Raw genomic sequence first — 72,089 nt, 5'->3', positions numbered from 1 at the left:
TGCCAAATTTTTACAGAAACAGTGGCATGTGGTAGACAAATATGTTTGTGAAATGGTTCATAAAGTTTTTTCTATTGGTAATATTGAGCCTGCTCTCAACAAAACAGTTTTGGTTCTCATCCAGAAAATTGATGCTCCTAATACCTTCTCATACTTTCGCCCAATCAGCCTCTGTATAGTTATGTACAATCTCATTACCAAAATCATCACTCGCCGTATGAAACATATGATGCTCATTCTTATCAAACCGAATCAAACGAGCTTTATAGTTGGCCGCTCCATCTCTAATAATATAATTATCAACTAGGAGATCATTCATTCAATGCAGAATCTGAAGAGCAAGCAAGGTTGGATGGCAATTAAAATCAACCTTGAAAAAGCTTTCGATAGGCTCAGTTAGGATTTCATCCAAGAATCGCTTTCTGAAGTCATCTTCCCTTCCACTGTTATTAATACCATTATGTGCTGTATCACTTCGTCTACCATGCAGATACAGTGGAATAATGGTTACTCCTCTACCTTTAGACCTGAAAGGGGTGTCCGCCAAGGTGACCCTCTGTCACCATATTTTTTTGCCTTAGCAATGGAACGTCTCGGATGTAATATTCACCATTGTGTTGACTCCAAAACTTGGAAGGAATTCACCCTAGCTTGAAATGGCTTGGCGGTTTCCCACCTCTTCTCTGCAGACGACCTAATGTTATATGCCAAAGCGGATTTGCATCATGCACCTCTCACTGATGGAATTCTCACCCAATTCGAATATTGTTTTGGACATAGAGTTAATAAACGCAAGACTCAAAAAAATCTCTCTAAATACCAATGTTGAAATAAGGACTACTATCAGCTCTGCTTCCGGAGTCCACGAAGTTGATTCCATTGAAAAATATCTCGGTGTCTCAGTTTTCTCAGGGACAGCTCATTTAAGCAACTTCTCCATCGTCTTAGACAAAATCCATAGTAAACTCAATGGTTGGGCTACTCAAACTCTTTCCATGGCCGTCATCTATCACTTGCTAAATCCGTTCTTTCGGCAATCCCAGTTTATTTTATGCAAGTCATGAATTTTCCCAAGTGAATCCCAGTTTATTTTATTTTATTTGGGGATCCTCACCTTCAAATAACAAGCTATCCCTTGTTCGATGGAATATTGTTTGCCAACCTCTTTAGAGATAAGGACTTGGAATCATTCGGCCAAGTGAGCAAAATAAAGCTTTCTTAATGAAACTTGTATATGCTTTGCTTACCAAAAATGACGCTTATTGGGTTACCCTTCTCAAGCAAAAATATAAAATCCAAAAAGGCTTCTAGGACATCATTAAAAGACAACGATGCACTCACCTTTGGCGAGGGTGGCAAAAGTTTGGCCTGCCCTCAAATCTTGTCTTGCTTGAACAGTCGGGAATGATAACACCATCAACTTTTGGGATGATGTCTAGGTTCCACATTTAGGGCCCCTTAAAGACCATGCTTTAACTCGCAACCCTGTTGATATTGAGTTACATCCCTGCAACTTCCTCGACGTTAACGGATGATACCTATATAATCAATATCAAGCCCCTCGACCCTAATGATACCTTGGATCAGCCTGTTTGGCGTTGGAGTAGTGAGCATCATTTTGAAGTTAGATCAGCCTACTCCAAACTTCTTGAAAATGATTGGGACATTGTTGATAGCTTATGGAAACATATTTGGACCCTAAGACTCCTTCAATGTGTTGCTTATTAATTTGGCTTGCTTTTAAGGAAAAAGTAATGACAATCTACGAACGCAACAACGCATGCTTACAGACAACCCTTCCTGCCCGGCTTGTGGTGCTTACCCGGAAACGATCCTGCATGTGCTCAGAGACTGCTTGCACGCTTGTATGTTATGATATTGGTTTTCCCTCTTCACCTGGTGATTTCTACAGTTGCGACATTCACCACTGGTTGACTGCCAATCTTAACCTCGCTAATCCCTTGATATGTGGCGAGCCCTCCTGGTTAGCCTTATTCGCCTCCATTATCTGGCAATTATGGAAGCAGCAGAATGAATATGTCTTCAACGGTGTGCCACAATCTCCAAGTCTGACCCTTCATCGGAGCATTAGTTGAGCAAGGTATTACGATATTTTTGCTACAAATTTAACTCGAAGACAGAGGCCAAGTGTGGTGGATAAAATTTGAACCAAACCACCTGCTGATTGGTTTTGCTTGAATACTGATGGAGCCGTGTAGACAGCTATTGGAACATGTAGAGTATGAGGTGCTATCTGAAATTAAGATGGAGCCTGGGAAATTGGTTTTAGCAAAAATATTGGTACAAGCTCTGTCTTTCAAGCGGAGCTTTGGGTTATATACAAAGGTCTCTTACTTACTCGGAACGCTGGTTGCACTTGGCTTATCGTCCAATCTGATAGCTCCCGAGTAATGAATCTTGTGACTGAAGCAAACACCTCATGCAAATAACTCTCCCTCGTTCGTGCGATAGTAAATCTACGTAGCTCTGAATGGGAGGTGTCTTTTGAATGGATTCCAAGGTCTTGTAACAGGGTGGCTGATAGAATTTCAAATCTTGCCCCGATGGATCATTTCGAGCTGGTTCATTATGCTCTCCCCCCGATGAAAGTCGCAGACCTTCTTGCCCAAGATGCTACCATAGTGCCACCAGAGACTGGCACCCAGTTTTAGTTTTCCTATTCTAGTCCTTGTGAACTAGGCTTATTTCAATTCAAAAAAAAAAAAATTCAATACGTAAAGTTCAATGATAAAAAAAATATAATGAGTAAAATAAGAGAATAAATTTTAATTACAAAATTTATAATTTACTCTTTAATAAAATCATTTTAAAGTTTATTATGATACAATTGTAATATTTTTATAATTAAATATTTAATCATTTATATTATATTAAAATGAAATAATAAATTAACATATTAAAATGACTTGTAAGAAGCTTTCACCGCAAGTAGCATTTACCTTTTCTTATTTTCTTCCATACAATGAAAATAGCATATTGAGATAATGAAAAAAAGAAAGTCAAAATAACAAAATGAGAACAAGGAAAGAGACGTAAATGTTGAATTTAAATTTTAAATCTAATATAATTCAAATTTTAAATCTAATATAATTCAAATTTTAAAATAACAATCATGAAGTAATTAAATTAAATTTAAACATAATGAATAATAAAATAGATTTTTTTTAAAAAAGGATTGAATTCAAACAATTATATTTTTTTAAAGTATTGTTATTGATTAAGAAAAGTTTGAATAAATATTATCTTATAATCATCATATACTATTAAAATAAATAAATTTTAGATTTATTTTACTTTTATTAAAATTGGGGATTTTGAAAGAGCTGAAATCGAAATTTCAAACCAAATAAAACCAATTTATAAAATTAAGTACATGGTTTATTTATACAAATTTCAAATTTATTTTTATAAAATTTTCTCCAAAGCCTTACCGCCCAATTCTAGAAAATTTTGGCCTTTTTTTTCTCTATTACTTGGTCAGAAAACAGATTCTCCCAACCAATTTTATCATTCTAAGTCTGACCTTTCAACTAAAATCAGAAGCTTCTCTAAAAAATCTCTCGTATTAACGATGTTCAGAATTCCCGGATCTTAAGCAATCCAAAGATTAGATCCTTATAGTACCTGACATGTTCTTTTCCTCCCTTTGTTTCTATTTTCTTTTTTGTTTTCCATAAACATAAATCCCACTTATTTAGGTCAGATTTCAATCCTTTTTTATCCTAATGTTCATGAAAGATTCTTCAACTTCATCATGTGTATGGGGGTTATGTTTTTTTCTAATAGGTGAAAAGTCTATTTTCTGAATCCAAGTTTTCAAAGTTGAAATCGGAGTTCCAATGGACTCCTGAAACTGTTTTTTTTTTCCTTCATCTTGAAGAAGGAAAGAGATTGATGGTTTATATTGATGGGTACTCTATACAATTTTCTGATCAATACTCATTTTAATTTCAAGAATATGACTTGTTTTAACGTGCTTTTCTTTCGAAATTTGGTTCCTTTTGGTGGGTTTTTCTTGGTCTCCATCTCTGCCCTGTTTTTCTCTCTGTTTGAGTTCTTCAGCGAAGCTTTCTCATGGTAAATCGATTTTGAATTCACTTGTTTTCTTTAAATGGAAATTAATGTTTTTCGTTAAAATAATTGTTTCTATATTCTTCACGGTTTCAGGATTCAAAGTGATAAGATTTCCGAGCTCAAATATTCGATTCCAATTGAAACAGAGAATGTCACAGCAGAGAAAAATAAGCAAACTGAACTTGATGCTATTGAGTCAAAGGTTGAAGACAGTGAATTCATTGAAGAAAATGAATCCCCAAAGCTCATTTTCAAGTTTCAGTACCAAACCCAGACGTTTGAAGGATTCAGGAAGAAATTTGAAGAAAACGAGACTTGTAATGTCGGCCTAGACTCGTTTCCTTGTACAATTACGAACAAGTATGAGTTCAACTCAGAGAATGGGCTTTGTTGTATAATGGAGAAGCCTGAGGATTTGAGCTTCTGCGTGAAAGAATCATACGCTGATTCCAGCGATGGGTTATCGTCACAACAAAATTTGAAAGATTTATCAGATAATGAAGTTGATGAACCCCAAAACAGAAAACAAACTGTTTGCGAAAATGTTTCAGCGAAACCTGAGTTTCTTTCTGAGTAGGACTGCGCTGTTTCAGATACTAATACGGATTCCATTACTTCAAGCCCCGAAAAACCGAGTAGTTTTGAAGAAGATTTTGTGGTTGATTCTTCAAGGAACATTGAAGATCAAGATATAGAGGGAGAGCTAAGAAAATTAGAAGAGTTTGACGACCAGAATAAGGGTTCAAATGCTTTAGAAACTTCAGATTGTGAGGATTTGAATAGTTTAGAAACTTTATGGGAACATCAGGAGCTGATAGAACAGCTGAAAATGGAGCTGAAAAAGGTTAAAGCAACAGGCTTGCCAACAATCTTAGAGGAATCAGAATGTCCAAAGATAATGGATGATTTGAAGCCATGGAAGATTGATGAGAAGTTCCAATATGCAGATAGAATGACCGAGCTTCACAAATTCTACAAGAGTTACAGAGAAAGGATGAGGAAATTCGATATCTTGAATTACCAAAAGATGTACGCTATAGGTCAGTTTTATCTTTCCATTTCTTTTCTGTCATTACAAAATTTTGTGCTTAATTTGAAACCATCTCCCTGCTTATCTTTTCTTGTTAATTACGAGCAATTATTGTTCTTTGGATTATTCATGCATTCATATCTTTTTTGTATATCTCCTCGTATCATAATCAAGTGCTTAAGCTGTGTTAATTGTATAAAAATTTACATGTTAATATACTGATTTCTTAATAGTTCGTGTCTTATTTGTATTATATAATGTATCCCTTGTAATATTATATTATTATGTGCGATTGGTTTAATGCTTTACGTTCTAGTTCATATTGGCTTTTTGTTAGGAAATAAACCGAGTACGAGTAATTTTCCTATAATCAGATTAGTGAGAATGCGAAATAAAAGCGGAAAATAATACCCGAAATTGATAACGGAGTTCAGCCAATTGTGCTTACGTCTCCGGGCTGCTACAGATCTTTTACTAAGAGAAAATTTACAGGTGTTTACACAACACACTTGAGAGAGAACTAGAAGATTTTGGGATGATTTTGAAGCTAAATGAGCTAGGGTATCTATAGTTAAAACTTAGGGACTAATCTTTGTAAATACCCTAAAGTTCAATGATTCAATTTTGTAATTAACCCTATTACAAAATATTAAAAAAATAAGCAGCCCCCCACTTGATTTTGGAAGCAGTCGCCGGCTGCTTTTGGCCTTCTTTGACCAACAATCTCCCACTTGAAGATTGATTTCAATCTGTCTTCACACCTCGATCGATGCAGCAGCATTTCTAGTCTTGTTATTCTAGCATGCCAACTGAAGTTAAACACAACTTCAGTTTGTCCGTGGTCACCGTCTTTGTCAACATATCTGCCGGATTTTGAGCTACACTGATCTTTTCAAGTTTCAAAATCCCATCTTTCAGAAGAGACCGGATAAAATGATATCTCAATTGTATGTGTTTCGTCCTGGAATGAAAAGATGGATTCTTTGCTAGATGGATAGCACTTTGACTGTCGCAATACAAGACATTGTTTTTTTGTTTCTTGTCTAACTCTTCCAAGAAACTTTGGAGCCAAACCATCTCTTTGCTGGCTTTCGTAACAACGACATATTCTGCTTCAGTTGTGGAGAGAGCAACCATCTCCTAGAGTATAGACATACCCTGTAGTGCTTCTTCTGATGTCAACATTTCCAGTTAAGTCAGCATCTACATAGCATGTCAATATCGTATCTCCACCTTTGAAACAAAGTGCTTTGTTTGTGGTACCCCACAGATATCTGAGGATCCATTTGACTGCTTCCCAGTGTATCTTGCCCGGATTATTCATGTACCTGCTAACAGCTCCCATTGCATGAGCAATATCTGGTCTGGTACAAACCATGGCATACATCAGACTTCCAATTACTGAGGCATACGGCACCTTCACCATGTGTGCACGTTCTACCTCCGTCTTTGGTGATTGGTCTTTGGAGAGTCTGAAATGAACACCTAAAGGTGTACTTACTGGTTTAGCATCTTGCATGTTGAACCTGGAGAGTACTTTGTTGATGTACTCAGCCTGTGATAACATCAAAGTCCCGACTTTGTGTGTCTTTTGATCCTCATCTCAAGAATCTGCTTTACAGCGCCTAGATCCTTCATAGCAAACTGATTCGACAATTTTTGCTTCAAATTTATAATCTCTTGCATATCTGAGCCTACAACGAGCATGTCATCAACGTACAATAATAAAATAATGAAGTTGTTGTCGAGCCTCTTGATGTAGCAACAATGATCTGCTTGGCATCTGGTAAAACCACTGCTACTCATGAAACTATCAAACTTCTTGTACCACTGTCTAGGAGCTTGTTTTAAACCATACAAGCTCTTCTTCAACTTGCATACCAGGTTTTTCTTGTTTGCCTCTATGAAGCCTTCTGGTTGCCTCATATAGATTTCTTCATCCAAATCACCATAAAGGAAAGCTGTCTTTACATCTAACTGCTCAAGATGTAAATTCTCTACAGCTACAATTTTTAACACCAGTTTGATTGTAGACAGTTTTACGACTGGAGAGAAAATTTCATTGTAGTCAATACCTTCTTTTTGATGAAAACCTTTGACTACCAATCTTGCTTTGTAGCATTTGCTCACATCGTGCTCTTCTTTGATCTTGTAAATCCACTTGTTATGGAGCGCTCACTTGCCTGGTGGTAATTCAGCTACTTCCCACGTCTGATTTGACATAAGCGAGTCCATCTCATCTTTCATTGAAGACTCCCACTTGACTGAATCCTCCACCTGCATTGCTTCATCATAGCACTTTGGTTCACCATTGTCAGTCAGCAACAAGTAGTGCAAAGAAGGCGAATACCGTTGGGTTGGTTTAGGAATTCTGGAGGAGCGTCTCAGTTCTGGTGTGTCTGGTTCTTCCTCTTGAACTGCTTCAGGACTGATCTGAACATCATTTCCAGAAATCTCCTCGAACTCAGCAAATTCCTTTGTTTCAGCTTCGGTATTACTTGATTCTGCGGTTAACCTGTCTTTGTACATCACATTTTCATTGAAAATGACATCTTTGCTTCTGATGATCTTTCGATTTTCGTAGTCCTAAAACCGGTAACCGAACTCATCACCACCGTAACCAACAAAGACGCATTTGTTGGACTTGGGATCAAGTTTACTTCTTTCAGCAGAGTTTATGTGTACATAAGAAATACAACCAAACACTCTTAAGTGTGAAAGGTTTATTTCTTTCTTGCTCCAAGCTTCCTCTGGTATTCCGCCATCCAAAGGAACTGAGGGTTCACGGTTGATCAGGTAAGCTGCAGTGTTGATAGCTTCAGCCCATAGAAATTTAGGCAATCTGGCATGTATCCTCATGCTTCTGGCACGTTCATTCAGAGTTCTGTTCATGTGCTCTACTACGCCATTCTGCTGCGGTGTTATGGGAACTGTTGTCTCCATCTTGATCCCATTGTTTACGCAGAAATCTCTGAATCTACTGTCTCTATACTCTCTTCCATTGTCAGACCTCAACCGCTTGACTTTCAAACCAGTCTCATTTTCCACCATGGCCTTCCATTTTCTGAAGGTATCAAAGACTTCTGATTTCTTCTTCAGAAAATAAACTCACACCTTCCTTGTTGAATCATCGATGTAGGTGACATAATATAGTGAGCCTGCAAGAGATGGAACTGGGGATGGTCCCCATACATTAGTATGAACCAACTCTAACCTTTCTGCCTTGGGTGTCTTGCCAATCTTTGCAAAACTGACTTTCTTTTGTTTGCCAAAGATACAATCCTCGCATAGTCCGACATCTACATTCTTTAGATCCGGTAGCTTCCCTTTTGATAGAAGTATATTTATTCCTTTCTCGCTCATATGGCCAAGCCTTTAGTGCCATAGGTTTGATTTTCCATCAGCATCTGCTACTGCAATGATATTCTCTAAATTTGAGGTTACATAGAGAGTACCAGTCTTCTTACCACGAGCAATGACGAGTGCTCCTTTGGTAATCTTCCATTCACAGCCTGAAAAGGTTGTGCTATATCCTTCTCCATCAAGTTGTCCAACAGAGATCAAATTTCTTTTGAGGCCAGGAATATGTCTCACTCCTGTCAGCTTCCAGGTGGTCTGGTTTGGCAGCTTTAGTCGGATGTCTCCTTTTCCGACGATCTTTAATGTTTCATCATCAGCAAGATGAACCTTCCCAAAATAACCACTGACATAGTTCTCCATGATTTCTTGGCATGGGGTGGAGTGGAAAGATTCCCCTGAATCCAAGATCCATGATTCAATCGGACTGTTGACGCTTAGAATCATGGCATCACATGTCTCCTCTGTCACGTTAGTAGATTCCTGTGCACCAGTATTTTTCTTCGGTGCTCGGCAATCTCTTTTGAAGTGACCCTTCTTGCCGCAATTATAACAGGTAAAATCTTTATTTACTGTTCTTGATTTTCCCCGTCTGGATTTGGATCTGCCACAATTTGAATTTCTTTCTGAAGTTCTCCCTCTAGACTCCGTGTGCAAGGCTGAGGAGGTTGATGCTTCACCCGATTCTCTCCGTCGAATTTCTTCGCTCAGTACCAGATCCCGAACATCGTCGAATTTTAATTTACTGTTTCCCGACGAACTGCTAACTGTTGTAACAGTAGCATTCCAACTGTCTGGTAGAGATGATAAGAGAATTAAAGCTCGAACTTCATCATCAAATTCAATTTCCACTGAACTCAACTGGGTTGTGATTGTGTTGAGTTCATTTAGGTGTTGTGCCACCGATGCCCCTTCCGTCATCCGCAAATTGAATAATCGCCTCATCAAATGAACTTTGTTTGAGGCTGATGGCTTCTCATACATACTGGAGAGAGCCGCCATAAGACCCGCCGTGGTCTTTTCCTTCGCTATGTTGAAAGCAATATTGCGGGATAACGTCAGTCGGATAACTCCGAGGGCTTGTCTGTCGAGAAGAGCCCAGTCTTCATTCTTCATGCCCTCTGGTTGCTTTCCCGAAAGAGGTTGATATAGATTTTTCTGGTACAGAAAATCTTCAATCTGCATCTTCCAAAAGCCAAAGTCCGCACCATCAAACTTTTCAATTTTCACATTCCCTTCGTCTGCAGCCATCGCTCCCACTCGAATTTGGCTTCGTTTGGATCGTTTCTGACAATTTCTACGAACCGCCGTGTATTAGAACACCTCCGTCGACAAACTCGTATCGCCAACCGAATTTCACTATTCACGAAATTCATTATTCACGTGAATAGTAATGAATAGTAACCTCGCAGAAAATTGATAAAATTCACAACCAAAAGCTCTGATACCAGTTGTTAGGAAATAAACCGAGTACGAGTAATTTCCCTATAACCAGATTAGTGAGAATGCGAAATAAAAGCGGAAAAATAATACCCGAAATTGATAACGGAGTTCAGCCAATTGTGCTTACGTCTCCGGGCTGCTGCAGATCTTTTACTAAGAGAAAATTTACAGGTGTTTACACAACACACTTGAGAGAGAACTAGAAGATTTTGGGATGATTTTGAAGCTAAATGAGCTAGGGTATTTATAGTTGAAACTTAGGGACTAATCTTTGTAAATACCCTAAAGTTCAATGATTCAATTTTGTAATTAACCCTATTACAAAATATTAAAAAAATAAGCAGCCCCCCACTTGATTTTGAAAGCAGCCGCCGGCTGCTTTTGGCCTTCTTTGACCAACACTTTTTGAGTTCTATGTCACTTTTCGGGTGCGAAAGGAGAGTTTTTTCTCCAAAAACGAGTTCAAGTGTTCACAAGTGCATGATTTATTTTTAATTTGGAATAAAGGTAAGTGTAATATATGTATGTATTTGAATATTTGATATAAATATATTTAACTTTGTGAAAAAAAATATAGGAATAGTACCAAAATTAGCCCCATCATTTATTAGAATAATCAGTTTTTATCATTATTTTTTGGAGCATTTTGTCTCCTAAAATCTTATTTTAGAACAAAAACATCACCAATGTTTGGTAAGATAGTCACTTTAATCCTTATTATTTTATCATGGAGTATTTTGACCCTTCAATGTTTTATTCTAGGGTAAAAAACTCATACTTTGAAGCGTTAATAGTTTGTTAACAATAATTTCCATCAATGGATGCCTTTTTGCTTTAAAATAAAACGTTGGGACCAAAATGCTACAAAAAGTAGTGGCCAAAATGACAACTTTAGTAAACGTTGGGGGCTATTTTTGATTATGCCAAAAATATATTCAAAAGTTTGTATCTCGTATCATTATCTCATCCAAATAATTTATGGAAAAAGAACATAAACTAATAAGATAACCATGCATGTTTTTGGATTTAGCCTAGTTCCAACATCTCATTCAAGACAACTATGTGAAAGATTTACCTAACTCTATGCTCCACAAAATCTTTTTCAAAGCACTTTAACAATGGTAGAACAAATCATGTCAAAAAATAATGGTAGAACAAAAAAGACAACTTGGAAAGCTATTTTTCATGAATACCACTTTGAACTTTGTATATATCCAATTAATAAATTGCTTTTTCGGGTTATGATTAATGATAGGTGGTCAATTACATCCGTTTTAGGATTTTTTGGGTTAAATTATAGTTTAAGTTTCATGTAAAGTTACCCTATCTCATGTTTGTTGACAATTAATTCACATGGTTTCTTCATTCAAAGGATCCATTTCAATCAATTTCAAGCCACAAATCATCTTCAGCCCCAGCAATTTCATCCCTTCTCCCTCAAAACCTCCGGCTAGGTAGGCGAAAAGCTTTGGATTCCGACCCCATGTCAAAGTTCATCAACGAGCTTCACGGTGATTTGGAAATGGTGTATGGAGGCCAAATGGTGGTATACGACATCAACTAAATTCGGGTTAAACCGAAGAACTGTGTATATCTTGAGAAAGTGATAATATGCCTAGTTTGTTGGTTTGATGAATATCTCCCAATTTATTTTCAACTTGGTGGATCTGATTTTTTTAATCCATGCTCATGAATTTTTAATCAAGCAGCTTTGAAATTTTGGGAAAAATTAGCTAATGCAAGGTCTGATATTGGTGTAGAGGACAGCTTGAAGGATACAAGGAAAGGTAGAAGAAAAGGAAGAGATGATGATGATGATGATGACGATGGTGTAATTACAGCTGATATGCTATTGGAGATGATGGAGGTCTCGATACGAATATTTTGGCAATTCATTCGAGCCGATAAAGATGCAAACCATGCGATCCGTAAGATCAGGAACGGAGCTCAAGTGGAACCTCTAGAGCCAGATGAGCTTCAACTTTTGGCAACACTTCAAACAAGTTTACAAAGGGTTAGTCCTCCAAAACCTTGGTTCAAATCAGATGACAATGGCTTCATATGGTTGTTCATATGTTCATTGAGCGAAACTCGAATAACTTCTGAAAACGAATGTCCCGTTTACTCATGAACATGTTTGATGATGAAATTGCAGAAGGATAAGAAGCTTAGAGAGGCTTTAAGAAGTGGGAAATGCATGTTAAGGAGATTGAAGAAGAATGAAGTGGATAATTCAGTTCAAGTCCTTTACTTCTTCTCTCAAGTGGATTTGAAATTAGTAGAAAGAGTTTTGAACATGTCTAAACTGGCCAAAGACCAACTTTTGTGGTGCCATGGCAAAGTAAGCAATATTAATTTTTTTAATAGGAACATTAATGTTGAACCTTCTTTTTTGCTCTTCCCCTGCTAATAATATACTATATATTTCCATGAATCTCTAGCAATATCCCAACCTTTAAATTACAATTAAAATTTAATTTTATACTTAAACTTGCACCAAACTGATTTCATGATTCATTTTATTATTTTAAAGCTAATTGTCGCAACCATCTTTCCGGTGGGCCCGGATTTGAGCTTTGACTTAAATAAAACATGTTAGAGCCACCACCGATCATTTTTAAAAAAAAATTAGGTTGATCAGACACTTTAATTTATCATCTTACATGATCTTCGTTTTACTAGAAATAAGTCAGACTCGGGAGTCAGTTACAGTTAAGGAAGGGTTAGCACCCTCGTACTGCCCTTTCGGTACCATTTTAATTTCTCGGTTGTCTTAATTACGAAAATTAAAATTTAAATTAAATTTAAATTTAAAAATTCGATTCGAATTGCTTATCTTTGATCGATTGATATTACCCCTAAAAAATGCTAAAAAGATGTTAGATTGTAAAATAAAATAAATAAATAAATATTAAATAAAAAGAGAAAAAAAGATTTTTAAAAAATAAAATCAAGTTAAAAGAAATAATAATAGAGAGAAAAAATAAAGAAAATTTAAATTTTAAAGGAAATAAATAAATAGATAAAAAATTAAAAAAGTGACAACAATGTTAATTTAAAAAAAACGAATAAAAACAGAAATGTTAAATTTTGGAAGTAAATAAAAAAAACAAAGTAAAAAATGTATAAAAAACTTAAAGGACTAAATTTGAATAAATTGAAATTCATGGATAAAATTGATGCTAAAAAATGAGCTACAAGAAAAAATAAAGAGTTGGAGGGGTTAAATTGCAAAAAATATAAATTATAAATAGGGTCTAAATCAAATTAATTGAAGATTCAAAGGCAAAATTACAATAGGTGACCAAAATGAATTATGCATCAGAATTATAAGCATGCAGAAATAATTTAAATTTTCATAATTACACTTTGATCCTTCCTATAAATACCCCTTAAAACCTAAAACAATTTCATTTCCCTCCTATTTCACAAAACATTCTCCCCTCTCTAAAAATATTCTCTCAACTTTCTCCCTACACTGGCCTATGGTTGGTCACATCCTCACCGCCCGGGCCAACGCTGACCGTCACTCCGGCCACCACCACCAGTGGCCAAAAAATTACAAACACACCCAAAGCTTCCTGTCAACGTCCTAAACCAAAAATCAAAGCCCAAACACCCAAAAAATAACCCCACCTGCGTAGATCTAGTAACGAAAGTCTCGGGTTTACCTTTTTCCGACGAGCTTCTACGATTTCCAGCAACCTTTGGCTTTTCGCAACCGTGATTTCCTCTGTGCAGTCCCAAAATCGAATCTTTGATTTTTTTTGTGACTTTCCTCGCTATTTCGAATGCTTTTTCTGCTTCGTTTTTGTTGTTTCGATTGCTTGTTTTTGCTTTGTTTGCTTGGTTACTTTGGTTGTTGTGGTTGTTTGGTATTCGGTGTTTCTGGTGATCTTGGTTCGTACATTGATTTTTCAGTTATGCTTTCTCGGTGTTCTTTGATCTCTCCCCGAAGAGGCTTTTATTGCCTTCAATCGTCCGTTTGGGTTCCGATGATCTTGAGGTCATCCCCGATCTTTTTGGGATTTTTTCCCGATCCATTCACATTCTGTTGAGGTTAACGTTGGGTCGAAAATCTCGGGATGGTTCAATCCCAGGAGTTCGGCAGACGATCTCAGCCAACTCACTGGCGCGTGGCCTCCACGCGAGTGACTGCTTTCTTCTCTTGTGGCGCCTCTGATTAAATGTAAAACCCTAGTCCTTTTGGCTAGGTCAGGCCCACTCAAGCTTGTCGGGTGGGCTGGGCCAGGCTTACTCGGTTAAATTGTATTATGGACCCGAATTTTGAATTATTCGAACCTGAAAAATAAAATAGACTACAAAATAAAAATAAACAAATAAAAAAATAAGTAAATAATAAATCATTTTTAAAAATATATATTATATTTCAAAAATGTTTTAAAACTATATATTATATATATTTTTGAAAATGTTTCCAAAACTATATATTATATATATTTTAAAAATGTTTTCAAAATTATATTATATATATATATTTAAAAATGTTTCCAAAACTTTATATTATATATATTTTTTCAAAAATGTTTTCAAAACTATATATTATATATATTTTTTCAAAAATGTTTTCAAAGCTATATATTTTATATATTTTCGAAAATATTTTCAAAACTATATATTATATATATATTCAAAAATGTTTTCAAAACTATATATTATATATATTTTCAAAAATATTTTCAAAACTATGTATTATATATGTTATGTATATATAAATAGAACTCCGAACTAAAATGAGTGACTACATTTGCCCCTCTTTGCCCATTATCTTGCAACAAAAATAGGGTAAAGACAAAACGGCACAAATTTTCGTTCGGTGTATATGGGCTTGGAAATAAGCCTGCTTCTCTGAGAGTTGTTGACTTCTGAGCTTGAAATACAACTTAAGGTTACCGTTGAATTTTTATCAACTATTCTCTGCTGTGGAGTTGAGATTCAAAAAATAGAAGAAGACGACTCCCTGTTGTTGGGCCATATTGCAGGTGACTCTTGAGTTGTCTCTGTGCATGATATCTTTTGTTTTGAAGTTGAAATCGTAATTCAAAATTTGAATCGGAAAGTGACTTCTTGTTGCCAAATCGTATGCAACATTGGTCTTCTTCTGAGTTTAAAGACCTCGTTGTGAAAATTTGACCGGAAAGTAGTTCCTCGCTGCTACCATGTGGTTAATAAGCCCTCGAGCTTAATGGACTCGAACTCGAAAGTTCTCGTTAACAAATAACCCTTCTCGCCTTGAGCTATGTTGTACTAGGCTAGGAGATAGCCCCCTGTTGTTGTAGATGATGCATTTGCTGTGAAATTAAGTTGATCCATTGGTTATGATATCCTTCTTCGTGAATTTGAAATCGTGGGTGACTCATTCGTTCTGAAGTTGAGTTTTTAGTTGGATATCCTTGTTGTGAAGTTAAAATCCAATTTCGAGTAAGTTGTCATAAATTTGGCTTTAAGTTGGATATCCTTCGTTGTAAAGTTGAAATCCAATCTTGTGTAAGTTGCATCGTTTCGAGTTCAATATCTTTCACTGTGAAGTTGAAATTAACTCTGACAAGAATCTGCAAAATTATGCATATATGCGATGTTATGGATGTAATGCTCTTATGTGTGTCTAAAATGCATATGTGAAATATGTTATTTTAGGATTTAGAGAAATCTCAATCTCTGGTTGTCAGTTTTGATGACTCTTGATTCTGGAACCTTGAATTTATGATTCTCGATCTTGAATTCTTTGACAAGCTTTAATCCGTCATACATTCTTGTTGAATTTGCAAAAAGAGTGTTTATTTCTAGTCTTGATTTGAACAATTCCTTTCAATGAACTAGAACCCATTATCTTGAGTATGGTGCAAAAACCTTTATCAACTTCCGAATGCTTGCATCTTTCGAAAAACCTTTGTACAGTAATACACAATTATCTTTTCAGAAGTGAATAAATCATTTAAATTCAATCTAATATGTTTATAAGGAACTAATTTTTTTAGAAAAATGATCATATTTATTTATGAGGAAAAAGAACAAAGAATACATGGCAAATATTCTGAAAAGCCAATATAAAACAAATACAAGTAGATGCCCTAGATCTTGATAATGCGGACACCTTTGAGCCGATACACCGTTAGATGACTTTTGAGTACAACTTTTATCAAGGTGACTTCCAAAATGTGACAATGCTCGGGAGAGTGCAAAGTTCCTCCAAATTGCTAAGTCTATTGAAGACTTGGATGTCGTGGAGCTTGATCTAGGACTTTTCCCTTATGCGAATCTTAGGTCACAATTTGAGCTGCCCTTTTGGGTTTTCAACTTGGATCCGTCCTTGGTTTCAAGATGCCCTTTGCGGGTTTTCATCTTGATCCCATTTTTTTCAATATTCAACTTAAGACGCTCTTTCGGGTTTTCACCCTAAGCAAAATATTTCTTGACTGCATCAGAATTAATGCGATTAAGTAGTTTCAGCCCGTCTATTTCAGTCAGGATCAGTGCTCCTCCGGAGAAAACCTTCTTTACGACATAAGGTCCTTCTCAATTTGGCATCCATTTTCCTCTATAGTCCTTTTGGATTGGCCAGACCTTTTTCAGTACAAGATCTCCTTCTCGGAATACTCTTGGGTGCACTTTCCTGTTGTGTGCTCAGATCATTCATTTTTTGTAGAGTTGACCATGATGAATTGCTTTCAACCTCTTTTCTTCTATTAAGTTCAATTAATCATATCAATTTTGCACCCATTATGCATCATCTAGTTTTACTTCTGACATAACTTAGAGTGACGGGATCTCCACCTCAATGGGTAATACTGCCTCTATCCTATATGCCAATGAAAATGGGGTTGCCCAGGTTAAAGTTCGGTAAACATACAAAGAAAAAGGTAATTTATCGTGCCAATGCTTGTACGTCTCAGTCGTTTTCTCTACTATTTTCTTGATATTTTTGTTTGTTGCTTCTACCGCTCCATTCATCTTCGGTCTATAAGCAGTAGAGTTGAGATGCTTTATATTAAATTATTCACAAGTAGCGTCCATCATCTTGTTGTTCAGGTTCATAGCATTATCGATTATGATTGTTTCGGGTAAACCATACCGATATATGATCTCTTTTTTCAAGAACTTGCAAATAGTGGACTGGGTGACACTGGCATATGACGCAGCCTCTACCCACTTGGTAAAATAGTGAATTACTACAAGAATGAATCGATGACCATTTGAAGCCTTCAAATGGGTTTGCCAGATAACATATATGCCCCACATAGAAAAGGGACACGGTGTTGTCATTACGTGCAAGGTTGATGTGAAACATTTATTTTATCCCCGTAGATTTGGCATTTATGACATCTTCTAGCATAGTTGATGCAGTCGTCTTCCAACGTGGGCCAGAAATATATGCATCTCATAATTTGCCTCGACATCATATGTCCATTCGCATACGTTCGTAAACTTCATCATGTATGTCTTCTAATATCATCTTCACCTCTTCTGCATCTACACATCTCAGCAGGATTTGATCATGGTTTTTCTTGTATAAGACTTCCCTATCAAGAACGTATCCGGCCGTCATCCTTCTGATAGTTCTTTTATTAGTTTTGGTGGCTTCCTCTGGATAACTTCAGTTTTGATATATCATAGGATGTTGTAGTACCAAGGCTTGGTATCATTTATCTCTTCGACTTGGTAGAAATGATGTAACATCCTAAAAGTCGGGTTAGTAACCAAAATGAAAGTTTTTAAAACTTAGTGACCAATCTCAGAAAAGATTAAAGTTAGGGATATGATTGGAGTATTTTGGTATTTGAGTTAATAGCAAAGTTTGAAAGTGGAAAGGGTATAATGGTCATGTTATAGGAAAGATTTTTATTTCCCCTTTATAAGGGATTTAACCACGTGGAGTTTGGGTGAAAAGAAAGAAAGTGTGGAACTTCTTCTTCTTCTTTTTCTTTCTCTTCCCGTAAGCTCCATTTCAAGGTGAGGTTCTTTCATATTGTTTGCTCTTTGAATTTTTAAGTTGATTTTGATTCTTGGAGCATTAGGAAAGTTTAATGAAGCTTAAGGAGAATTGGAAACTAAAAGATGGACATGTTATGAGAGATTAAGTAAATAGAGTTTTTAAGTGAATTATTGAAAAAAAAATGAGTAAATGAATTTGGAAGTTGAATTTGACTTGTAATAAGTTGAAATAAGAAATTCAAAATGTTAGAAATGAATTAGAAAATGTTGATTTATTGGTTGAATTATTGAATTCAAGTATGTATGTGGGAGATTGAATATTAAGATGAGTTAAAATGATCTAAGTTGGTTAAAATAAGTGTAGTAAAGCTTAAAGGACTAAAAGGTGGTTATAGTAGAAGAATTAAGTGAGTTTGGTAAGATTTTCAGGTTAAAGAAGTGAATTATTGGCTATGAGTATCGTTACTGCTTCATCAAGTATCGATACTTCAAGAGTAAAAGAGTGATAATTAGTATAGGGGTATCGATACTGGTTGAAAAGTATCGATACTATAACCTTGAATTTGATAGGCATTCATGGGGTATCGATACCTGGAGGGTAGTATCGATACCAAGAGTACCGATACCATAAGGTCAATATCGGTACCAATTTTTGAAACAAGGATTTCGAATGAAAAATGGGTATTGATACTAGGCTTGGTATCGATACCACAAGTAGGGAAATATCGATACCCTACAGGGTACCGATACTACTCCAAGTAGAAAATGGAATTAAGCCTTTATTTTGGTTTAAGAAATTAAGGATCAAATTATGATATTTGGAATGTTTGTCGAAACGATTTTTAAGTGGGGGTGCGAGATTTTAAAAAACCACACCATTTTTAATTATTCTCGCTGTGATTGATTTTAATTAAAAACAAGCGATTTAAAAAGTCTCTCGTTTCGAAAAATTGGAAATTCCTTTACAATAAAAAACAAATATGGTTTGAGGAGTCGCCACCAATCTTTGATTAGGGTGTGATTGGATACCCAAAAACGTTGTCATTTTAAATAAAAATTAATTTTAATTAAAACAATAAATTAAGGTATGCGTTATCAAAATCTGAGTTCGGGAGTTGGTTACGTGTGGGGAAGGATTAGCACCCCCCACATCGCCCTAAATCGGTACCTAGTCGATTAATTAATGTCTTTGCAATAAATTTTACAAGTTCAACTTTAATTTAATTTTTGATCCCTTAAAATAACAAAAGTGCAAATTTTATAACATTCAAAAGCAACGAAATAGGTTAAATTAAAAGTATCAAGCCATTAGAAAGATAAAGAATATTCGATTATTTAAAAATATTGAGACTAGATCTTTAGGTCAGTTCTAACGATATTTTCTCAATAAATTTAAATACCCAAATATTTCTTTTTCTTTCACTCTGAAATTTTAAAGTGAAGAATCAATTTTTTAGTGACAATGACGGGATACACTTGTAATTTAAAACAGTTAAGAACAACTTTCCTGTAAGTTAAGAAAAGCCATTATGACAGTTTTAAATTAAAAGGGTATTACCCTTAATCTGATTATGTGATTAATGTCGAGTTATGCACATGAGGCTAACATGAAAATTGTAAAAAAGGGATGTCATGCCAAAATTAATTAAACAAGTATTTAGGTGTGCAAGTATTATGAACCATACATACTAACATATAACGTACAAATATAACTTAAATATAAAAACAAAAACATAACATGTCAAACTAATAATTTTAAAAAATGTATATATACATTAATGTAATGACTAAATTTGAATAAACATAACTTTACTATCTTAAATGCGAACAAAATAATAATTAAGATTTAAATGAGAATATTATACCATAATAAACAAATAAACTGAATTAAAATAAAACATTAATATAAAGGACTAACATCAAAATAACCCTAAAGATAAGTAAGACTAAAAGGTAACATGCAAAAATACAGAATCAAAATGTCTAAAAATTTAAATACAATGACAAGTAGGATTGAAATTAAATGTACCTAAAATAAATAGACAAAATTATAAACATGCAAACCTTTAATTAGGGACTAAATTAAACTAAACACGACAATTTTAGATTAATGATTAAATTCAAAAAAATGTAAAATTAAACTTATAAAATTAAAAATAAATCCAATGCCTTAAATCAAAATGCTCATAAACTACTCGGACTAAAGAGAAAAAGAAAGAAAAACCTAAAGATATCTATTAGACTAAAATGGGAACCATGAAAATGTTATGTCAAATATGCAAAATAGCAAGAACTTAAAACAACACAATCTAGGACTAAGATGTAACATGCGTAAAGATCAATAGCAAAATCAAAAACTTTTAAAAGGAGAAACCATGGATTAAAATGCATCAAAACAAAACATGGAAGGGTTTACTTCGAAAATAACCCATAAAGTGTTGAAACATATAGAGAAAAGATGATATGAAACCTATATTTTAATTCTAAAAACATTGCCGTTTTATTATAATGCATTAAAGACTGCATTTTTCAATTTCTAAAACACTGCCATTTTGATGAATATATATATATATATATATATATTATTTTAATATGTAGGGTAATATCTAAACCCAAAACTCATTTAGCATACTCCTCACAGTCGCTATTTCCTCTCCTCAATTCTGTTTCCTCCTTTGGCCAACAAGTTCAACCCCGCAGACACCTAAATCGAACCAGAACTTCTCCCTCATTCCTTTCTCTCAAGAATGCCGCCGTGAAACTCAAAATCAAACACTCCGAATGCCACTAGTGACGACTCCCACATTATAAGGCATACAAGTTCAACCCCGACACTCACTCCAAACGAACTCTATGATCACCCTTAAACCAATTTCATCGGCGCTACTACAAACTCCGACCCCGACGAGGAGCTCGAACACCTAAGGTAAACGACCACTTCCTTTACTTTTTTTAAATGCTTCGAAATCCAAGTGCACACACACAAACATAATGAAAAAGAAACAAAAACGAAAATGGAAATGAGGATACCACTTATAAATCTCTCTGATTGCTTCGAAATATGCGTGGCTATTAGACTCGACTGAAAATAAAAAAATGAATAAATAGGTAGTTTGGTTGCTGAAAAATGAAAAGGCTCTCTTTTTATTTCTTCTGTGTAAATCGAAGGGGAAAAGCCTTGTACAATGCTAGTTTCAAAATGCTCTCCCCTCTGTTACTGTTTTTTCCGGAGTTTAGTACCCAATTACAACATTTTCCCCCCTTCGTTTGTTGAAGAACCGAGCCTTACAAATTGTTTTTCACTCGGGTTTTTTTTACTGTTGAAAACCAAACCACCTCTTTGCATATCCGATCTTTTTTTGGTTGTACGCTTCTGATTTTTGCTCTTTTTATTTCTTTTTTCCACCGAAAGCTCCTTGTCCTCTTCTTGCATATTTTCTTTGTTGGTTGTTGAGATTTTGATTGTAGCAGGTGAAATCATGTAGAATCTGTTTTTGACTTTGCTGGATGATTTGTGCAGCTTCAATGGTGGCAATATTGGCAGCTTCAATGGTGGCATGATTGGCGGCATCTTATTCACGCAGATGAGAACAACTCCTGGGCTTAAACCAAGTTACTTATAATTATTTTGGGTTGTTGGATTTTTGTTGGGCTTCACTTGTTGGGTCTGAATCTTGAGCTTGCAATTAATTTGGTTTGTAATTGGGCTTCAAAAATGTAAATGGACTTTAGACACTTAAATTTGTATTTGGGATTGAATTTCAATTTGCGTCTCGATTTCCAAAATGAACATATACGGTTTTAGTCCAATTAAGCACCTCAAGCTTTCAACCACAAACTTCCATGATTTATCATTTGAATTAATTCCTCATCGAGCACCAACATCTCCAAATTAATTTTTGATCATCTTCAAGTGAATTTAAATGGTCCGGACAAAATTAGGGTATTACAGCTGCCCCTCTTTGCTCGTTATTGTGAACACAAGAATGTAGCAAAGACAAAAAATAACCTAATTTTGTCTGACCGCGACGTCTTTTTCCCTTCTTTAGTCTTCTTCTCAACTTTCGCCTCCATCTCATGTGCATAAACCCTTTTAATCGATTGTTCCACTTCTTCGTACCCGAGAATATTCGATTTCCTTCTACATCTGATGATATGATGGTTTGCTCCAACATCTTGGTGAAAAATATCCTGCCCGAAGGTCTTATGGATGACCCGAAGGATTTATTCTCTTGCTCGAGAGACTCACAAATGACCCAAAAGATTTAAGCATCATGCTCGAAAAACTTACTGATGGCTCGAAAGACTTATAAATTGTGAAATTTTGAAAATCGCATTCTTAGTTTTCAAAAATTTCATCTTCTTAAAACATCATTTTCTATTTTCAAATTCATGTGAAAACATCCTTCCCAATGGTCTTATGGATGGCCCGATGGACTTGTCATCTTGCTCAAAAAGCTTACAGATGACCCGAATGATTTAAGCATCATGATTTAAAGGCTTACTAATGGCCCGAAGGACTTATAAATTGTGAAATTTTGAAAATCTCATTCTTCGTTTTCAAAAATTCCATCTTCTTAAAACATCATTTTTTTCATTTTCAAATTCATGTGAAAACATCCTACCTGAAGGTTTTATGGATGACCCGAAGGGCTTATCATCTTGCTCTAAAGGCTTACAGATGACCCGAAGATTTAAGCATCATGCTCGAAAAGACTTACTGATGGCCCGAAGGACTTATAAATTATGAAATTTTGAAAATTACATTTTTCGTTTTCAAAAATTTCATCTTCTTAAAACATCATTTTTAATTTTCAAATTCATGTGAAAACATCCAACCCGAAGGTTTTACGGATGGCCCGAAGGACTTATCATCTTGCTCTAAAGGCTTACAGATGACCCGAAGGAATTAAGCATCATACTCGAAAGACTTACTGATGGCCCGAAGGACTTATAAATTGTGAAATTTTGAAAATCTCAGTCTTCGTTTTCAAAAATTCCATCTTCTTAAAACATCATTTTTTTCATTTTCAAATTCATGTGAAAACATCCTACTTGAAGGTTTTATGGATGACCCGAAGGACTTATCATCTTGCTCTAAAGGCTTACAGATGACCCAAGGATTTAAGCATCATGCTCGAAAAGACTTACTGATGGCCCGAAGGACTTATAAATTATGAAATTTTGAAAATTACATTTTTCGTTTTCAAAAATTTCATCTTCTTAAAACATCATTTTTCATTTTCAAATTCATGTGAAAACATCCTACCCGAAGGTTTTACGGATGGCCCGAAGGACTTATCATCTTGCTCTAAAGGCTTACAGATGACCCGAAAGAATTAAGCATTATACTCGAAAGACTTACTGATGGCTCGAAGGATTTATAAATTGTGAAATTTTGAAAATCGCATTCTTCGTTTTCAAAAATTCCATCTTCTAAAAACATCATTTTTCATTTTCAAATTCATGTGACAACATCCTACCTGAAGGTTTTACGGATGGCCTGAAGGGCTTATCATCTTGCTGTAAAGGCTTACAGATGACCCGAAAGAATTAAGCATCATGCTCGAAAGACTTACTGATGGCCCGAAGGACTTATAAATTGTGAAATTTTGAAAATCACACTTAGTTTTCAAAAATTTCATCTTCTTAAAACATCATTTTTCATTTTCAAATTCATGTGAAAACATCCTACCCGAAGGTCTTATGGATGGCCCGAAGGACTTATCATCTTGCCCTAAAGGCTTACAGATGAGTTTGCTTCACTACCTTTGGTGAAGGCTTAAGATGGTTTGCTTCACTACTCTTCGGTGAAGGATTAAGATTGACTTGCCCCAATTTCATGTGTGCAAGTCCTTCCAAACGATCGATTCACTTTTTCATACACAAAAATCTTTGTTTTTCTTCTACATCTGATGGTCTTCACTTTAGAACAATGCTTCTTCTGTGGATTAGACCTCTCTGTTCTTCAGGGTATGCCTCTTTAAACGTAACTCTTTATATTTGAGGTTTGAAATCTTCCTTTCAATCATCGAGATTTTAACATTCTGCATCTTCATTTTTCGTTGGAAGATCTGTCAAAATCATATATTTATGCAAGAAACACGAATGCAATTCAATGTACCAGTGTAATGCATTTTCTTTTATGCAAATGATGTTTTCATGAATGCATAAATGTTAAATCAATCTTCACTTGGCTACAGAATAGTGAGCTCGATCTTCTTCCATTTGATCATTTTTTTCATGGTTTGTTCTAGATATCCATGCAACGAATCATAATTTCCAATTTGCATTTTGGAAGAGCCCTCTGATCTTCTTCTATCTTCTTATCATCTTTGTTTTAGAGAAAGTGTTTTCTCTCTCAACTTCTTGCTATAGTCAGAAGCATGATTGTGCTGCCCTATTTCTGCCCTTGGCTTAATTACATTTTCAGAGTTGCTCTTCCAGGACTCTACCATTGATCGATGCTCAGTTGATTTGTTTTACAAGGTAAGCTCTGCTCAAATTCACGGTCTGCCTATGACACTTCAAGTTGCGAGACTCATTCTCAATAACTTCTTGGTCTGAATCTTGTCATCTCAACATGATGTGGGTTCAGTCGTGCCCCAACATTATCTACACTGGTACGAGCCTTCAAAATGTCACATCACCTCAAATTGTAAGGCTCATTCTCAATGCCTACTTCTTCTGAATCTGGTCATCTCAACATGATATGGGTTTAATCGTGCCCCCAACATTATTTTATACCGGTACGGGCCTTCAAAATGCCCCATCACCTCAAATTGTAAGGCTCATTCTCAATGCCTACTTGTTATGAATTTGGTCATCCCAACATGATGTGGCTTCAACCATGCCCCAAAATATCCTAACTTGAATGTTCTTATTCTGGTGTCACTTCACAGTAGTATTGCCAAATATCTTGAGGGCTTCTCTTCATGTTGCCACAAACACTTAAGAAGTTATCAATTTTTCTAACCAAATGTCTTGGATTTTATACAAGTTGTAATATGGGTCCCTTCTGAACCATGAGGTCATCTCCTTCTTGGTGGGTTACTGACAACGTCATAAGGAAATGTTTCTAGTTCTATCCTTCATCCGTTCTAATCTCTTGGATCGTCTGCTTCAAGATTGCGGAATGCTTCATATTCTATAATTGCTTATTCCTCTTCTCCAATGGAGGCGCAATGAGCCTCACCAGCTTCAAGGACTTTTCACATTTGAACTGTCATTTTTAAAAATATTTTCCCCTTTCTCTTATTTTAAGGATCAATGAATAAAAGAATTTTATAAAATATTGCCCCCTAATTCAGGCTCATAATCAAATCAAATCATAAACATGAGTTCACAAAATATCAAAAGAATCAACAACTCTTTAATGTTTTCAAGGTTATAGCTATTTGACAAGTGTCAAAATTGAGAGGTTTGCTTCAGGTTGGCTTCCTATTTTCTAAGGTTTCGACCACCAGAATGTCATTTATTTCTTGATCATTGTGAATATCGCAACATGCCCTTCTTTCTTGGCTTGGTATATGATGTTCAAGGGAAATAAGACTTGCGATGAGTCTATTTCCTATATTATGATGCATGAATTCATGAATATAGGCATGTGTTGATATGATTGTTGTGTGTGACTGAGTACTTGAATATGATTGTATGTGTTATATGTTATTGTATATGTTATATGATATGTGTAAATATATGTTAATGTAATGAAGTTATGTAATATGATACATATATGACAAAATGGATAAAAAATATATATGAATATGAAATATAAGTTATGTGAATAGATGGTGTCAAGATATAAGTCTGTGACAAGATATATGTGATATATAAGAATATGATATGAACCATATGATATGACCTACATGAACATTTGAGAAAGGATATGAGCTATATGTGCTACATGAGCTATGTGATAAGGAATTATAAAATTATGTGTCTATGTGATATTAATATGTGAATGTGTGATAACATAAATAATGATGCCCATGTTATGTATCATGAGAGGTAGAGGTATAGTTAGCATGCCAAGAGTCAAGGGTTCTACTTGGTCCTTCGAGACATATATGTAATCCTTTGGAACATATATGAGGTACTTAGGTGCACTTATTTGGCCCATTGGAAAATGTATATGGTTCTTAAGGAGTGGTCATTCGGGACATATGTATTATATGTGGTCCTTCGAGACATATGTGTTATGTGTCGTCCTTTGAGACAAATCCTACGTTCCCCTAGTGGGAATTATACGAGTTGTGGTGGCAGCATATGTGCACAACCTCTATGTACTCACATATCTTTAGTTCTCACATGTGTACACGGGCTAATAAAGAGATAATATAAATAAATTTGATATGATAATATGATTGTTTCTTTACGAAGTGATATGTGAGATATATGATGTCTATAAATGATAAGTATAAGATCATATGATAAAAAAAAATTAGTGATAATGCTAAGAATAAAGATGATGATGTGTGTGTGTGTGTATTTGTTATATAAAAGGATATATGTTTTTGTATGATATGATAATATTAATTGTTTATGCATTGATATGAGTTAGAGTTACTTTACATGTTTTATATGCCTCATTAAGTCATAGACTTAGCATGTGAATGTTTCACACGTAGGTTTCGATGAGATTATGGAGCGAAGATGAGCAAGACAAGTCAGATTCTCCTTTCCACAGATTAGATCATAAATGTATTTGAATACATGTATTTTGTTACATAGAATGTAGTTGGCATATAGTCTAAAGATTTGAATTGTATAAGGTCTGATATGTTTTGTAAACTAATTGATTTTAATTAATGTACACTAATTGATTTTAATTAATGTAAAATATTCATTTTATTGAATTGTGAATTTAAATTTTAACCAATTTGTAAAGGAAAACGCTTTGAGAAGTCAATGTGACACATCAGACTCGGATTCAAGTTGGATATGGGTTGGGGTGTTAGATTTAATGGTATTAGAGCTAAGGTTTAGCCGATTCTAGGCTTAAACCAAAGTAAAAGGAGTTTTAAAATGTGTACATGCCAACACGAAGTAGAAAATTTCTGATCTAATAGTGTAAGGAGTATGATGTCTTGCTAATAGAATAAGATTAGTATGATATAGTACAAATCTGATTATGATAGTTTCGAAGTGAAGTGAGAGGCGATATCCCTGATTATGGTAGCAATTCACCTGCCCTGGCCAGGCAGGATGAAGAGCGAACACCTCAGGGAGTGCCTTTGTAAAAGTTAAGGATTGTTTTCAGAAGATTGAAAATGCATTCAAATAGTGTTAGAGGATTTCCATCGTTATGAAGTGGAGTAGTTCCTTTGCTATGCTGGCAAGATAAATTAGAGGGGATAAATGTTATCATAAGAATATGAAAAGATCAAAGTGATGTTGTTATTGTTTTGGAAAAGTTTAAGAATAGGTATATCGGCGATCAGTTTATAAGACAAAGAAAGTTAGAAAGTTTGAGTTTGAAATAGGAGAATAGTACTGTGTATGAGTAAGAGTACGGGCTTGAAAAATTGAGTAAGATACCGCTGAGGAAAATTTCGATGGAAAAAGAATGTATATGATCAGCTTGATAAGGATTTGTACCCTAGATTAAAAAGTTGATGTTGACTAACAAGGTTATGTAATGGTAAGTGTATTAGAGTTAAAGGATTAGAAGATGATGTTAAGTTAAGTTAACCAAGTATGGCGTGGATTTGGATATAGTTATGTATTATGATCATGTAGATATGATATAGTGAAAGAGATGAGGATTTATATGCTTCAAGGGAGCTTTAAAGAAGTAGAACAAGTATTTTAATGGATTAAGTGATTATTTGGATTTGGTACTTGATGAATTAAGTGAAGGAAATACAAGTACAAGAGACGATAAATAATGAGGTTTCTATATAAGTAAAGTTGATTATTAAAGTTATAAAGTGCGATAAAGATCGATAATTAGAGATGAGTATAAGTGATAGGAAAAGAGTATTGAAACAAGAAGAAAATATATGATCTATGTTATAAGAAGATATTGAAGAGTGAAAGTGATAAGGATTCATATGTTTGAAGGAAGTTAAGGATTGATAGAAAAGTTTAAGATGATAAAAAGGGATATGTGTATTGTGATTCGGATAAGGATTTTTGCAAAGAGTAAGGTTTATGCAAGTAATGCTAACTGTCATAGTTATAAAATACGATAAAGATTGGTGATTAGGGATAAGTATAAGCGATATGAAAAGAGTATATGATTATGAAGGAAAAGATATGATCCATATTACAAGGGGATTTTGATTTATGGAAGAATAGTTAGATGGAAAACTAAAGACGGAGTTTAAAAGATCAAGTATGGCAAGGGTTATATTGAGGTGCAGATTATAAGTTTGATTAGAAGTAAGAAAAGTATGTAAGGTTATATGAATAGATTATGTGTATCGTAATACAAACAAGGATTAAGGAATGAGTAAAGGTTCGGGTTATGTTGCAAAATAATTAGAGAATGATGAAAGAAACCAATTGATTCATGATATTGAGGAGTAAGGATTGGAGTTACTGTTTATATTATGAATGATATTATATGGATTTATAGAGGTTGGACGTATATGAAGAATATAGTGGGGAAACAGTAAGTTTACTAGAGGTAAATAAAAAAGATTAAGTAAAGGAAGCAACATGAAAACATTAGAAGATATGTTCTTATCGATGTGTGCGATGAAAATTTGAGGACAAATTTTCTTAAAAAGGAGGGGAGATTTGTAGCATCCCAAAATTCAGGTTAGTGACCAAAATAAAAGTTTTTAAAACTTAGTGACCAATCTCAGAAAAGATTAAAAGTTCAAGGACTTGATTGGAGACTTTTGGTATTGAGTTAATAGAAAAGTTTGAAAGTGGAAAGGATATAATGGTCATTTTATAGGAAAGATTTTTATTTCTCCTTTATAAGGGATTTAACCATGTGGAGTTTGGGTGAAAAAAAAGTATGGAACTTCTTCTTCTTCTCCTTCTTCCTCTGCCCGTAAGCTCCATTTCAAAGTGAGTTGCTTTCAAATTATATGCTCTTTGATTTTTTAAGTTGATTTTGATTCTTGGAACATTATGAAAGTTTAATGAAGCTTAAGGAGAATTGGAAACTAAAAGATCAATATGTTATGAGAGATTAAGTAAATAGAGTTTTTAAGTGAATTATTGAAAAAGAATGAGTAAATGAATTTGGAAGTTGCATTTGACTTGTCATAAATTGAAATAAGAAATTCAAAATGTTAGAAACGAATTTAGAACATGTTGATTTATTTGTTGGATTATTGAATTCAAGTATGTATGTGGGAGATTGAATATTAAGATGAGTTAAAGTGATCTAAGTTGGTTAAAATAACTGTAGTTAAGCTTAAAGGACTAAAAAAAGGTTATGGTAGAAGAATTAAGTGAGTTTGGTAAGATTTCAGGTTAAAGAAGTGAATTATGGGCTATGAGTATCGGTACTGCTTCATCAAGTATCGATACTTCAAGAGTAAAAGAGTGATAATTGGTATTTGGGTATCGATACTGGTTGAACAGTATCGATACTATAAGCTTGAATTTGACAAAGGCATTCATGGGGTATCGATACATGGAGGGTAGTATCGATACCAAGAGTATGATACCATAAGGTCAGTATATGTACCAATTTTTGAAATAAGGATTTCGAATGTAAAATGGGTATCGATACCAGGCTTGGTATCGATACTACAGCTAGGGAAATATCGATACCCTACAGGGGGTACCGATACTACTTCAAGTAGAAAATGGAGTTAAGCCTTTCTTTTGGTCTCCATATACCCGCAAGGTCTTTATATTTTGTCCAATAGTAGATCGAATCCCTAAGACGCAAGCTTTATACTCCACCATGTTATTAGTGCAATCAAAATTCAATTCCTAGTGAATGGGTAATTATTTCCTTTAGGGGAGACCAATATAGCCCCAATGTCGTGTCCTAGTGCATTTGATGCACCATCAAAATGGATTTTCCAGGAATCACATGTAGAAGTACTTGCTTCTTCTAGAGATATGGCCATCAAGTCTTCGTCTGGGAAGTCAAAGTCCAATGGCTCATAATTTTCAGTAGTTATGCTTGCCAATAAATCAGATATATCACTTCCCTTTATAGCTTTTTGGCTCACATACTCGATGTCAAACTCAGATAGCAATATCTACCATCGAGCTAACTTTTCAGAATGAGCAGGTACACCTATCATGTATTTTAGCGGGTCTAACTTAGAAATCAACCAGGTGGTGTGGTACAACATGTATTGTCTAAGTCTGCGTGTAACCTAGACTAAAGCACATCAAACTTTTTCAATGGGTGAATATCTAACTTTGCAATTAGTGAATTTCTTGCTCAGGTAGTATATGGGTCTTTTTTGCCTTCCGGACTCATAATGTTGGCCCAGGAAACATCCCATTGAATTCTCAAATATAGAAAAATATAAGAATAAAGGTTTGCCTGGGATAGGAGACATTAAAACAGGAGTGCGAGATAAATACTATTTTATTTTCTTGAATGTAATATGACAGTCCTCATCCCATGTTCCAGAGTTGTTTTTTCGAAGAATACGGAAAATTAGGCCACACTTATTGGTCAACTGAGATATGAACCACGCTATACAATTTAATCTACCCAGAAAACCTCGAACTTCTTTTTGTGTTTGTGGGGGAAGTAAATTCTGGATGACTTTGACTTTATCCGGATTAATCTCTATTTCTTTCTTACTAACCACGAAGCCTACCAATTTTCTATATGTTACTCTGAAGTTACACTTATTGGGAGTCAACCATAACATGAACTTTCTCAATCTTTGGAAGAGTCTTCTCGTCTAGATGTGCTCATCTTTGGTTTGTGCTTTGACAATCACGTCGTCAACATAAACTTCAATCTCCTTATGCATCATGTCATGGAATAAGGTTACCATGGCTCTTTGGTATGTTGCCCCAACATTCTTTAATCCGAAGGGTATTACCTTGTAGCAGAATGTTTCCCACATTGTGACAAATGCATTTTTTTCCATGTCATCAATAAGCATTTTAATCTGGTTATATCCTGAGAACCCGTCCATGAATGATAAGAAAACATTCACGGCTATATTATCCACTAAAGTGTCTATGTGTGGCAAAGGAAATTTATCTTTAGGGCTTTCTTTGTTAAGGTCACGGTAGTCGACACATATGTGCACTTTCCCATCCTTCTTTGGAACTAGCATAATGTTAGCTACCCACTCCGGATACTTAGTCACCTGAAGAAAATCAGCATCTTCTTTTATTTTAAGGAGCATTTCAGCTCTCATTCTCTTTAGCTTTTGTTGTAAAAGTTTGTATTTTGGCTTGATAGGTAGCTTATTGATTACCATATCCGTATCTAGTCCAGGCATGTCCTGATACGACTATGCAAACACATCATTTTATTCTCAAAGTAAGTCTATCAAGCTTTGTCTTGCTTCAGCTAAAAGAGATGTGCAAATTTTAACCTTCTTCTTTTCCTCTTCTATACCAGATTCAAGACTTTGATTTTCTCTTCATGTGGCAATATTTGTTTGTCTTCTTTTTCTACCATTCTTAACAATTCAGAAGGTAAGTCACACTCTTCTTCATTGTCACATTCATTCATTTCCTCAAGATAATTGAACTGTTCAAAATCCACCTCTGGTTCAAGATCATCAATGCCCACATCATTAATATCTTAGGATCTGAAAGGGGAAGAAGAAAAGAAATGTGTATATGTGAGCGGTAAATATCCCACATAGAATGAAATAAAATTAAATTCAAAAGGAGATGAAACAAAGTAAAGAATGAAAGAAAATTAAATTCAAAAGGAAATGAAATAAAGTAAGAAGAAATATTTGTCGTGAAAGAAACTGCATCTTTTATTGAATAACAATAAAAACCATTTATTCACCATTACAAAAGATCACCAATTGCCCCCAAGTATAAGTGAATAGGGGGAGTTTGAGTATTACTCTGAAAGACATTTAAAAACCACATGCAGTTCTTCAGCCGTCCAATTGTTGAGCACAAACATGGGTGGTAATAGGCAGATTCCTGATCTATCCGCATTTTTGACATTCTCTAAGGTTATGGCATTAATACTCCAATCTTTCAAAGAAACTTCTAAATCTGGTAAGGTGGTCTCAAACACATAACCACCAGATATAAATGTATCATAAAGAGGTGGGAAAACCATGGGATCCCATTGAAATTCATTCTCATTCAATCTGGTCAATCTTCTTTCTCGGTACTTCTGAATTTCCTTCATCTTCTGTTTTTGATTGGGCTAAAAACCAAACCCGAACTGATCTAAATTTGTTATAGGAAGAATGTGGTAGATCATTCCTTGTAAAAAACTCCCAAACCCTCTTTCTACCTTGGAACCTCTTCTCAAAGTCTACTTGATCTCCATTTTAGTGCATCCATATAGCCTCGGTTTGGAAATCTTTTCTCCTTCAGCCATAAATGTGGTATTCACAAACTCTAGAGAGCGGAACGAACACTCTACCACTTCATCATTCACTTCTATATAAAGGGCATCAGTGGTCACACTTTCCACTATATCATCTTCAGTATTAATTATTACAGAAGCCCCGTCAATGACCAACTTGACTTTCTAGTGCTAGATGGTACTGCTACAACTTGATGGATCCAAAAACTTCCCAAAAGACAGTTGTAGGAAGGCATAATGTCCATCACCAAGAATTCAATGTTATAAGTGGTAGGTCCAATGGTTAAAGGTACCTTAATCCTATCGATTACCTCTCTCTTGGTCCTGTCAAATGCTCGGACCACACTCTGGCATGCTCTCATGAGGGAGGTATCCACCGGTAACCTTTTCAAAGTAACCAAAGGAATCACATTAAGAGCAGAACCATTATCGATTAACACTATGTAAGGTGTAGCCCTTATAATGAGTGGTGATGTGTAATGCCTTAGCTCGACCTCTTCCATCAGATGAAATCTCATCGTCAGAAAATTAGATGAGATTATTAGCTTGAATATTGTTAACCAGTAGATCCATCTTGCTGACTGGTATGTCTTGTGGTACGAATTCTGGTTTAAGACCTTCAAAAGCACATCTTTGTGTGCTTCTGAACTTAGCATTAATACCAACAATGAAACATGTTTTGGCAGGCTATGTAATTGTTCCACGATACTGTACTCATTATGTTTTAAAAACTTCAGGAATTCTATAGCTTCTTATACATTTATTGGCTCATTTATTGTCAGCACGTCCCCTTTGAATGGTTCAAGTGGTCTCTGGGGTGATTTAGCCTCTTTGGAGTAGTATTTCCCCACGGTATACCCCACTTTATTATCATCTTCCTTCAAAGTGCTAACTTGAAATTCGTACTTCCAAGGTACATGCTTGTTTTCCTTATAAGGAAAAGGTCTAAGTAATGTGATCACCACCTTTTTCGATGCCTTTTATATTGGTTAGACCTTAGGGTGATCAATAACGGACGACTCCTGTCGTATCCTCTATTGGCTGACTCTCCAGTTGCATAAACATCAGCTTCTGAAGTGTCTTTGACTTCTTTGTAGAATTCCATCTCCTTCATATCCATCATGAGCTGGACCAAAGCTTTAAACTCCGAGAAATCTTACACATCATGGCCTTCTTCATTATGGTAAGAGCAGTTGTTACCACCTTCATGTTATGATTATCAGAATAGGGTACAAGAAACCATGCTTTTAGCATTTGTCTTCATACCCAGGCTAGGGGAGACGTTACTTCGGCAACACTTATTTTGACTCTTCTGTTCCTTTACTCAACAACTGTATTGACCCCACCTTCTTGATGGTTAGGTAAAGGGTTATGTGTAATATTCGGTGCCTCTGAGTTGTTGAAGTGAATCCATTTCTTATTTCGCATTCTCTGCATGATCTTTTTAAATGCGAGACAATTCTCGATAGTGTGCCATAGAACACCACCATGATATTCGCAATGTGCATTCTCATCATACCACCTGGGGTATGGAGGCCTCATAGGTTCCACCGGGTATGGTGACACTACATGAGTGTCAAAGAGTTTCTAATAAAGTTCTTTGTAAGTCATGGGAATAAGATCGAAATGTTCCCTTTCTTTTTCATTCCTGTGCTCCCTTGAATCTTATCTAGAAGTACCTGACGGTACAACAACAGTTGATTTTATTATTGGAGATCGTAACCCCTTTGTTGTTGTAGGTTTTGATGTTGTTAACCTCTCCATCCCTTTTCTTCATAGGAGGTTTTTTTTGCTAACCTCCCCTTCCTCGATTTTACATTGCTTTATGACCATTTCTATCATCTCTCCGACCATAACCAAGTCATAAAAATTTCCAGATGTGATTGTAAGCAGGTGCCCGAAGTAAGGAGCTTTCAGTGTTTATACGAAGAGCTTCCTGGTTTCTTTTTCATCCAAAGGTGGATGAACTTGCACAGCTAAATCCCTCAATCTCTGTGCATATTGTTTGAAACTTTCATTATGTTTATTCTCTATACTATGCAGCATAACTTGATCTGGTCTCATATCATTTACATGTTTATATTCTTCCAAGAATGACTTGGCTAAATCCTTCTAGGTCTTGATATAAGATCGGTTTAGCTGGTTGTACCACTGGATGGCTGAACCAGACAGACTCTCATAGAAGCAGTGAATGAGGAGTTGGTCGTTTCCTATATATCATGTCATCTTTCAACAGAACATGCTAATGTGGGCTGACGGACAACTGTTCCCATTGAACTTCTCAAACTCCAGGGATTGGAATTTAGGAGGAAGAATCAAATATGGGACTAAACTTAGTTCTGCGACATCGACTCCATAGTAGTCATGGTCTCCTTTTACCACCTTCATTTGGTCTTCCAATTGCTTAATTTTCTCTTCTATTTTCTTTGCCTTGTCATATTCATCAAAATCCAGTATATGGAAATCACCCGAATTATTTTTAGGGTTGGATACAGAAGTTTTCACTTTTATAGAAGACGAGGCATTCGCTTTTGCTGCGGATGAGTCCCCTTGAAGTCCTAGTAAGATTCCAGGTGATATAACCACCTGTGGGGTAGGTGAAATAGTTACCCCTTCAGATGTCCCTACCCAGGTGCACTCGCTTAATTCAGCCATATAATTTTACAATAATTTGGTCAACCAAAGACTCTAGGCTTTTGGTAATTGACTCCAGAGTGTTTTAATTATTCTGACTTATTTTATCCTCTAGCTACTTTTGCAACCTCAACATGTTCTCCTCGAGTTGGGCTATCTTTGCTTTCATCTTCTTCTTTTTTGAACGGATGTTATGTGGATGAGGTGTGTCCAATGCTTGGGGTGGTATGTCTAATGTTTGTTCCCTTTTTTGGTGAGACATTTTGTGTTAGTTAATGTAAATGTAAATGTAAAGAAATGAAGAAAAAATAACAAATGCAAAATATGTATAAATGAATGATGCATGAAATGTTCGAGGCATTAATCCAAAAACACGTCTGTTATTATAAATAATCTTTATTGAGACAAGAGCTATTTCTTAAAAGACAAAATAATCTTAAAGATACATTCTGACTATGTCCTCTAGACCCCGAACAACTTCTAACAGGTTGACTAGTCTTCTTCCTTCATCTGTCAATGGTTGAATACCTTGACGGACCACTTCGGCTTCTCTCGTCAAGCTGTGAAGATGATGTACCTCTTTCTGTACTTATTACAAGAAGTCTCAAATGACCATGTATCAGGATTTTACTATTTACTAAGTTTGTTCCCAATAAAAAATGCCATTGGAATCATCCATCAAAGAGAACTATCTGAAGCTCACTTGTTTGTTTCTTGAACCCTTCCACAATGGCCTCTAACTCAGCTATGGTTTTGACATGATGTTCTTTTTGTCTTTGAATAAACTTCTCCAGATCAGCTACCTTGGTCTTTAGACGTTTGTTCTGGTACTGGCTGTCTAGAAAACGTCTTTGGGGGGTCTTTAGTTGCTTTTTCAATGTCTCTTTTTCATCTTGTCATTCAAATTTCCTTTTCAGGCTGCTGACTTCACTATTCCAGTATTCAGAAGATCTCTTTAGGCTGGAATTGTTCTGAACTTGTTCTTGATACCCCTTTCTCAAATCTTCTAATTCAAAGCATACTTTCTTTTGTTCTTTATCTAACTTGTCTGCCCGATCCTTCTGAGTATCAGCATCTAACTTCCACTGGAATCTTTCAGCTTCGAGCTCCCTTAGCCTTCGCTTCAGTTCTTCCTTTTCAGCTTCGAACTCTTTCTTTGCTATCTCAAGTTCAGAGAAAACTAGTTTAAGATGCTCTTCCATGGCTCGAGTATCTTCATGCTCCAGTACAAGAACAATGTCATTCTTTCTTACTCTCTGCCACTCCAAATAGTCTGGAGTAAGCATGTCTTTAGCAGCCACGACATCCATACGAAACATCTTCTTCCATGATTCAGGTACATCTTTAAACCTTTTCTTGTAGTTATTCTCATGGTATGTGAACTCCGATCCAGATATCCCATGTGTAATTAAGACAAATTGGCGTGCACCATACTGCCAAAGTGCCAAAAATAAAGAATACCTAACTCCTCCCATAATCCAAGTAACGTTATGGTTTCTGAGTCTCCACACCGATAAAGGATGTCACTATGAGTCAACCAAGGGGCTCTCTAGACAATGTCTTTATCCTGTAGATGTGTGAAAAACTTCAACCATTTTTCTTTTGGGATGTCTTTTTGCCATTTCAGTGTGAGGAATTCCCTCAAATAAGAGTAAGTGGTGCTGAATCGATGGTAAAAAACCTCATTAGTCTTACTGAAATGACTATGTATCCAGACCTGAAGAAGTTGTGTGCATCCTATAAATCTTCCTTCGTTGGTCTTTCTGCAATAATTGAGTGAATGGAAAGCTTTAGCTAATATCGCCAGTGTCAGGTTTACTCTCTTCAAAATTGTTCGAACAGTTCCACCACAGCCACCTCGATGTATCTAAAATTTTTGGGAAAATAACTAAGCCATAAATACCTAAGGCAAATAGATCAATCACTTTCCATTCATCAAGATGATTATTCATTAATTACTTTATGTGGGTCTAAGCAATTCCTTCTCATTTTCCCTTGTGGTGAGTCCAGTCAATTACCCATTTTTCATCTACCCCTGCAATCTTTGCTAGCCCATTCTTGAAAGGCTGACTCTTGATGAACTTGGTGTAGACCCGATCCATTCTGGTTCCTTCATAATACATCAAAGTAGTATATTCTTCAGTAGTGGGTACCATGTCTTCTTGGTTAAACATGAAACAACTGTACCCTAGATTCCAGAACTGTACTAAGGCTCAAATTAGGGGCCCATCAATCTAGACATGGAGTAGAAGCGCGATATCACCATATCGATGACATAATTTCTGTTTCTAGTCACCCTTCTAGCTGTTCCAAATGATTTGTAGTTCTTGAACATCGTTATGCTTAAGGCTGACAGAAGCATAACCAACCAGTTCCGATACATAGTTGCCTTGCAAACTGTCTCCTTTTTCCTTCTGAGTATTCTCTTACCATAGTCAGGCCTCTTCATTTTGCACCTCTTGCATTACAACCCCTTTGTCCATTAATGAAGATTATTTGTGTTTAACAAATACTCTTTGCGGATCAACACCTCTTTTTTATGATGTAAATGATAAGTTAAAAGAAAACAAAAGATAAAAGAAAAACAAGTCAGTAAAATAATAATCATAATAATACTGAAAGTAAAAAAATATTCTACCCCGCATGATATCTAATCAGCATGCTTTAATTTTTACCATACATGCTTTCTACCCCACATGCTAATTTTTGAGCAAATCCTAACTGCATATTTTCTAGTTCGCATGCTTTGAACAGAAAGTAAGACAGGAAATAACTCAAACATCCTAGGTTTTGAAATGGAGTTTCGGGGTGGGCTCTAATCCCATGTAGTCTCTCGGTTTAGGTTATAAAGAAGAGTATCCGAGTTGTCCTTGCTGGTGCCCCCTTGGGCTTGCCAGATCCTCAGTCTTAAGCCTATTACAAGCTTATGTAGACCAAGTTAAACTCGAGAGGATATATTCCCTTATGTCTATACGGAGAATAAATTTACACGAATATATAAGATATATAAATCCCGAAGGTTACTTCCTAGGTCTATATGGAGAATAAATTCTCACGAAGGCTTCGCTTTCACATCCACTTATAAAATGGTTTAGGAGCTCGGGTATAGAGCATGAGATGAAAAAGTTTAAAAGTTTAAATCATTGAAAAACGTCAGTACAACTATTTATTTGAAAAATAATCAAAGATAAGTAATAAGGATTGCAAAGTTAAATTAAAATTTAAACTTAAAATTCTCGCTTAAGAAGACAACTGAAAATTAATTCTGGCCTGACTCACTTACATGTCCCCAATGGAGTCGCCAATATGTCGCAACTTCTTTCGAGTGGGCCCAGAATTGGGCTTCGACTTAAATAAAATATGTAAGAGCGCCACCGATCATTTTTTTAAAAATTAGGTTGATCGAACACCTTAATTTACCATCTTACCAGATTTTTGTTTTACCAGAAATATGTCGGACTCGGAGTCGGTTACAGTCAAGGAATGATTAGCACCCTCGTACTGCCCTTTTGGTATCATTTTAATTTCTCGGTTGTCTTAATTGAGAAAATTAAAATTAAAATTTAAAAATTTGATTCGAATTGCTTACCTTTGATCGATTGAAATTACCCCTAAAAAGGTTGAAAAGATGTTAGATTGTAAAATAGAATAAATAAATAAATATTAAATAAAAAGAGAAAGAAGGTTTAAAAAATAAAATCAAGTTAAAAGAAAGAATAATAGAGAGAAAAAATGAAGAAAAATTAAATTTTAAAGGAAATAAATAAATAGATAAATAAATAAAATAAAAAAGTGACAAAAATTTAATTTAAAAAAATGAATAAAAAAAGAAATGTTAAATTTTGGAAGTCAATAAAAAACAGAGTAAAAAGAAAAGTATAAAAAACTTAAAGGCCTAAATTCGAATAAATTGAAATTCATGGATCAAATTGAAGCTAAAATATGAGCTGCAAGAAAAAAATAAAGAGTTAGAGGGGTTAAATTGTAAAAATATAAATTATAAATAAGGACTAAATTGAATTAATTGAAGATTCAGAGGTAAAATTGCAATATGTGACTAAAATGAATTACACATAAAAATTATAAGGACTGCAGAAATAATTTAAAATTTTTCATAATTACACTTCGATCCTTCCTATTAATACCCCTTAAAACCTAAAATTTTTTATTTCCCCTCCTATTTCACAAATCACTCTCCCCTCTCTAAAAATATTCTCTCAACTTTCTCCCCACACTGGACTATGGCTGGTCACATCCTCGTCACTCAGTCCACCGCTGACCGCTGCTCCAGCCACCACCACCAGTGGCCGAAAAGTTACAAGCACACCCAAAGCTTCCTCTCAACATCCTAAACCAAAAACCGAAGCCCAAACACCCAAAAAATAACCCCACCGCATAGATCTAGTAACGGAAATCTCAGGTTTACCTTTTCCCGACGAGCCTCTATGATTTCTAACGACCTTTGGCTTTCCACGACCGTGCTTTCCTCCGTGCAATCCCAAAACCGAAACCTTGATTTTTTTTGTGTGACTTTCCTCGCTATTTTGAATGCTTTTTATGTTTCGTTTTTGTTGTTTCGATTGCTTTTTTTGCTCTGTTTGCTTGGTTGCTTTGGTTGGTGTGGTAGTTTGGTATTCGGTGTTTCTGGTGATCTTTGTTCGTACTTTGATTTTTTAGTGATGCTTTCTCGGTGTCCTTTGATCTATCCCCGACAAGGCTTTTATAGCCTTCGATCGACCGTTTGGGTTTCGATGATCTCGGGATCATCCCCGATCTTTTCGGGACTGTTTATTGACCCGTTCACGTTCTGTTGAGGTCGACATTGGGTCAAAAATCCAGGGATGGTTCAATCCCGGGCGCTCAGCCGACGATCTCGTCCAATTCGTTGGCGCGTGACCTCCACGAGCGTGACTATTTTCTTCCCTTGCGGCGCCACTGATTAAATGTAAAACCCTAATTCTTTGGATTGGGTCAGGCCCACTCGAGCTTGCCTGGTCTGCTGGGTCAGGCTTACCTGGTTGGATTGTATTTGGACCCAAATTTTGGACTATTTGAACCAGAAAAATAAAAGACTAAAAAATAAAAATAAACGAATAAAAATAAATAAATAAAGAAATAAGTAAACTATAAATCATTTTTTAAAACTATATATTATATATATTTTCGAAAAATGTTTTCAAAACTATATTATATATATATTTTTTCGAAAATGTTTCCAAAACTATATATTATATATATGTTTCAAAAATGTTTTCAAATTATATTATATATATTTTTCAAAAATGTTTACAAAACTATATATTATATATATTTTTTTCAAAAATGTTTTCAAAACTATATATATATAAATATGCATATTCAAAAATGTTTTCAAAACTATATAATATATATTTTCAAAAATGTTTTCAAAACTAGATATTATATATATTTTTAAAAATATTTTCAAAACTATATATTCTATATATTATGTATATATATTAAATAGAAATCCGGACCAAAATGAGTGACTACACTAATAACATAACAGAAATAAATCTAAAAGATGATGAAAGAAAGATAGAGATGCAGTATAAATATATATTTGAAATATTAGTACTTTATTCAATTAAACTTCGAACTATAATCGTTTCTTCATTTTAATATATAATTTTTACCAGATTACCGGCAAAAGTCGACAATACCTACAATTTAATCACTTTCTTGAATATTTTTATATTCATCAAGTTTGTTATATTCGTAACTTTTAAATCTAAAACAACCGAGAAAGATTAAATTTTAGGTAAATTACATCAGATATGAATTTTAGGTGTTGCGGCATTGAATCTTGATTTCCACTTCAATTATGCTACTAGATCATTAAAATTCAAACGAAATGATAACATGGACAAAACGACGTCATTCGTTTTGGCATGACTATTGATGCCTAAAACGGTGTCATTTTAGGTATTGAACTTTAAGATGTATCAATTTTTCCACCAAGCTTTTAAGTATATCCATTTTTGTCACTATATTTTTTTCGGTCGAAGTCAGCAACCAATCATCACCTATTATCTGTCATCCTTCGCGGCAAGATCGGTACTAAAATGGTCATATTTTACTCCTCTTTCTTCTTGTAGGATTGATTTCTCACAAAACACACACAAAATCGACGAAATCAAACAAAAAAATCCATCATTTTTAAGGGTTTGGAGGCTTTCTTAGTTTTGCGAGATTTGAGGTGTTTCCTCAAAAATCCAAACAATGAGAAATATCATTTCGAAAAGACAAACAACATACCACAAAACTAGCCTCATCAGATAATCATTGGAAGATATAAGAGCACTAATAAGTCAAATTTTTAATAGATTTTCGTCAATTTTGAGGGTTTTCGTAGAAAATCAGTCATACTAGAAGAAAAAAATAAGTGAAATGTGAACGTTTTGGTATTGATTTTATCGCAAAAGATGATCGATGACGAGCGATGATTGGTGGAGAACGACTGCTAAAAAGTGTAGTGCCAAAATATCTGATTAAAAGTTTAATGATAAAATCGATACACCCCTAAAGTTCAATACCTAAAACAACGTTTTGGACATCAATAGTCGTGGACAAAATGACATTGTTTTATTCGAGTCATCACACTAATGAACATATATGTCCACGTCATTGCGTCGTTAAAATTTGATGGTCAATGGCATAATTGAAGCGGAAATCAAAGTTCAATGATATAATTGGTAAGGCTTAATACAATTTTAGGTGCCTAAATTATATATCAAATTTATTTTTGGTCTCTAAAGAAGTTTTTATTAAAAATTGGTGTCTAATATTTTCTCGGTTATACTTTTAGGGGCTCACCGTTAAAAAATCATTAAGTGACATGTGTCACGTTCAAATTTTTTAACAAAATATTCTTCAAAGACAAAAAAAAATCAATTTGAGCTATAATTTAAGCACCTAAAAGTATATTAAGCCAATTGGTAAAATTGAAAGTTCCATGGTATACACTATACGTAGTAGGGATGGGCATGGGAGCTGAACCCTACGGGTTTCAACCCGACTTGATCGGGTTGGATTTTTTAAAAAATAATTCAGGTTCAGGTCGGGTCAGGTTTTTTAAAATTATGCTCGAGTCGAGTTTAGGTTTAGGGTGAATCGATCCAACCTGAAAAAATTATAATTTTATCTTATATATTTAAGTGAAAGGGTATATTTTTTGGTCGGATTCAGGTCGGGTGGAGGATTTAAAATTTTCAGGTCGGTTGGATCGAAAATCCGACCTCCGACCCATGTCTATCCCTAATACATAGCCTAAAGTTAAGTGCTACTTGGTGTAGATTATCGTAAAATTTATAGTTAGAAAAGTTTTATAATTTTTAAAAGAATTAGGCATTAATTATCTAGTAATTATTGAAAAACACATCAATTATATATATATAATTAAGATATAAAACAAACGTGCATAATCTCAACCGTTGATAGAAAACCCCAAAATATAACCGTACGATCTAGGGCAGAAAGGTATTCATATTTATACATTGCCATCTCCAAAACAAACCCATGATTACTCTTCGCTTTGCCTCTCTTTGGTCTTTCAATAAAATAGAGCAGAAAGGTAAAACCCAAAGCTTGAAAACCATAAAAAATGGTTCAAAGACTCACTTATCGGACTCGCCATAGCTACGCTACCAAATCCAACCAACACCGTGTGGTTAAGACCCCTGGTAAGTTTGGAGGTTTATAGAATGCTGCCGGTTTTTGTTCGTCTAATTTTCAATTGAAATTTATGTTTTTTCTTGTATTTTTTAAGTTGGAAAATTGGTTTATCAGACTACTAAGAAGAGAGCAAGTGGGCGTAAGTGTCCTGTTACTGACAAAAGAATTCAGGGTGCAAGTACTTTTCTTTTCTTAAATTCAAATTCAGTTTTTATGTTGGGGGGATTTGATCTTATTGTTCGCTTGATCCAATTAGTATGTAATCTAGATACCCATTTGCTTATAATGATGGGGGAAGTGAATATTGGTTTATACTTTCTGTCTTTTATATTCATTTTGTTGGATGCTTCATGATTTTATGTCCCAAATTAAACATTCAAAATTTCATACTTTTAATGCTAGTTTTAGATCCTTGTTTAAAATCTAAAAAGGAGTTGTGATTCTGATAGTATAGTATATCAAATTTGATGTTCAGGAGTTTTAAACCTTAAGATAAGGTTGTTTTTATGAAATCAATTAGGAATTAGCAGTAAGTTTTGTTCATCGGGGATTTAAGTTTGATGTGTTCTCGGTCTGAGCTGTGTTTATCAATGTTGCCGATCTAATCAAAGCTTTAACAGCCTATTGTTGTAACCAGGTTTTCACTTGTGAAGCTGTTTATGAACTATAGCACTTTAGATAACCATGTTTTCTGTATATTAAGTTCGAATGTAAAACCTTTTTGACAAAAAAAGAATTATGGGGGTACCTTTTTAGATTCATCATTATATGTTTACTTTCTCAACTAGGTCTTACTGAACATTTGGTTGATTACATTCTTGAGTTGTGAAGTTTTTGAGGTTGTTCTTATGCTTCTCTTACATGGGTTCACCACAGATTCCTCACTTGAGACCTGCTGAATACATGAGGTCTAGGTTGCCGAGGAGTCGCCAGACTGTGAATTGTGGTTATGGTGGTGTTTTGTCAGGTAGTGCTATCCGGGAGAGGTATAAATTAGAAACTCCTCCATTGTTTATTTGCTGTTACATGATAATGGATGCTAGCTTTGGTCTTTGTTGGTTGTCATCGATGCAAATCTGATTGTTTTCTTTCCGTCTTTTGAAGGATAATTCGAGCCTTCTTGGTCGAAGAGCAGAAGATTGTGAAGAAAGTTCTGAAGATCCAAAAGTCCAAGGAAAAGCAAGCTTCAAAGAGCAAAAAATTTAGATGTTGGTTGTTATTGAACTGAATTTTTGCAATCTTAATATATATATATATATATATATATATATATATATACTTTGATTATCTTGCCGCTTGGTTCACTTGATGACAAATCAATTTGCCCAGTTATTACCTTAAAGACGCTTGTGTTTTTCTTTTTCTCTTTTTATAATTTTCATATACCATTTTGAGACATTTCTATTCGAAGTAAGGCCGAGTAAGGATCGAATTTCATTATTTTTAATCAAAATTGTTTGTTTCGGGTTCGACTAATTGTGTTTGTAGGATGTATGTACGTAAGAAAATTTCTAAATAGGTATTATCTTATATTATTTGACAGTCTGTTAAAAAATAATATCAATCAAAATTGTTTCCAATTTTCATCTTTATCGTAGTTGTCACCGGTTACTAACGGTTTTCCCTGTCGCTATGAAAAAACACTGCAAGTACTTCCAATTTTCATTCTTTTTTCCTTATATACGCTAATTTAGCCTGCGAAGATGGGTTTTTAATATTATCTTCACAACATCTGCCAATTTGATTATGAGATATTATATGAATTTCATTTTATTCGAATTCATGCAGGGCTAGTAAATCTTATTCCACGAAATTACCTAAATATATAATATCTAATTCTGTAAAATTTAAATATCTATTTTTACCATAATAGGATTTGCCTGTCAAAAGAGAAAAGCAAAGAGCGATGTCTTATATAACAATTTATCTTAGTTGGCAAGGATAGAGCGTATTCTATTTGAAATTGTTTTATATAATTTGAAGTGGCACAAACTTTGCTGAATGTCATTGAGTGTTTAGAAAATATTTAAAATATATATTATTTTATAATTATCTTAACTTAATAAAAAATTAATAATTATTATATTTTTAAAAAATAAAATAACAAATATATTCATTGATATACTCGAATTGATCGTTAAATGAAACATATAACAATAGTTATAGAAAATAGTTCTTTATTAATCTAGGTAAGTATAAGATAGTTTCTATTCAAAGATAATCTCAACCATTTAATATTGAACATTTATATCTCTAGCATTCCTGGTGTTCGAATCCGGATCCTCAAATTATAACAAAAATTCACTTATTACCAAGTTCATTTGGTTCGTGCAAAAATATTTGTTAAATATAAGGTTAAATATGTATTTGATACCTAAACTATGCACACTTAAGTTAGTCGAAAATAAAATTTTGTTTTGATACTTTTAATATATTTAAAATTTTAATTTTTAAAACACATATAACACATCATTAATACATGATATAATATTATGTCATCAAATGTTAACACCGCTGATAAAAGTACTAAAATAATTATAGGAATTAAAGTTCAGGTTTTAACTTTGGAGAAAAATTTATTTAATTACCAAATTAAGAGAAGAGCAACTTGAGAATAAAATTTCTTTAAATACTAATTTGAGAGAGATTTTGTAATTCATACACCAAAAGTGTATTTAAGATATATATATATATTTAACTATTACTGCGTATGAAAATGTGTGTTTATGTATAGCATCTGTGTGTTAAGTAGTGGAAGTTTGAGGGGGGAGTTGAGGTGAATCCCATGGCAGATTAGGCTTCCATAAATCGAACGCATTTGGCTACAAACTAAAAGGAAATCCCATTGTTCTGAAATTCCTCCAACGGCTCTCGTCAAGACCTTCATTCCAAGTCTTCCCCGTTCCTTGCAGGTCTTGTGCCAAGCTTATTGAGAAGCAATCGAAATGCTGTTGTTGCCCTTCGAAATCCATATTCCCGGAGTTGTTCGTAACTTCACCGGCGACCATCATCATCGCCTGTGGCCTCAATTCCGTAGACGAAGCATCGACTGAAAACGTGAAGTTGTTGTGAAGTTCTCCATTGGGAACCGGCAACGGAGATGGTCTCCATTGTTGTGCATGTTGCATTTCATTGTTTCTGTAAGAAATGTCCGAATTGAAGTGATTGCTAGGGTCATAATTGTGGAGTATATCAGATGATAATGAGGGTATCACAGTAGGAGAAAGAGCTCTTTGAGCCATGGAATTGATCTTTCTGAATATCCTACAAATAGCCCACGAATCCTGTAATGAGAACAAGCCAAATGTTAGACTGTTCCTACAAAAAAAATTAATGGATTCAATGATTATCATTTACATTAGCAGAAAGGGTTTTGTCCGAGAGTGAAGGCAGTCGAAATTCATGCATCATCCAATCTGTTTTAGTCCCTTTGGCAGCTCTTCCTCGATAGAACACTAAGGACTTCTTTAAACCAATACATTTGGTGCCATCGGAAGTGTAAATAGGCCTATCAGTTCCAGTCGCCTTCCAAAATCCGGCTTTTGTTACTCTGTTAGGCCTCGCACTGTTTCGGTATTTACGGTCTCTAGGACAGTAGAAATACCACTCTTTCTCGCCGGATGCTGCTAGACCTAAGTAAATGAAACCAGAAAGAATATCCGGAATGAGTTTTACATAGACTACCCTAAGTATTAAATCACGTTATAACATCCGTAACATTCGCAATTGCGACAGCGGGTCTGGAATGGTAATTTAGTACTGAGTGTAGTAATAGAGTAAAGAAATTATGAAAACTCACTTGGGAGATCCCAGGGTTCATATTTGTAAATGTCAAGTTGCTTGATGAGCTCAATGGGTAATGACTTCTGCTGTATCTTGTTCTTGAGGTAAAATCCGACGAGCTCTTCGTCTGTCGGATGAAATCGAAAACCAGGCAACATCTCATCTTCAACCTTATCAACATGGATCTTCGACTCACCATCCATGTTACAAGGACCCAACAAAGTTGATGGGGTTGGTATAAATTAAGATTACAACTACGACTTCGTCCTTCTAATATAAAATCTGCATCCGTATGCAACAGTTGAAGAACTCAACCCTTTAATGGAGATTCTAAGGGAGATGAGTTTGGTGAAAACCTCAGGTTAAAGACTGGGTTTTAATGGAAACTCAAGTCAAAGGTAATGATGGGAAATGAAGCTCGTTTCAATCCAATTCAACGGCTTGAATCTGACCATAAAATCAACCTTTTTTTTTGTTTTTGAAGATCAAATTGTTTTCATACACTCAATTTCAATTCATGGGAAGCCTTTTTGTCTTTTCTTAAACAAATAAAATGACAAAGCAACCTTCCAATATTTTACCTCGAAATTAGTCTCAATTTACTTGAATATTTTTTTTTTCGATAAATGACAATTGTTGTGTTCAAAATGGTCAAAATCTTTCAATCTAAGCAATATTCGTTCTTTCTTATCAATGTAAATAGGATTATTTATGTGAAAAATAATTTTATAAACATAATCATAATAATAAAATGAAAATCATCAAATAGTATTATTTAAAAAGTACTTTTATTTCTATTAAAAAAATTCTTGGCACGAACTAAGGATCTCAATGGTTAAGGGAATCATTGTTATATCTCGAGGTATTATATTCGAGCACAAAAAATGTCAGGGGTGTGAACATTCATTGTTAAATGGTTAAGAGTCTTTGAAAACATATTGTTTTATGCTACCCCAAAATTATATACAAAAGAAAAATTCAACAACGCTCGACGAGTATCGATAAACACTTTTAATTTAATTTACAAAATTTTACAATTATAAAGTACTCAATGTGTAATTATAAATTAGCTAAAAATAGAATTTTAAATTATTTAAAATAAAATATTAATTACATTATTTTATAATTTTAATTTAAATAATAATTAGATAAAAAATTAATCGCTAAATTAAAAAAATCCTATTTTTTTACTTTGACGTGGCGACAACAGCACTGTCGCCGATAGCGATGAAGACATTAGTAGCAACAGTAGTGGCGACAGTAGAAACGACGATGACAACAATATCGACGACAACAACAGTGGTGACGACGACGATAGCTTCAAAGTAAAAAAAAAGAATTTAAGGTTTTTTAATTTAGGGATTAATATTTGAACTAATTATTATTTAAAATAAGATTATAAAATAATGTAATTAATATTTTATTTTAAATAATTTACTTTTAGATTTTTAAATAATTTATAATTACACGTTGAATATTTTATAATTTTAAAGTTTTATAAATTATATTAATGGTACTCATGGGTACTCGTCGAACGTGGCAGAATCATCCAATAAAAAAATACTTGTATTTATTTAAGATGATTCTTGTGCGCTTGACGAGCGGCGATGAACACCAATAACGATAAGTATCGATAAATTAAATTGTAAAACGATAAAATTATAAGTTACTTAACATATAATTATATTTTAGTTAAAAATGTAATTGTAATTTTAAATAAATCACAAATTTAATTAAATTGTTTTTTTAATATTTTTGTATAATTAGTTCAAATAGTTATGCCTAATTACAAAACCCTATTTTTAAAAAAGTTATAATTTTTTCATTGTCACCGCCACCACCGTCATCGCCAGTTTCTTCTTTCTCATTCGATTGAATCGTTGTCGTTCATCCCTCCTGATGTGGACGCCGTCACTGCCGTTTGCGCAACCAACCCGTTAAGGTAAGCTAGAATAATTTTATTTTGATTCAAACTTGGTGTTTCATCCAAGCTGTCATCGAAGGGTGGTGGCAGACCGGCTATCGACGCTTTCACCGGTAGTGGTTGTGGTTTCTGATGTGAGACTTCTCCCCTCTCATTTTTTTCCCAATCACATATTTCCTAAACTATAACCCTAATTTTAGATTTTTCCAATTGCATAACATGAATTCCTTAATTGATTTCCAAAATTCCCTTCCTAAAACCCCAATTAGAACAATCACCTTAATTTTTACGTTGAAACAAGTTATTTTCAATCCAATTCATGATTCTCAATTTTCAAACCGTGAAGGGCGTACCAGTACACTAGCAGTGTATACCGGTACTCGAGCAACCATATATCGGTACCTGTAGTGTATCGGTACCATAATTCTTTTCTGTTTTCCTGAATTCCTCTTAGTGTACCGATACACTCATCTAGAGTATCAGTACGGTATGCTTTTTCGTTGGTCCGACCTTATACTTTTTTTTTACGTAGATGATGGATCTAAACTAAACACCCTCAAAACAAGTTAAGAATATGGTGTATAAGCGTCATATCGACATGAGTTAGGATAAGTCCAAGAATGAGGTACATTCATTATAAGTAAATTGAATTTTTAATACTTGTGATACATTTATTTTGTCGGTATATTTTTTTATTATTTTTTTAAGATTGTTGTTTATTTTTTATTTGTTTTATATACATATAGGAAAAAACTGAAGTTGTTCATAGGATAAGATTAGAACTTCTTTTATGAGTTATCACAAGTTCGAGACACTCATTCAATCGGTGCACAAAATTGAAAAGGAATTTGCTATAATGCATGGCCAATTCAAAAATTTAAAAGGATAATTCGAAATATTAAATGGCCAATTTGGGAAATTAAGTGAGTATATTAACACCGATTAATGTTAAAAGTTTAATACATGATGGTGATTCAGTAAAAGGAGAAGGTATGCATAGTCGATCATCAAAGGAGAATGCCTTAAATAATAGATCAGAAGTGACAAATTTACATAGCGTTCTATTGAAAGATGAGAGTTTTAAAAATAAATCACACATGGAAGACATAATAAGTGTTGCACCATTGAATGATCAAACCGAGAGTGGTATCAAAAAACCAAGTTTATCTCCTTTTATTAATTGTGATTGTGATTATCCTTCTCCCTCATTAGAATGCAAAAAGAAACTTAATGTTAACTATGAAGACAACTGCAAGACTGATAGTGATGATTTTCCAAAAATTTAGTCTCAATCGATTTCCTAGTCAATTAGTTACATTGAAGGAAACTCCAATGGTGCAAAATTGGGCCTAAAATGTCTAACGGTCCTACAACTTTGTCAAATATAAATAGGTCACAATAGAGAAAAAGTTTGAGATGTTCGACAGCATGGTTAGATTTTACTGAGATTTGAAGTCGAAAGATATGGCACTGTAAAAAGAGCTAGAAAATCTAAAGTGAATACTAAGGTATGTATAAATCATTCTTTATTGGTTATAATTCATGTTAAAATTTGAGTTTAATGTTGTAAAAATGTTTGTAAGAGTTATGTTTTTCATGCAGTATAAATATAAGGCATGTGATTTGTTATTAGAGTATGCCAAATATACCAGTACAATAAGTGATACATACATGAATATTTGGAGTTTTTAACGCCTAAAGAACGTAGAATTTGTACGAATGTTGCCACTTGGAATGATACATCTAGCACTGTTTACATGGCCAAGAGCAATTATTTGGATGTCGCCAATGCTCATACTGTTTTCCCAGAAATATGGTTATTTAATTGGGTATTACAATTTAAATTTTTTTAATGTTACATGATCAATATTAATTATTTTGTTTGTTTTTTTAATATAATTGTTTGTATTGTTGTCACACCCTCATTTTTTTCAATCTAAAATTTATTAAATTAATTTATTGATTTTACAGACTAAATTATAAGTTTCTAAAACTTTTGAGCTAGTTTTAAAAATCTAGGAAGTTTAGGGACTTAACCTTGAATTAATCTATTTTTCTAGTTAGTGAAAAATGTGATTTAGTGGCCAAGGGGGCTTTTTCATAAACCTAAGGTCATAGATAACCCATTTCCAAAAACCAAACCCAACGTTTGTGAACCCAAATTAAACCCCTCACCGATGCCATTTCTGAATGTTAAACCACCCGTTCCGGTCGTCGTCGGTGTGCGCTGACTCTACCAGCGTGATTGGCGTTCTCCTGCGACCCATCTCCAACTGACCTCGACCCCGTATCGGTCTCCATTCACCGAGAACGAACGATTGAAAGTTCGTCAAAACCCAAAACATCACCGCCTACTTTTTCCTCATTTCTGGTCATTCCAACCACCTTTTTACTTCCCCGCCGCTACCACTAAACTCCTTATCACCGTCCGACAAAAACTCGACTGTCATCATCTGAAGCCGTTCCATCGTCAATAGCCATTTGGGGAAAGCATTCGAATGTTTTCAGGTTGATTTAATTGCTTTGGATGAAATATTGGGTTATGTTGAATTGATGATATTGATTTGGTCTTCCCAGAAAAGCATTCTAGATCAATCCAGTCAGTCTGGATCAGCTTGAACCGATTTAAACAGGTCTAAGTCAACTCAAACCGAACTGAGTCAACCCAAACAGGCTAGAGTCAACCCGAACCCAATCTAACCCGTTGACCTTGACCCGATCCATTAATTTTGACATGACCATCGACTAGCTTGTTGACTTTGACTTTGACCAAAAAGTTAAAATTTCCAAAAAGTCATATTTTATGTTTTTCGACGTCTTGAGTATGAATCTGAAGTCAATTTTTCCAAATTGGAATACGAAAGCCTCCAAATTAATCATAAACATGAACGTGCATATGTAAATTAAGTATTTATTTCAGTGCATAAAATTTAACTGAAGGGTCAATGACTAATTAATGTTATGTTATATTTAAGGTACTCGTGCATCTCCTGATCATTCGACTCCTCGACCAGTTCCTCCCTATCTGCTCATCTGCAAGATCTCATGAATACTCGTATAGTTCTGTAACCCTGATAAATATTCAGTTTAGTATATTACTTCGATAATAACTCTATACTATTATAACTTAGGTTCTCGTATAGTCGAAGAACGTAGTGAAGCTGGTGCTCGGTAGATATTCTAGACTGATTCTTTTTGCGAGGTGTGTTCCTTGTGTATCATATATTTGATTTAAATATATGTTCGAAATACCATATGCACATGACTGTTTTATCTGATTTGCAATGTGAATATCTATTGACATGTTTCAGTATGATTTATCTGATTTAAAGTTTGATTTCTAATTACTAAAATTTAAGCCTGATTATCTGATTCTTGTTCTCAGGTTACTGATTTTATTGAATTGATATATGTTTGAACTCTGATTTTCTACTACCACTAGTTATTGTCTAAAAAATATTTTTCTCCGGGATACTCTAGGATTTAGTATGAAGTCTCTGCCGGTTTAGCTCGATCAAAATGATAATTCCTTATTAGGTTCAGACCGATCGAACTGGTAATTCCTTATGGACCTAAGATGACTCTTGGGTGGGTTCATAGGCCTAATGAGTATGGTGGTAAGACCTTATGGACCCTAAGGTACTCCCTTAGGGTGGAACCTCTACTATGTGGACTGGGTAAGTCCTATGGGCCTGAAGGCACTCCCTTCAGGTGGGCACCTACGTTTTAGCTAGGGTAAGACCTTATGGACCAAGGTGCTCCCTGAGGTTGACACCTACACCTTTGGGCCTAGGGTAAGTCTTATGGATGCAGTTTCTTGGAACTTCATATGATGTTAGCTTGGAGGGCGATTCTGTATTTTAAAGCTAAAAACCTTCTGACGTTTTCACAATGTGGAACTGAATTGATTTTGAAAACTATACCGACGTTTCATGAATTTATTGATGGGCTGATTTGAAATCTAATATATGTTTTATTTCTGCACTGTTGGAACACACTGAGCTCCCTAGCTCACTTCCTTAAATTTTTCTTTTTCAGATATTTTGGATAGGCATCCTGGACTTGGCACTTGGAGGATCGACATATTAGTAGTGATATTTTGTTGTAATGTATTTATCTACCGAACTGTATTTATTTTGGGTGACATATGCCTATATTTTGAAAATGTTGATTTATGATTTATAATTCCTTCGATACTGATGTTGGAATATTTTATTTTTATTAGTCCTTACGACGAATTTTATTTACTGGAATTGAATTTTAATTATCAAATGTATTTTTAAAGATGTTTATCTGGAATATGGTTTAAATTATTGAAAATGTTTTGGAAAACTTTATCGTAGTCCGCTAGATATGGTCATAACGCATAGGCCAGATCTAGGGTTTACAAATTCTCAAATATTAATAGTTTATCATATGTATGTGTGATTTGCACTTGAGATAAGCGCCTACGCGAAAGAAGTTATATTTGCCTATGTCTTTTTCAAGTAAAAAATAATTTATAGGATAGAGATCGAATAATTTAAAGTTTATGATTTTTTGACACTTATATTTACTGTTTGTCTCAGAGTATCTTTACCGAACATGTCACACATGCTCATAAGACGAGAAGAAATATTACCCTTTTCAAATTGGAAAACTATATTGTAGTCTGCTAGATTTGGTCGTAATGTATAGGTCGGATCTAGGGTTATAATTTTAGTATTAGAGATTTTGGTTTTTAGACCTCGGATTCTGAATGGGTCCAAACTAAAAATACAGTTTTAAAATATTTTAAAAAAAAATTACGAAGGCCATGTCACCAAGTTTTTACAAATTTAGCTGTGTGTAGGACTCCAAGTTCCAATCTAATCCTAGGTTTTAACATTCTGTAGTAAACTCAAGGTTTTCCAAGAATGAGTGCTAGACGTGGTTGTCGACCTGGCTGTGGGCGAGGTTGAGCGACTAGATTATGGACCCCATAGCCTATATATGTATATATCCCCACCTCGATAAATGATCCTGCTCTTGCGTCCCCGACGGAGCTTCCCCTGCCCCTGGTATTGGTCTGACTACTATGGTTAGAGGAGTGACAATTTCTAAGACCGAGTCTGCTAGAGTAGTATCATATAAGAATCTCGATAGGCAGTTTCTTCAGTTGATTCAGGGAGCGGTTCGAGCTATTGGCGTTACACCCGAGGTCCCCATTTCTTAGACTCTAATTGCTAATCGAGTTAGAACCTTTGGAGGCCCTACTGCTGGAGCTTTGATAGAGGCTGATGACTGGCTTTGTGATACTAAGAGATGCATGGACCAGTTAGGATTAAACCTGCAACAGCCTTATTTGGGAGATATTTCTATGTTGGACGAAAATGCCCACACTTAGTGAGAGTATATGATCAGTAATGTTCTGGCCGATCATTTGACCTGAGACTTTTTCAAATAGTGTTTTAGTAGTCGTTGACTCGGAGATCATTATCTCGTGCAGAGGCGAAAGTAATTTTAGGATCTGGTTCAGGGAGATATGACTGTTTTTGAGTATGAGATTGAGATTCTGAAGTTGCTGAAGCATGGTTCTAGTTTGGTACCTATTGAAAATGATAGGTGCCAAAAATTTTCTCAAGGACTTAGATACGAGCTTCATCTTAAGTGGTTAATCATCAAGATAAAGTGTTCGTTATTGTAGTGGGAAGAGAAAAAGATGTTGAGGAAGTCGAGGCTTCTGTACCTGATGGAGATAGGGTAAATCGAGATCGATCTAGGAGGCCTTCAGGTCAGTCTAAGTATTATGCACCCCCTGATAAGAGGACCTGTATTGCCTGAGACTTTTTCAAATAGTGTTTAGTAGTCGTTGACTCGGAGATCATATCTGTGCAGAGGCGAAAGTAATTTTAGGATCTGGTTCAGGGAGATATGACTGTTTTGAGTATGAGATTGAGATTCTGAAGTTGCTGAAGCATGGTTCTAGTTTGGTACCTATTGAAAATGATAGGTGCCAAAAATTTTCTCAAGGACTTAGATACGAGCTCATCTTAAGTGGTTAATCATCAGATAAAGTGTCGTTATTGTAGTGGGAAGAGAAAAAGATGTTGAGGAAGTCGAGGCTTCTGTACCTGATGGAGATAGGGTAAATCGAGATCGATCTAGGAGGCCTTCAGGTCAGTCTAAGTATTATGCACCCCCTGATAAGAGGACCTGTATTGCTGCTCATCATAGGAGTCACTACAAGAAAATATACCTTTAATGACACACGAACGATGACACACGCTAATTTATGACTTGCAAAAAATGTGTCATAAAAAAATGTCATGTTTTTTTAAAATCTGAACGATTTATGACTTACAATAATGTGTGTCATATTTATAGTCATATCCAAAAAATTTGCAAAACACGGAGTACAATTTTAATTGTGTGTCATCTGTAAAAGTCGTATTTTAATTTTCCCCCATTATTTTCATCTTTCTCGCTTCTTTTCCCTCGATAGTTCACGCCGCATGCTTTCCATTTTTCTCATTTTCCCTTTTTTCTTTGCAACCCCCACTGGTTTGGCCTTCACCACAACACAGAGACGAGGGAGTCAAAATTCAAGGGTTTCCACAGGTATTCCTCATTCTCTATTCCACCATTCAATTGTAAACCACTTTATTTCGTCCCAAATCACTCGCTTGCTAACGAGGAAAAAGAGAAAAGAAAGAAAAATTGCCAAGCTCGTTTCCCTATTTCCATGGAGATCTAGGTTTCCAATTGTTTCCCAGCTAAAAATCGAATTACCTGTTCACATTTTCAATTACTTACTATATGTAAGTTTCTGAGCTCATATATGTTGGTTGTATTTTAAAGCTCATTACATTTGATCTACGCGGAGACTTTGTTTAAGCTGTGTTTGGTTATGCGAAGAAAAGAAAATGGAGTCAGTTGTTGTTGGAGACGTAGCGTTTTGGATTTGGAGCTATTGTAGCTCCTGGAGATGTCTCCTTTTGTTCTCAAATCCAATCCCGATTTCACGCAAAAGTTTTTCGAGTAGTGGCTTTCGCTTCCCGATGCTTACAAGCTGGTACTTTTGCTTATCTAGTTTCAAGCAGTGGATTTAATCAATCCATATTTTTATACTTTTCATCCATATATATTTTTATACTTATTGACTCACGAGCTCATTTCGTGAAAAATATCGCAAGGTTCATTCACTAGGGTTCTTGACTTTCCCTGATTTTTTCTTTCTTTATGGAATCATTGCTGCAGAAGGAAATTTCGTGCTCTAACCATCGTTTCTGTGTTCAAATTCTATTTAATTTTAATTTTCGGGAAAATTAGTATTTATGATTTCTTGAATTTAATTTGTTTAGTTCCAATCATTTATCTCACCGTATTTGTTGTCTTAGCATCTATGAAGAAGTTTTAGCACATATTTATGATTTGTATATTTTTATTGTGATTTGGTTCCTGTTTGGTTTAATTTTTTCTTGATGTAGATCCAACAACTGTAATTTTGATTTTAGCTCCCATTCTTTTCAAAGACCTCGAAAACATCGTGCACTAGGCTGCGGTTGATAATTTTCTTTTTATTGTGTGATGGATCAAAATATAAATAATGAGAGATGTAATTCATTTAGAGAAAGTCTCTTCTTCTGGAGAGTGTTTATGGAATGACCTCAATTCTATATTTTAAATAGCTGGGATGAACCCGTTGTCTTGTCAGTTATCTTGTGTTTGCTCTCTATTAGTTTACTAAATAGCTTTCAAATATTTGTTGACGTTGCTGCCTTGCTCATTCTGTTTTGTTCATGTTAGGAGTGCATTACTACTTGATAGTTAACGCTTTAGTTTGACTTGTTCTTTCATAAGTTTGTTTGTGCTTGTACATATGTATGTGTTTATGTGTGAAATACTGATGTGATATTGTCATCTCTGCTCAAGCAACATGAGACCCATTTTATGTGGAAACTTTGAGTATGATGCACGCCAGTCTGATTTGGAACGTCTCTTCAGAAAATTTGGGAGAGTTGAAAGAGTAGATATAAAGTCCGGTGAGTATTGTTTCTCGTTATTGGCAATTGGTTCCATGTGAGAATCGTGAGCATCATTTCCTGCTCCTTTTTCTAAACTAATTTTCTCATGCTATTGGTGCTATTTAGCTGGATGTGTTGGTTATAAAGGTGTCAGAACTCGAAAGTATTTTGACCTTAAAAGGTTGTTTTCTTATTAATTATATCACAGTTAAAATCTATTTCACATGGTTTTTAGTTTCAATGTGTAAACGAAACCAAGCTGTTTTTTTTGTGCTGAACTTGAATTTTGCAAGTATAATCTTGGTACTCTATTAAAAAACTAGCTTAATTTGAATGTTTAACAGAAGGATAACACGCATTAATTGTAAATGGTTGTAAAAATTAGAATAGAGCATACGTATGAACATTTCGTGGTGAGATAAAGTTCATGCTGTAATGAAATAAAAGTATCCTACTTCCAGAGCATTAAGGTGTTGGTCCCTATCATGATGGTTGCACAACAGTATGACCTCATAGTACACGACTCATCAGCATCAATCATCCTTCGTTGAGTTTTACTGGAGGTCCAGGATGTTTAAGGAAAACTATTTAAAAAAATAAGCCCCCATGCTCAACATTTTCTTTGGCGAAGGATTTTCTTGGGATCTAATGGAGGAACTCCTCAGAGTTCTGTTTCATGCATGTGACGAGCTTCCTCTTCTTTCTTTCAAGAAGAGTCACTCTAATCCGCAATGTCATGGATTATCTTCATCCATCATTTTCCTCAGCTTTTTTTTTCATTTCATTCCTCATAAATTTTTCCCAGCCCTCAAATTCAAACATGTTTCAAGTAGAAACATTAATGACCTCATGGTAGACGCTGCAAAAAATATGGAGAAGGAACACTAATTCCTTGACCTACCTGAGATCCATTTTTGGATTCTTGTTCATTGACATCACTTAGATCATCACACAAGGCATGTTGCTACTTTCACTGGTCTTAGTTTATAGATTGTTCGGAGCTGACCAAAATATAGTCCTAGGGCATCATTTTAGTTGGTTTGTTTCTTGTTGGAGAGTAAATGCCAACTGAGATCTCAAATACCTAACTCGTGTATTATGCATTTTGGAGAGCTTAAATAGCATCATTATTTGTCTATAGTCTAATAGTATATTCCAACTCTGAACATTTACATACTGTTGAAACATCCATTTTAAAACATATTTGGTTGTGCTCAGAAATTTTCTACTTGGCACTTTAACTTTGTTTTTTTCTCTTAAAATGCTTTCTAGGCTATGATACAATTACATTTGCTCTTGGCAGTGATCAGGTTGTCTTGGCAGTACATTAGCTGTTATGAAGAAATCATCAAAATTCCTTCTGGTATGTGTTGGTTATTCGTTTGAAGTTGCAAATTTCTATCATGAGATTGTGTTTGTCACCATTTCTTTTATTTTCATAATATTCATATTTGTCTTCAATTTTAACTGGTAATAGCTAATGACAATGGCATTGCATGGTATTTTCATACACAGTTGTATGTGCTGAGCTACATGTTAATGTATATAAAGTGTGAGATGTAATTATTGCAATAGGTAGTAATGAGATAAGAAAGAAGAATATTAAGTTGATTAGTTTGACATTTTGGTCAATGTTCCTCAATTTTATCCTATGTAATATTAGTTATGCTTTTAAAACTGGAATAGGATTGTTCACTTGAAAATCTAGTATTTTTAGTCATAGTAAGAACTTTGGTTTGCTTATCACGTGTTAAGTGAGTTTGTCTGGTGTAGGGAGGGTGACCTTAAAATTTTCATGAATATGGTCATATAAATTTATGAAATTTATCTGGGTGATGAATAAACAAGCTTCCTGTCGTTGCAGCAATTATCCTTTTCTTATCTACTTTTGTTTAACTGACTCAAATTCTGATTGTTAACATTTTCGTCCTTTATTTTTACCTAAAGCAAAATGATGAAACAAATGCTATTATGAGTTGCTACAGTTAATTTTTTCTTTATAGTGACAATTAGTGCTGGTCTTTTGAAGATAGGCCATGCAGTGAAGTGATTGAAGTCTAGATTTTATTTTGCTTTATTTGCCATCTGTGAATCTCACTGTATAAAGAAGCAAGTTTAATTTAGTTGTGCTTAGTTATGAAGAATAGAACCATGTCTGATTGTGCAGGTCATCGGTTGGTCAATGTGTTTTTAATAAACTAGTTTGCTCATTTCTTTTTGCAGGACATTCTAGAAGTGAAAATTTATGCTTCATGTAGCAATTTTATTTGGATTTATTTGTAAACCACATTAGTATTGAGAAATTGGATGGATGTGGGACCTGAGATCAAATCTTATATTTGTATATGAAAAATTTGCAATTCTTTTGAATGATTTGAGAATCTGCTGCTTATTTTTATAAAGACATTTACTAGATCTGTGTGTCTTATTTCTAGTGTATTCTTGTATATACATGGTGTATTTGTATCAGATTATTCCTTCTTGGGATATATGATTCTTAATCCCTTTGTTCTTATCTTTTCAACCAAGGCTGATTATTTTCATTTTTATTGCATATATATGATTCTCCACTAGAATATCTAAACACTGCTTCTCTTGCCCCAAAAAAGGATTATCTAACAAACAGGTATCCTTAATCGTATCCCTGCAACTAGGGAAGTTAATGTCTGCAAGCATTAAGAAAACAACTTGGAACCTTCAGTTTTTTCTTTTCTAAATAACTTCATTGTATTGCAGATTGATTCATTGAGTTCTTCAGCTACCTTCAAACTCAAACTTGATGGTTGATAAAACACAACTAGAATCAGGAAGCCTCAACTCCATTGAATTGAGAATACAAAGTTGCTGAAAAATCTGATAGAGTTTCAAAAAGTAAGTTGTCACTTGGTTTGTTGAAACATGAGTGCATGTTTTTGCATAAATATACTGGACCAAGGAAGGTGTTTTCAGAAGTTTAATGTGCATATTAGGAATGCGTTTGTTCTATATATTGCAACTAGTTTTAAATGTTACAATTATTTTCAATTATTTCTTGTGTACACGCCGGGATGGCAAGGGCATATTTGTAGAACTTTATGTTGTGATATTTTGTATCGACATATGATTACAATATTTTTGATAATTATATGTATGAATATATGTATATATATATATATATATATATATATATATATATATATATTTAGTATTATGAGGCATTAAATGTGATTTAGTTTGATTATTTGTCAATCTATATATATATATAATTTATGAAAAACAATCACGACACACGAATGTGTATCATCTTTTTTATGACATGCTTCAATGACACGCAATGTAAGTCATACATGCGTGTCATATATTTATGACACACAAATGTGTGTCATCTTAATTTATGATAGGGGCTTCAATGACGCTCAATGAATGTCATAAATGTGCATCATAAATGTGTGTCATAAATGTGTGTCATAAATGCGCGTTATAAATTTATGACGTACAGTTGCGCGTCATCTTAAATTCATGTCGGTGGCTTCAATGACAGGCAATGTGTGTCATCCACTCATAGATGACGCGCAATGCGCATCATTAAAGGGGTTTTTTCTACTAGTGAGTCATACTGGTTCGAGGCCTGTGTTACCTCCACCTCCTTCAGTTAGTCTAGGTAATTATTCAGTTTTCACTCCGATACCGAGTTGCGAGCACTGTAGAAATTGACATGGGGAGAATGTCGTTAGAAGATGGATACCTGTTATCATTGTGGATCTATTGAGCACTTTCTGAGAAATTGTCTGCATCTAGCTTCTGTCGATCGGATCCCTACTCAAACTCCTGCATGATCACAGGTTTTTGTTTAGACTCCTACCAGGAGTCACAGTTAGGGTAAGACTTCTAGATCTGTTTCTAGGGTCGATGATAGAGCTCGATCATAGAGTAGAGGACCAACTGCTTCTGAGGCTTGACAACATACCCTTGTCTACGCTACTCGATGTTCTGGTGATCGAGATGAGCTAGGGACTTCTGCAGATATATTTATTACTAATTATGTTTCTTGTCATGCATTCTTAACAACACCCTTTCTATACTCGAGTTTTGTATCTTGAGGTCATTCAGACTTTTGATTAAGGCAATGAGACATGGTTTTCGCTCTGAGTCTAACAAAATTTTTTGTTATCATCAATAGAGTAATTAGTCTTTTTCCTCTGAAAGAATTATTAGAGATATAGGTTTTGTTTTCTATTTGACTCTGGTGAATTTCGATGACGAAATTCTTTTAAGGGGAAGAGAATTGTCACACCCTCATTTTTTTCATTCTAAAACTTATTAAATTAATTTATTGATTTTACGAACTAAATTTCAAGTTTCTAAAACTTTTGGGGTAGCTTCAAAAATATGGGAAGTTTAGGGACCTAACCCTGAATTAACCCATTTTTTGGTCAATTGAAAAAAATGGAGATTTGGAGGTTTAGGGGACTTTAACCCATGACCCTAGGGTCATAAGTGGCCATGCCCTAGCCACTAGGCTAGTCTCCTATTTGAGTTTTTAATTAATAAATATATATTTTATAATAATTCGGTTGGGTTATAACCCATTTCTAAAAACCAAACCCTCTCGTTTGTGAACACAAAATAAACCCCCACTAACCCTATTTCTAACATTGAACCAGTTGTTCTGACTGTCACAATGTGTTCCAACCCTACCAGCGTGACCGATATTCTCCTACGACCCATCCCCAACCAACCCCGACCCTATAACAAACGATTAAAAGTTTTTCAAAACCCAAAACATCATCGACCAATTTTTCTTTGTTTCGTGTCATTCCAGCCGCTGTTTTACCTCACCGTTGCTGTCACTAAACTCCTTTTCACCGTCCAAATAAAACCCGAACGGGTTCATCATCCGAAGTGGCTTCGTCGTTGATCGCCGTTTGGGGTAAGCATTCGAATGTTTTCGGGTTGATTTAAATTTCTTTGGATTAATATTAGGTTATTATTGAATTGATGATGTTGATTTAGTGATCTCAGAATTCTTGGCTTCCACCCGACCCCGTCGCTACTGTCACGTACCGCCGCGTACACGTGGGGCTCGTTCTCACCCAGAAAAGCCTTCTAGACCGGTCCAGTCGGTTTGGACTGGCCCGAATCAGTTTGAACAAGTATGAGTCAACTAAGACTGAACTGAGTCAACACAAACTGGCCATAGTTAACCCGAACCCAGTCTGACCCGTTGACCTTGACCCGACTGTTGACCGTTAACTTTGACTTTAACCAAAAAGTCAAATTTCTAAAAGTAATATTTTATGTTTTTTGATGTACTGAGTCTGAATACGAAGTCCGTTTTGTGAAATTCAAGCCCCAAAGCCTCCAATTTGACCCGTAAACTCGAACGTGTATATGTAAATTAAGTATTTATTTCAGTGCATCAAATTTAACTGAATGTTCAAGGATTAATGTTATGATATTTAAGGTACTCGTGGATCTCCTAACCGTTCGACTGCTCGACCCAGTTCCTCCCGATCTCTCGTTTACAAGAACCCATGAATACTCGTATAGTTTTATAACCCTGTTAAATATTCTGTTTAGTATACTACTTTGGTAATAACTATGTACTGTTATAGCTTAGGTTCTAATATAGTCGAAGAACGTAGTGAAGCTGGTGCTCGGTAGATATTCTGAACTGTTTATTTTTGCGAGGTATGTTCCTTGTGTGTCATATACCTGTTTTAAATATATGTTTAAAATATCATGTACACATGACTGTTTTATCTGATTTGAAATGTGACTATCTGTTTAACTTGTTTTCGGATGATTTATCTGATTTAAAGTATGATTTTTGATTTACTAAAATTTAAGTCTGATTATCTGATTTATGTTCTCTGGTTACTGATTTTACTGAATTGATATCTATTTGAACTCTGATTTCCTGCTACTACTAGTTACTATCTGAAAAATATTTTTCTCCGGGATACTCTGGGATTTAGTATGAAGTCTCTGTAGGTTCAGCTCGGTAAAAATGGTAAGTCCTTATATAGGTTCAAACCAATCGAACTGGTAATTCCTTATGGACCTAAGATGACTCTTGGTTAGGCTCATGGGCCTAATGGGTCTGGTGGTAATACCTTATGGACCCTAAGGTAATCCTTTATGTAGCACCTCTGCTATGTGCATTGGGTAAGTCCTTATGGGCCCGAGGGCACTCCCCTCAGGTGGACACATACGCTTCAGCTAGGGTAAGAACTTATGGACCCAAGGGTCTCCCTTAGGTTGGAACATAGGCCCTTCGGGCCAAGGGTAAGTCCATATGGATATAGTTTTTGGGAACTGTATATGGTGTACAGTTGGAAGGCTATTATGTATTTTTATACTAAAAACACTACTGACATTTTCATAATTTGGGATTGAACTGATTTTGGAAACTCTACCGGTGTTTCATGACTTTATTGATGAACTAATTTTGAAAGTTAAACTATATGTTTTATTTCTGCACTGTTAGAACACACTAAGCTCCCTAGCTTACTCCCCCAAATTTCACTCTTTCAAATATTTTGGATAGGCATATCAGACCTGGCACTTACAGAATCGACATATTAGTACAATGATATTTTGTTGTAATGTATTTATCTTTCGAGCTAGATTTATTTTGGGTGATATGTGCCTATATTTTGAAAATGTTGATTTTATGATTTATATTACCTTCAATATTGATGTTGGAATATTTTATTTTTATTTAGTCCTTACGACGACTTTTATTTACTAAAATTGAATTTTTAATATTATCAAATCTATTTTTTTAAAGATTTTTTTATGACTTACTTGCGCGTCATTGAATTCCCCGTCATAAATGAAGATGACACATTTGTGTGTAAAATTTATGACACGCATTTATGACTTACATTTGCGTCATTGAAGCCCCCGTCATAAATGAAAATGACACACATTCGTGTGTCGTGATTGTATTTCGTGAATTATATATATATATTTATATATTGTAGATTGACAAATAATCAAACTAAATCACATTTAATGCCTCGTATACTAAATATATATCATATTATATATAAGCATACATTTGTATACAATATATTCACTCTACAAATAGTTTACAATAACGACTAGTCAAAGAAATCAAAGAAATTACGACATTGAGAAAGAATAACCATTATATATACAATAATGCACTTTGTTTCCACATACTTAGAGCTTTGAGTATCTGGATAAAAGCCACAGATGTGCAAATAGGCAGTGTTGTCAAACATGTATTGGCAAAAAAAATGAGGATGCTTAGAATATGCAAAAACAATATCAACAATTGGTAAGTAAATAAAACAAAGATGTCAAAATTTTGTCAAACATTATTGGCAAAAAAATGAGGATGCTTAGAATATGCAAAACAATATCAACAATTGGTAAGTAAAATAAAACAAAGATGTCAAAATTTTGCACAGCCAGTACATAATAAGCTCCATATCATATAAGCAATTTGCAGAACACATCACTATATGAATGTTAACATCGGTCCATATCAAACATCTACAATCCCAACTTACAATGAAGATGGCGTGGCAAGATTAGTGCAAACAAAGCACAAAAAGAAATGTCATACTGATATGTAGAGAACTAAAAAGCTACTCATATCAAATACAACAACATAATGTTTTTAACTACTACTCTTGCATGGAATCATCAAGAATATCCAGGGGCAAAGGAGAAGAGGGTTATGAGGTCTCTAATGCTAATGCTAACCTACAACTATAATTCAGACTATAGCATACCAACAGAAAAAATCTAAGAAAGCGCGGGGGTTGTGATATACGTAGTACTATGAGCAAGCAGTGCAATCGACAAAAATGTAATTGTTGCACAAAACATTTACTAAAGTACAACAGAAACTAAGGTTATGTGTCTCAGTTATGCCCAGTTCAGTGCCTAATGCTTTTCCCACTTGTGCTAGAAACAAAGGGACCAAACAATATCCGTGAGAATCAAAATATCAACACAACTGATGAACTAGATGATTTGGACTAAGGGGAAAACACCAACAGTGAAAGACAAAACTGTCATACCAGAATTGTAAACTCTGCCTTGTGCAATTTGGGAGGACAAAACTTTGATCAACCAAAGACTAGTTCAACCTTTAACTTTGTTTCAGATGATGTCTGCAAAAGTTTAGAAGTCATTGGTGCACCTAAATTTAGCTACCATCTTAACATAGTTGTCTATAGGGTTTAGAAGCATCAAGGTTGAGAGGAAGAAAAAAATATCAACAAATGCCAATGGAAATAAGCAAGCAATAAAAAGAGGCTGCCATTCGTTTCATTTCCATGCTCTCCTAAAAATGAGAGAGATGAGCATATAGACTGAGACATGCAAATACAAAAAGCTCTGAACCAAATTTCAGAACACTTATTTTGATTAAAAGATAACATTGACCCCATAATTGTAAGACTGAGTGGGGTGAATAGAACATCAAATTACATCATTTGAAAGGAAAGGGCCACATCACATTACAGGCTAAAGAAAATGCATGATATCAGATCTAGAACTTTCCAAATATCATACAAGAGTATACAATACCATCATTTAATATTTTTTTGGGCACAGTAGTTGGAATCAAGTTAGGGCATGTTACAAAGTAAAAGATTATATTATATATTGCAATATAACACACAGCCCAAGCTTCAAAACACACTTGAAAGGAATCAACTAGATTGAATCCCACTGAAGGATGCCGAAAGCTCTAGCAAGATTTATTCCGTACAACACTTAGGCAAAGTCTGGTACAAGGATGTGAATTAGTGACGATGAAAAATTTGTTAATCTAATGGTTAAGATATGCAGAGTAAGAAAGTGAATATGAATCTTAACCATTTGATAACACCACTATAAACAAGGCAGAACAGCTAAAATACTTTGTTATGTCTCATGAAAGTTAGTTAAGACCGCCAGATGAGTAAATGTCACATGTTTACTGTCCCAAAGCTTTTCTTTTCTACTCACACAGTTGGACTGACAATCCTCTAATGAAAACCAACTAACCCTGTAAAGAATCTAATTCCACCATACAAGTAAGAAACTCATGCAAGCAAAGAAAACCGTTCAACTTCAAAGATAGATTTTGCACCTTGTTCAGCAGGCTGGCTTTTCCTTCACCGAATCGATCACATTTCTCTTTCTCTTCACCTTGCACTTCGGAGTGCATCTATTGTCTACATCCCATCGGATACACACCTACAATAAAAAATAGATCATAAACACACCGCATTACAATTCACACCGAGCATATTTCCGATAGATAATGAATGCAAAAACAAGGTCATTACAAACTAAAATCTAAAAGCGGTCGAGGATTGCCATAACTTTGTTTCAAACCGGAAAGTTTCATGGATTGTTCCAAGTACAAAGTTGCATCCAAGCCAGGGGCATAAAGCATTACAACTTTCGGAATCAGTGGTTTATTCTGCAAACAATATAAAATAAGAATGTCTTCTTATATAACTTATAATAAACCAAACAATCAAAGACTTTGTTCCACACATTAATAAGGAAACCAAGTATAAATTTCAATACATAAAATATACTATTTATATACCTTAATAAAAACCCAGGAAGGCATGAATCCATCGGCAAGAACCCAAGTAACAAGACCTGAACTCCTGGTACCAAAAAAAAAAAGACCCAAACTTCAACTATGTTTCTTTTTCTTTTCTTTTGACATAAATTTGATTTCCAGAAACTAACTTGAAAATTCATACTATTGTCAGCTTCTGGCGTCTTGAAAACAAGTTCTGGTTTTTCCTGTAAAGGGAAGACATTATGTTTCATCACATTCCCATTATACTAAAACAGATCAATATAATCCCTACAGAAAATATGAAAAGAATGAGCAAAAAAAGTGTACTTGAGGTCCATAAATATCAAAATAATTAGAGCTCTCCTTTGAAAACTCTTCCAAATCCTCCTTCCCCAAGCAAATTAGTTTCCCTGAAATTCGTTGTTGCCGTTGCTAACTCCCGGAATGTGAAACTACGCGCCCCATTGCCTTTGGAGCCATGTCCCTGATCATTCCTTTCTTATGCTCTGTTACCAAAATTTCGAACAAACTAATAATAAATCCATGGGAAAGAATAAAGTTTCCCAGAAATTTGGTGTTAGAATACTTAGCATTACCTTATAGAATTGCCTTTCTTCTCGTAGCGCAGGAAACTGGTTACAAAATGAAGAAAGAGTTTACAAATAAGCAAGATTGTACAGAAAGTAATGAGAAAAGGGAAATGAAAAGGAAACGTGAGGAATCAGCGGAATGACGAGAATGGTTCGACTTCCATTGTCAATGTTGATCCTTGAATCTTTAGAACGAGGATTAAAGCAAAGGAAACAACTCATCTTCTTTTTGCTTATCTCAACAATGTTGGTTTTCCCCAAGCAAAGTCAGGACACCAAAGAATTCCAGTATTTCGTTGAAATACCATCAATTAAAAAGATGAGAAAGAGTACTGACGCCTTTGAACGAGCCAGTTGGTCCTCCTTATATGCTTTAGGTGCTTTCGTTTGGATTTTGGAGGGGTAGGGTTTGGGGAAGAAGTATTCTCCTTTGATCTCTCAATATTATGTTTCTTGGTAACATGAATGCAAAAGGTGAACTGATGATTGAGGGGGAGAAGCGGAAAGGATTAAAATTATTGGGGGGGGGAAATTAAAAGACGACTTTATAGATGACACAAATTAAAAGTGTACTTCGTGTTTTTGCAAAATTTTTTGGATTATGACTATTAAATATGATACACATTATTGTAAGTCATAAATCGTTCAGATTTTAAGAAACATGACATTTTTTATGACACATGTTTGCAAGTCATAAATTATTGTTGTCATTAAAGGATATTTTCTTGTAGTTGATAGAAGCGCCTACGCGAAAGAAGTTATATATGCCTATGTCCCTCAAGTAAAATATAATTATAGGATAGAGATCGAATAATTTAAAGTTTATGATTTCTTGACACTTTATTTATTGTTTGTCTCAGAGTATCTTTACCGAATATGTCACACATGCTCAAAGACGAGTGGAAATACTACCCTTTAAAATTTCTATCGGTTGGATAGAGGACTTTATGCCCATTGATAGTAGTCCTGTTGAATAGGTATTTATATTTAAAATTTTATTTGCGTGTATTGTTGACTGATTTTTGCCTTATATGATTTGCAGGCATATGTCCCTTTACATGATAAGCTGCCAATCATTGGTTTTTATTAGTTGTTGATGTTGTGGAGGGACATACTTATGTTTTAGACTCTCTTAGCATCAATGAAGTCTGTAACAATACTACAGAAAATATTGTAAGTTCTTTATTTTTATACGAACTAATAGAATTCGAGTAGTTTTCAATATAGATTTATAAATTCTGACTTATTGTAATAAGTAAAGCTCTGCGTATCTATGAGAGTCATGCTTATTTGGGTAGATTATTTGAAAATGTTTAAAAATTTCCAATCCATTTTCTTGGATTACATAAATAGCCAAATGTGTACGTTATCTACATTTAAAATTAAAGATACTATTTTTTGGACTATATATTCTTTGTAAAATTATTTTATTAGATATTGGATTCAGAGATGATTGTGGCATGTACATATTGAAGTATATAGAAGTCAATGACAAAGATGATTGGTCGAAGATTAGTTTCATGGTAAAGTATACCCTATAGTTTTGTTTAACTATTGTGTGATATTAAACGACAATATAAATTTATTATGTAGACTCGATAGATGGGAGTTGAACGACTAAGAATTTTGGCAAAACTTGTCACAAGTAACCACAATGAAGTTGATCTTTTTGATTTGCATAAACTACCTGTAGATGATTAAGAAGTTATGGATTTTCATTGTAGTTTCTTCAATGCTGAATAATGGAGAATAATGGTGGTGTATTAGATTTTTCAAAGCATGACATATATTTTAGTATGATTATACGAATTATGAGTTTTATTAGTTGATTCTGAAAGTGCAACAATAAATTATTCATAATAATATGTATTGATTTAATTCCATAGATTTGATAAACAACTAAAATAGTACCCAAGATCCAATAAGATCTACTAGGTATCGGTACACCACCTGTATCGATACTTGCATGAACCTATGGATTTTTAAAGTGCAACATAATTCTTGTCTGGATAAATACTTCAATTACATGGTACCAATACCTCAGTGTTATTAATACTTTCGATGTTTCTTGGATTTCAAAGGTTGTCCATGATACCCTAAATGTATACTCGACTTGGTGTAATTGAACTTAGATTAATTTTTCATCATTAGTTTACTATGACAAATAAAATGTGTGCTTCAATTATGTAAGCATTGATCTCGTGTTGTTCATCTTTCTTCTTTGGTCACTTCATATTTTTCGTTCGAATAACACTTGAAATTTTGAAGCAAATAAAAACAAATTTGAATAGTTTTCAAAATAAATTTGAACAATTTTCAAATTACAAAAGTCGAATACTTATTCAAGACGAATACATATTCCCAAATGCAATTAACCAATTTCCAAAATAGTATTCCAAAGTCCATAAATATAAAGTTGTAAATATTCCAATAGATCCAATCCAAAATAATCCATAGAATAAATCTAAACGACCAATGCTTTCTATACCTAGATGGCTGACAATTATTACGGTGTCTAGTTGAAAGACCTTGCCCATAAGATATGACTCTACGATAATAATAGTGTTACTAGGTTAATCAACAATATAACGAGCGTTGAAATAAAAAATCCAGGTTAAAGGGGGAAATATTGTGGCTTTATCTTAAGAAAGGTTAAAAATTTCCAACGCCTCATAAGACCAAGATAAGGAAAGTTAAACTTGGGATAAGACATAAAATCAAAATCAAAAACACACTCATCCCTAAAAATAAATTTTTTGAAAAATTACAAAAATGTAACCTTAAGTTTATTACTCTGGGTTCATCAAAACATGTGTCAAAAGAATATGATAAAACGGGTTGAGGTTTAGATTCGTCTATCGACTAAATTAAAGATGGGTTATCTGAACGACGAAGTTTAGTCGTAAGTTCTGATTTTGGTGTCATTTTAAAATCAAATTCCTGTAAAATCATCATACATTGTACACATAATCATCAATTTCAGTCCATTTTATATTTTAAGTGTAGATGTAAAAAACCTACATCAAAATATTGTATTCGATTAAATTAAACCTATATATTCAATGTAAATCCTATAAACCTAAAAAAGATTCAGTCAATAATCCAAAATCCATAAAAAATAACATAGTGGAGAAAATTAAATAAAAAAGGAAATAAAACCTTGGGAAAACAACAAATATGTGATGAGTATGCATGATTCGTTGTTTGGAGAAAAAATCCCTTGAAAGACTTACAAAATCAGTGAAGAATTTTTAGTGATAAATGGGTGGATTTTAGAGAGAAACTTGCGTTCTTAAGGTTAATATTTGATATACTTTGGGAAAACATCGGATAAGATTGTATTTATATGTAAAAAAATCCACACGCATCGGTACACCTATTACAAAGGTACTGGAACACAATACGTAGCGATACCATAATTATACACTGGAAAAAAGACTTGTTTTACTGGTACACACACGTACCCGACTCAGGTTGTACAAGCATAGGGGTTTCTGTTACAATTCTCTTTAGCATTTCAAAACTTTCTTGGCATTTCTCTGAACAAACAAAAGGCACATCTTTCTATAATAGCTTAGTTAACGGTGAAGCTAATATTGAGAAGTTCTTCACAAACCGTCTATAATAACCAGTAAGCCCCAAGAAACTATGAACTTCAAGAACATTCTTTGGGGGTTTCCAATCCACTATCGCTTGAATCTTTTTAGGATCTACTCTTATGCCTTATGCGGAGACTATATGACCAAGGAAAACAATCTCAGTTAACCAAAATTCACACTTGGACAATTTGGCATACAACTTATTTTCTCGAAGAGTCTGAAGAACCACTCGAAGATAATCATCATGTTCATCTCTTAACTTGGAATACACCAAAATATCATCTATAAATACCACCACAAAAATATCCAAGTAAGGTTGGAATACTCGGTTCATCAATTCCATAAATGATGCAGGATCATTAATCAATCCAAATGGCATTTCCACAAATTCGTAGTGTCTATACTGATTCCAAAAAAGTTGTCTTTGAAATATCACCCTCTTTTATCTTTAATTGGTGGTACCCCGACCTCAGGTATATCTTAGAGAACACTGCTACGCCTTTCAATTGATCGAATAGATCATCATTCCTCATAAGAGGATACTTATTCTTTATCATTAATTTGTTTAACTAACGGTAGTCGATGTATAATTGCATAGACCCGTCCTTATTTTTCACAAAAAGTACAGGTGCTCCCCAATGAGAAACATTGGTCTGACAAATCCCTTATCGAATAGATCTTACAATTGGGCTTTTAATTCTCTAACTCCATTGGAGCCATTCTATATGGAGCCATAGAAATAGTTTTGGAACCAGGTAAACCTCAATATGGAATTTCACCTCGCGGTCTAGAGGTAACCCTAGTATCTCTTCTAGAAAAACATCCAAAAACTCCTAACCGTTGGAATATCATCTACTCTCACTTCTGATATTCGAGTGTCTATCACATTAGCTAGAAAAGATATGCACCCCTTTGACATCATTTTCTTTGCAGTCATGGATGATATCACATTAGATGGGGATTTTCTTTTTTCACCGATCACTATTTTGTAGCCTTACATATCCTTAAAAAATAATTGCTTCTTGCAATAATCAACCCATCCGTGATGTGGAGACAATTAATCCATAACCAAAATGATTTCAAACTTATCGAAAGGCAACTTTATTAAGTTTTTCGGGAACACAATCCCTTGAATCTTTATTGGGCATTTTCTACATACCTGAGTTACTCTCGCACTATAACCCATAGGGTTTACCGCTATCATCTCACTAAAAATTGGTTTTAAAGGAATTCTCTAGTTCTAACCAACTTTTTACTAATGTATGAGTGTATAGAACCAGGGTTAACCAAAACAAACACAGTTCATCAAAAGATGAAATGTACCTGTTAAGATCTTTGGGTCATCCCGATCCTCATTAGTCTTAATATTGTAAATCGTGGCTACACCCTGAGTCTCTTGTCATGGCATTGACTCAGATGGTCCTCTGGATCTACCTGGAAAAGTGACCAGTTTCACCACACTGGAAACAAGCTCCACTGAGAAATCTGCATACGCTACTGTGAAATTTGCCACATGTATGACATTGAGGTCTCTGTTCAATTACTCTACCCAAGCTAGCAGTAAAAGACTGGATTGTTTAGTTTTCTGCGAAGCTACAGTAGAATCATCTATGTCAGTATATTTGGAACTCGAGCCCTTGCCTCTCTTAGCTTGATGGGGAGTTGAAGGTGTTCCAACTCTTTTCCCCGTCTGCATACTCTGCTCCACTCCTAGGGTCTCCTCTTGAGCTCTTTCAATTGCCTTGGCTCGGTTTATGACTTCTTGCAAGCTAGGCAAGTTCAAAGCTAACATTATCTCTTTCAACTTTGGCCTCAAACCTTTAATGAACCAATCACTTTGAGCCTTATCATTGGGAACTATCTCAGTAGAAAAACAACTTAACTTGTTGTATTCGGCCTCGTACTCATGTGCTGCTCGATCACCTTAGTTCAAATTAAGGAACTTTAGCAGCATCGCCCGTCTAAACTGATCACCAATATACTTGTTCTTAAATTCCTC

General features: G+C 34.6%; 2 protein-coding genes and 1 long non-coding RNA gene across 4 annotated transcripts; 2 read left to right on the top strand and 1 right to left on the bottom strand.

Annotated features, from left to right (window-relative positions):
- Nucleotides 1–3,766: 3,766 nt before the first annotated feature.
- On the top strand, nucleotides 3,767–12,348 carry LOC120187823. Its single transcript, XM_039191435.1, has 5 exons — nucleotides 3,767–4,098; nucleotides 4,189–4,627; nucleotides 4,673–5,135; nucleotides 11,635–11,939; nucleotides 12,081–12,348. The coding sequence occupies exons 1-5, from the start codon at nucleotides 3,929–3,931 to the stop codon at nucleotides 12,333–12,335; spliced, it is 1,632 nt and encodes a 543-aa protein (XP_039047366.1). The 5' UTR covers nucleotides 3,767–3,928; the 3' UTR covers nucleotides 12,336–12,348.
- Nucleotides 12,349–42,515: 30,167 nt separating this feature from the next.
- Nucleotides 42,516–43,895, top strand: LOC120187904. The gene is made up of 3 exons (XR_005522351.1): nucleotides 42,516–42,670; nucleotides 43,539–43,648; nucleotides 43,767–43,895. It is a non-coding gene; the product is annotated as an uncharacterized LOC120187904 (long non-coding RNA).
- Nucleotides 43,896–45,433: 1,538 nt separating this feature from the next.
- Nucleotides 45,434–46,772, bottom strand: LOC120187903 (protein FEZ-like). 2 transcript variants are annotated; one of them, XM_039191496.1, is made up of 3 exons: nucleotides 46,462–46,772; nucleotides 46,020–46,285; nucleotides 45,434–45,946 (listed from the first exon to the last, which is right to left on the bottom strand). In XM_039191496.1, exons 1-3 carry the CDS (start codon nucleotides 46,646–46,648, stop codon nucleotides 45,485–45,487), a joined length of 915 nt encoding a protein of 304 aa, XP_039047427.1. In that variant the 5' UTR covers nucleotides 46,649–46,772; the 3' UTR covers nucleotides 45,434–45,484. The 2 variants fall into 2 exon arrangements, with proteins under 2 accessions (XP_039047427.1, XP_039047426.1); XM_039191495.1 differs by having other exon boundaries at nucleotides 45,435–45,946; nucleotides 46,020–46,294; nucleotides 46,462–46,768.
- Nucleotides 46,773–72,089: the final 25,317 nt, after the last annotated feature.

This window comes from Hibiscus syriacus, unplaced genomic scaffold, assembly GCF_006381635.1.
Source record: "Hibiscus syriacus cultivar Baekdansim isolate YM2019G1 unplaced genomic scaffold, ASM638163v2 tig00113726_pilon, whole genome shotgun sequence".
NCBI lineage: Eukaryota > Viridiplantae > Streptophyta > Magnoliopsida > Malvales > Malvaceae > Hibiscus > Hibiscus syriacus.
The sequence above is the reverse complement of the archived record's forward strand: the minus strand, read 5'-3'. Positions and strand labels throughout refer to the sequence as shown.

Excerpts from the sequence above, each read along its gene's own strand:
- LOC120187823 (XM_039191435.1), top strand. The coding sequence starts at position 3,929 with ATGGGTACTCTATACAATTTTCTGATCAATACTCATTTTAATTTCAAG. Across the intron at positions 4,628-4,672 it reads CCCAAAACAGAAAACAAACT|GACTGCGCTGTTTCAGATAC; the intron begins GTTTGCGAAAAT and ends CTTTCTGAGTAG. Across the intron at positions 11,940-12,080 it reads TTCAAACAAGTTTACAAAGG|AAGGATAAGAAGCTTAGAGA; the intron begins GTTAGTCCTCCA and ends ATGAAATTGCAG.
- LOC120187903 (XM_039191495.1), bottom strand. The coding sequence starts at position 46,648 with ATGGATGGTGAGTCGAAGATCCATGTTGATAAGGTTGAAGATGAGATG. Across the intron at positions 46,295-46,461 it reads TGAACCCTGGGATCTCCCAA|GTCTAGCAGCATCCGGCGAG; the intron begins GTGAGTTTTCAT and ends TCATTTACTTAG. Across the intron at positions 45,947-46,019 it reads ACAAAACCCTTTCTGCTAAT|GATTCGTGGGCTATTTGTAG; the intron begins GTAAATGATAAT and ends TTCTCATTACAG.